The following is a 72,089-nucleotide window of genomic DNA, read 5'->3' as shown; positions in this document are numbered from 1 at the left end:
CGAAATCAGCCAATTTACCCATATATACATATATATATATATAATATGTATATATTCATTCCTGCGAAACTCATGGTTTATGTCCTATGCAAAACAGGCGCGTGTTACTTTCGACCCTAAATAAACGTTGGTTCAGAACCGACGAATTTCTTGTAACAGCAGAGGGAAGTCCAGTAAATATCAATAAACGTAGCTCATTGTGTACAAACGCCCGTTTATCACGAAACGCCTCATTCTGGAGCCAAAGAGTAGGAGCTAAAACGTGTATTTTTGGCGCCTGATCTAATCAGGTGTCACAATACCCGCATGTTTTTGTATTTTAGTTTAAAATTTGGCGTCCCTGTACGCAATGGTGTAAGCGAGTCGAGGTTGTAGATCACTTGTGTTATCGAAAGTTTCTCACAAAATGGCTTACTGGCGACGAATGAACTTCGTGCGTTATCCGATTATCCATCTTTAGTCATGAAAGTAAACTAATTTTTCCCAAGCTACATTAAATTCTGAGCAGCAGTTGGTTTACTGCGTTGAAATTGTGAAAGGTGGTGCGCATTTTATCCGAGCGAAAAGATTTTTGAGTGTTGTCGTGCTGTTCGTGACGTGTGCTCGAACTACCGAAGAGGCTCTATTTCATCCGTTTTTACCAAGATTATCGTGCTGTTCGTGACGTGTGCTCGAACTATCGAAGAGGCCCTATTTCATCCGTTTTTACTTTTAATACAAAGATGACTCTCTTCTGACTGTGACCGGGCATGGTAAGCAGCCAGTTAATACCGTATCAAAAGACCTGAATTAAGAAGTCGAAGGTTAAGTGCTTTTGGCTAAATACACTCATTCGCAACTTGAGTTGATGTTAACAAGAGACGTCATCGAATCCAGCTGAATCTCTTGTTCATGATATTCTTCAACTGAATATGCTGCACAAATGTCGCCTCAGCTGATGCGATGCCTGATGTATGCAACATGTCAGAGTGACATTGTGTACAGTCTAAACACAAGCAGCTTGTGCTGCCGATAGGCCACACTAACCGAGTGTATTCAAAACCCCATATACTCCCAGTATCGTGAGAAGCCTATGACTGACTACCTTTTCTTTAATTTATAGCTCTCGGATGAAACTAAATTTTGCAGCTCTTGTGTACAAGCACATGAATACCTGATTGATATATACATACCCTTGTTCTTGGGCTGATTTGTAGTCATCTCTTGAAGGCATTAGCAAACACCGAGTAAGCAGTTACAAACTATTGGGCAGGAAAGTAAACGTCTCATATACACAGATTTTAAAAACTGAACATTATCACGTGTCTTAATGAACTTTCATGGATATTCGTTGACTAATACACAATAGTAAATAAATGCTGGAAAACAGTTCCATATGTTACGGAATAAACTTCACCTTCAAACTAGACGGGCGGAGCTTCGACATGACTACATATTACTCGGGCGACCCACCAGTACTACGCGCCTTTACGCACCCTTACCTGTCATAGTTCGCCTCCGTTAGGTCGTCCGCCCTCTTTTATCCTGCAGTGGAAACTGTTTGTCCACCGTTGTATGCACAAAGACTGGTGTTTTAGTTCAATTTCCGTATGGAGAAAACGATCCTTCGGGAGGAAGATGACACGATAATTTCTAATCACTGAAAATGATCCTGTTGGCAGCAAAAAGTCTACAGTTTGAAATTCTCAAACAGTTTAACTTTCGCATTATTCTTTGCTTCACTTTTGAGAGGTTTCACATCGGTTTAGGATGACAAAACTAGCTTCTTGGAAATTGCAGTTACAGAGCAGAATCTTACCCGCACTATTTCAGTGGATTATTACTCCAAGTTAGGTATGCCAATTATCGGAGCCAAGGTAGGCCGCCACAATTAACTCTGGAACTTTGGACCATTCTTTGTGAGTGAACTTATTCGTGACAGTGGGGAACCTCCCAAGAGAATTGTCAATAATGTGACAAGTATTCCGAAAAGCTTTTAGGGTGCCTAACTCATAACGCGGTACAATACATATAACTTCATCTAACGTTGGTAAAACTAGTCAGAACTTCACGAAATGAAACCTACAGTGGACCACAGTATGGTATAACCACTTCCTTCACAGAGTCAAACAATTAGGTAATTAAACCAACCAACCAAGCAATGAATCAATGGATTGATCCCTCACAACTACCTCTTGGTTATGGCTGCGAAAGCGTGAAATTTACCAGAACCTAATTGACTTCATGAATAGTTTCGCGCCATTTAAAACGACACTGTTTCCTTTGATGATCTATTGAAGTTGGCAGCTCAAGTTGGAGGCGAATTCGTCTCTCAACAACGTTTGGACTGATAGACGCCCTCGTATGGTTAACGTAACAAGTCTGCAAACTCGAACATAGTGCCAATATACACCAGCAGAGGTCACTCATCAGATCACGCGTCACAAACACTCAAATCACGTGACAATTCCTGTTTCACTTGCAACCTCAGCCGAAAAAATGTACACTACGACTTCTCATCCATTTTTGTTTAAGCGGCTACCACTTGCGCAATGCGCCAGGCTTATGAACTTCATTCCACACAGGTCGAGCTGTATTCAGGTTCATGCGAGTACCAAATACGAAGAGACACTCCTCTCTTTACACTGCACAAAATAAATAGGCATATAAGTCGGCCAAACACACCAGTCGCGCGCACAGGACAGAGCTCCGCAAGTCTCCACGGGCAACCACAGGACACGTGTAGTAGGTATAATGCAGAGAAGACACGTCCCGCTTCCGAAATTCACTCAGGAACTCTCAACAAGTGTCCTCAAACGATAAGTTACTTTTTGGCTTATTCGACTTTTCGCATTGTATCTATTTTTATCAAGTACACCTAAATATTGTATTCATCACATTCTAGTGAGACAGACATTTTTAGTGCTCGTTACCTTCTGATAATCAACCTAATTACGTCACAACTAGAGCACTAGCACACCCACCTTGATATACGATTGGTGAACACAGACAACGTCACATCGATCGGTGACGAAACGTTTGCAACTAAACAGTCCAGCTAAGCAAACAGAATGACAATCATCCCAAAACGTACTTGATCGACTATTCAAAGTTTCATCTAAAACTCCGTCTCTCCATAAATGCATCACGTGCAGTCACTTTCTCCATTGTTTCTACCTGAAAATTAAAATTTTTTTAAAAACTGTGCAATTATCCACTTCAGCCCCTGTTTGCTTCATGCGAATAATTTCCTCTCCACTGGAGAAAGCACTTATTGTCACTCAATCGCTCCCCCTCTCACCCTTTGGCTGAGGCCATTGGTTCTTAACCATTCCACGCGCTTTTTAACGTTTCACTTGAAATTTATGTCATTCTGTCAAAGACTTGGACAGAACATAAAAAACTGTTTGTTCCAAAGTAAGGATTAAATTTGAGTTGTGCTCAAAGCCATGGGAATCAGACCCACGCACATAGGGTGATGGACGAGCTAAGACAACACAACGACATGTAAGACAGCCTCCAAAAAAACAATACTTGAACAGCCAAGTCAAATTATCTCATGCTGACAAGATAGGTCCTACCCGTCAACGTATATTAAGGGCGTCAACAGCAACACGACAGTCAAAGGGAATAAAATATTATGACTATTTGGTGGTAGCGAAACGCCACTCTGTTCATGACAGTAGTTCGTGATCAAAGCAGACAGCTACTGCTGTCACAAACAAACCCTCAGAGGGTCGACTGACGATCCTTTTCGGATGATCCATTTTATCAAAAATGGAATTTTGGCGAAAATTTGTCTTTTTCGCACAGCGGACCGACAACGCTTAGTTGAAGATGCTGTAAGGGGAACAAAAATACATCTAAAAACGAAAACTGGCATGTGTTCCTGAAAACAATGTCGAACAGAGCTGTCGGAAGTCAAACGTCCTGTTTATATCTGATGTTGGCAGGTTAATTTCCATTGGTACAATTGAAATGCAACAAATAAGTAAACCCATTGGGCAAATTACACTGTATGGTCGTCACATAAGCGACATATTTTTACTTTTCGTTGGAAAATCAACCCAGCCGAATAGGTAAGTTATCTTATTTGAGTATAGAATAATATTAAGGCTTACTTCCGAGACGATCTGTAATGGTCAATTAAATTCCCTCAAATCTCCTGTTAATAAAGTAGGCTGATGCGACGACTGAACACAAGGTTCTCAGAATACATACTTTAACAGAACAATATATTCACTGCGAAAGTTTTGTTTTGTTGTAAGAAACTGAGTAGGACGTTAAACCAAGATGCTTGGCCTAAGCCAAGTTTTTCTAACTTCGTGTGTGAAGAACCAAATTTTTCTGAAAACATATTTTGACAGAATTGATAATTGAAAAATAAATGTTATTCGGTTGAGAAGAAGCACCTTTATATCAAATTGCCATCCATATGAGGCTAGGATACTGAACCGGTTACAAGAAGGCTAAGATATCTTTCTGGTATGATGGATTTGGTGTTTGAACCTCAGGTGTCTCAGGTTTCATTTGGAGGACAAACTGACAACTCTACCGACAGTTTGTATGCTTTCATTCCTCAAGCCAAGTAGGATATTGTTGGCTGGTCGTATGGAGAGGAGTTTGTCATCAAAGCAAACACGTTTCTGAACGGCATTTAGAAGTAACTCAGCTCACATGCAGTTGTATCACATCTAGCCAGAATCGAATATATCATGGACAAAGAACGCACCCTACAGTCCGTTTATATATATATATATATATATATATATATATATATATATATATATATATATATATATATATATATATATATATATATATATATATATATATATATATATATATATATATATATATATATATATATATATATATATATATATATATATATATATATATATATATATATATATATATATATATATATATATATATATATATATATATATATATATATATATATATATATATATATATATATATATATATATATATATATATATATATATATATATATATATATATATATATATATATATATATATATATATATATATATATATATATATATATATATATATATATATATATATATATATATATATATATATATATATATATATATATATATATATATATATATATATATATATATATATATATATATATATATATATATATACCGCGTGCTTCTGAACCGATCAAGATTGGTGAGATTCAGTCTAGAAATTATCAGAATAGGGCTGAAGAACCCACGTTTCGGAAATTATTTTGACTATCAAACAACTCACTCCGTAATCTTGTCTAAAATTGGTTTAATTAAGCTGAGTAGCTGACCCACTAGATCTTACACCCACTCCCTATCTGCACACATCTACCCATGAATACGTCTAGCTGGGACAACTGCGTTGGGTGTCAGATAAATTTCAATGCATTAGTCAAGAGTACTGATGACGGAAACTAAACGTTATTCGGAACTTTGTTCGAGATATCGCAGTATATTTTCACAAAGGAATCAACTCACAAGGTTTCTGAAAACCCTTCGACAGCCCACAGCAGCACTTTCGGTTGTAGAACATCATAAACGAGAGCTTCATTTGAGTCTTCCGTGTAAACCAAATTGATTTGCAAATAATTGTATTTCTCGAATCCAGAGCAAGTGTGTCGCACAACGAAGAAAAACAACACAAACTCGTTGCAACAATACAGCGACACCGCCCACAAGGTGCACTGAGTCAACACGTAGGGTTTTTAAGCGACTTCTGGGTTGAGTAGCAAGCCAAGGACTTCGCCGAGGTACAGTATTCTACGGAGCAAATATCGCGACTCTTTTCTTACTTCACAGGCGACGAAATGTTAGACTATCGCTACAGCGAGTGACTGTTCAACACGCGAAGGCTGTGTATGGCAGCTACAGTTGATTCAAAATAATTCCATACCATACCATACTTATTACAACCAAGTTGGAATACCAACTACAATGTTTGTGTCCACTAGGTTGAGCATTCACACCTCAGCTCAACAGTGGCATTGTTCAAAGTGTAGGTAATTTGCGAGAAATCCTTATTGGGAACTGCAAGCTTTTACTTCCCGTTGGTTACCCTCGGTGATAACCTCAGGCCATGATATTCATTAACTCCTTTATCCAGAGATAATGACCTTCACTCACGTGATGAGTCTCGATAAGAATGAAACAGTCGAAATTCCAGGGCATATGAATAATCCTTTTTTCATGGGTGCTGTTTATTGTTAAAGAAACAAACAACACCTTACCCAAAGAACCATGTGGAAAACGCGTTTTTATACTAATGATCAGAGCAACAGGCAATCGCTATTTGATTGCCCCGCTATCAGTGACAAGCAAGACCCTCATGATTCACCAGGAAAGCATTGTTAACGGTAAGCTAAACGAACGTATCAAAGCTTACTACTCAGTATGAATGAGCGATCTTCCGGGAAGTCATTGATCGCTACTAAAAAGTAACAACTAAGACTGTTCACTGTACTCATACTAATAATCCCAAGCGGGTAGACATTAACTGCCCAATCGCCAAACGTCAATTCTTAACGTTTCCACTCGAGCTTAAAGCATGATTGGGATAGACACTCATTGAACGTCATTTCCAGCGAAGCTTGTGTTTGGATAGTTGGGTGTGATGTAACTGAAGATTCAAAAAACATAAGAGTTTATTGCATTCAGGAATTCAGAGGGCTGTTTTAGCTGATCAGCCACACAAAACCAACTAGACTATCTCTTAGTGAGTCGATTAAAGGTAATATATTATGACAGTCAGCACCTACGTTGCTTGATGAGCTATTTTCAGAATCGGTTTAGTTTGTTCCTTACCTCAAGAAGTATATCATTCTTTAGACCAGCTCCAAGTGAGTCGGTCTATGAGTTTATATCCCCTTCTATCTGTAGAGCAATAATACTCCTTTTTGCCTTGAAACGCCCTACTGTTGGTGGGCCGATGTTCTTCTGCCATCTTTAGGTTTTGCTTAGACAGAGCTTTTGGACGTACCTAGGTACAAGAACATGTTTTGAATAGCTGGATTAATCACTCACAGCTTCACCCGAAAAGGAACGCGAGGAGCACGTTCCATTTATTTGGCTAAAGACCGTGTAACGGGTGAACGGTATCTTTAAGTGACGCGTGAAACCAGAACCTCGAGTCGGAGCTGGGTTTCTATACGGCACTGTTATTAAGGCACTAAGACAAATTTACGAATTATACGGACCTCGACGGTAGATACTCGTCCAAAACGAATGGTCCACTTGGACTATAAAAGTACAAAACAAAGGAGCGAACAGGCTCCCACGTGAGACAGTCACACATGCACAAAGTCGACTACAAATGGCCGGATGACAAGGCCAAATGGGTGAAGTGGTAAGGACAAACAAACGCCAGTTCATATACACGCACTAAACACAAAAGTGGGGCGGAGGTTACAAATGGGGACAGTAAAAGTGGGGAATTTCAAGTGTCAACGTAATGGACGATACAGGACGTATGCCTAATTTCAAAATACGGCACTACCCAAATGCAGTAGGTGGGACTTAAATATTAAATCACCAAACGGGATCAAGACTAGAAACGACAAACTCTAATCACATCTTCGTATTACTTCAGATTCCATTGATTAAACTCACTGTTTTCTGCGTCTAACTCGTGTATTCGACATTCACTCACAATCCGTCATGAACTTTTGACCCTTAACATGTGGAACCAGCCCTGACGAACCTTTCCCACTCGCTTTTTGACCACTTGCTTCACCACTTGCTGTGCGCGCTCGTTTGTCGGCATTTCACATCGATCCGTCGGTCTTACTGGGCTTTTCTTTGGACTTGCACCCATTCGTGCAACAATAAGAGTGAAATTCCCGTAAGGTTTGGTCTGTTTTCTTTTCTCATATACATTTCTTATGTGTAGTGCCGCCTTCGGTTGATAATTCTCAAAATTTCGCAATCCTTGGATTGTGATTTCGCTCGTCACTCAGCTAGGTTTCTACACTATGCACGAGTTCCTGGCCTGCGGCTCCTCCGATCAGTTGGTAGCGTCCCGTTTGTAGGCCATGTTCCCACGTCCCGAACCAGTACAACAGGATCCTTCCTTTGGGCATTTTCCTGACACCTGACGCCAACACGTCCCCACATTTTCAGAGCTCGAGCGCATTCATTTTGAACCAAAGTTGACCTAGATTATTAGCAGTTTGGTTGTGGACAAAATCTTTCAAACAAGGAGTTCTCATCCTTGTCCAACTCAAACTGGCACTGGAAGACTTTACAACGCCCACTGCGGATTGTTTTTTCTGTGGCCGAGATGCCAGCGCTTTTGCGTTTAAGTGCAATGGACGATCAAAAAGGTGCTGTTGTGATGTTCATGACTTCCTTAGATTCTGCTTGTGTTCCGATCGACTATTTCTCTCAAACGCGAATAACTGCTGTCATGTGAGACGAACAGGGCTTACAACATCGTACGGGTTAACTCGCCTCACACTCAGTCATCATCATGATCATCATCATCAACCGTAATTCTGGTCTAATGCTACAACATTACTATAAGACCTGTATGATGGACTGTCTAATTTATCCGTGACCATCAGACAAAACGGGTGAATCCGGCAAATGTGGAACAGCGTTGCCCATCCTGTAAGCGACTTCATTCACAACATGACAACAGGAGCATGCAAGCATTGCAAAGTGAATGGACGTATCGACAGTCCTGTGCAGTAAGCCTTTTGCGCACAGACATTTTACACTCGGCTTGCAGCTTCGTAGCAAAATTATACATTTTGAAAGTTAAAAGCACATTCAGTGAAGTTTCTTCCGGTTTCCGGTGCAAAAGTACGCCTTACTCACATATATTTGTAGCTGTTCCCGTTAAATTAATGATCTCGAACGAGAAAAGCCACTCTTGTAGCCCGCATCTGCTTTGGAGAATGTCCTAGAATAGTGTTCCCGACGGACAACTTCCATGAGCTTCGTGTAGGTGATCTCTTTTCCATAGCGGAAAATGAACTTACTCACCACTGGTGTCCTTCTCACGTTGAAATGCGGAGGTATCTAGCTCGAAATGCAAGTGCTCTAATAACTCCCTGCTTTGATCACAAGTTACGGTGAGGCTGTTTCTCGATCACTTATTCACTGCTTGACTTGTGAAACATGTAGAATTAGGAACGCCGTTTGTTTAGTTCTTAGTTAAACACGGTTTGTTGGCGCGAGCGCTCACTTTTGGAACTGTCACCCACTAATCTCTGAACAACTGTTCGACATGGTTTAAGGTCAATGGGAGGCTCAGATAAAACTTTCGCTCATCTTGTCAAATTATTATTCCTCTTGGAAGTACTTTTGGTTCCTGTTTCTTGACACTTGTTCAAACTTTATGTAGACGTTAAAGCAGTCTACTAATAAAAATATAATCGTCACTGAATTAAAAATGGAGAGAATGCAGCGAAATGAAAGCGATTAAAGGTGTCACGATATAGCCCATCTGATCAGTGTTCATAATGTACAGTTATGGTGGGTATTGCCAGTAAATCAACAAAATATTGTAAACGAGCGGCAGAAGGCTCGGGATCTGGCCAAGCAAAATCCCATCTTTTTTAGAAAAGTGTGGCTAATGAGTAGAGAATACCCTCAAGCGGGTAAATTTTCAAGAGAGATTGTAGGAAACTGTTTCATTTTTGCATCAATCAATACCATCCCGCGAAACTTCTTTGGTGTTCCCTCGGAGGAGACTACGGCACCATGCCATGATGGTTGAGAGCAGAGGTGAGACATAATCAATGGGTCTGAAATGTCAACTATAAATTCCTGTAGGCCAATACAAACAAATTTTTTTAGAAAAGTTAGTATTTTATCGTGTGCACCCGCAAAAAGATTCATATCGGCCGAGACGCAAGCCGAAAATACTTGCAAGCATCAAGCCTAGCTTTTACGGCATCAGCTGAGATAATTAAATCTCTGACGTCATGGGAAAAAAGACTCTGGTCCCATACCTGGCAAAATCATTCCCAGGAGCGAATGCCGTACTGGCAATGGTCCTTGTCGTTGATCTGACTGTTCAGGTCAGCTGCCACATCAAAACAATCGATGGCTTAGACACCTCATAGTTTATCCAGCTCTGGCGCAAGATTTTGTGTGTGTGACTCAATTTGCCATGTCAGGGGGTTGAAGAAAAGCATTTTCTATCGTTCTGCATCCTTGTAACGCACGGTAATCAACCGATGAAACAAAGCAGAGTAATTCACTGGATCTTCAGTCTGAATGGCATTCAAGTCGTTGTCCTTTCTAGTTACTTGAGTTTGGCTAGTCGGAGCGGAAATTGTTCTTCCGACCCAAGAGACAGACACGACATCTGCATGTATACACACCTTGCTTGTACATCAGCACGTCTACACTGGACATATTCAATTTAATTAGAGGCTTAAGCATAGCTTGACTAATTTCATTGCAACCAGAAGTCTTTTGACGAAAAAATAAGAGGACACCGGGCTGTTGTTGACCTGAAGAGGCCTCGCCATTCTTTCTTCCCTCCCAAGGACACGGTCATTTCAGAAAGAACAACGTAGTAGCACTTGCAGGCGTTTCCGTACGGTGGTGGTACTTTGTTCGCGAACGAAAAGGAAAACATAACGACTCCCTGTAATGGGATGCTTGAGAACCCAAGTAAGGGTAATCTACCCGTAATTCGCCCAAGAAAGTTTAGGCGTCCACCTTGTAATTTCACACTCAGTTTATGGAACTCATGTCTCCTACCGAAACCCATATCATCTACTGATGAAAGGAAGAAGGCCCTCGCTGCGCAATTGTTTATTAGAAAATGCCAAGTCACAGACTATTGGACAGGAAGCCCAAACTCTCATATGCATCTTACTTACAAAAACTGGACACCCATCTTCGCTTGAACGCGTCTTCCTGAAGTCTCCTGGATACTCAATGGGTGTTACTCAAGTGCAAGCAAATACTACAAAGTGAGTTCACAAATCTGCAACAGATCTCTCTTTTCAAGCGAATTTACAAAAAGAAAACATACTACTCGCATGCCCTCATCAGTAGCATCACCGTTACACTGGTAGTCAGTCCCATGTTAGTTCCCTCTTTTGACATTCCATTAGGATATTACTCCACCCCCGACATGAACGTTCGTTCTCGGCATGGTAAAATTGGCATGACATGACTGGTACGATAACGTGACATGCATAGTTGTCTGATGTGCACCGCATTTGAGACCAAACGACATAACGTTTGACGCCACAAGTAGCGCGAATATCCGAACAATGTGTGCGGCAAGTCTCGTTGTACAACTGCGATTAGGATCGGCCCACAAAATTTAAACGCACCCTTGAAAATAAGAAATATATGTGTTGTGGAAAACTCATGGGTACGAAGTCTCCCCATATGTGGAGATCTGATGAAAAAATCCTGCGGGTCAGAGGTCCACTCACCGTTGAATGACGACAGAAGATAGCAAACGACGTTACGATCACATGCCCTAAAGACACTTACTTGTAGTTTGCGGCTTTTTTACCGAAGCTAGAAGTAGCGCGAATATCCGAACAATGTGTGCGGCAAGTCTCGTTGTACAACTGCGATTAGGATCGGCCCACAAAATTTAAACGCACCCTTGAAAATAAGAAATATATGTGTTGTGGAAAACTCATGGGTACGAAGTCTCCCCATATGTGGAGATCTGATGAAAAAATCCTGCGGGTCAGAGGTCCACTCACCGTTGAATGACGACAGAAGATAGCAAACGACGTTACGATCACATGCCCTAAAGACACTTACTTGTAGTTTGCGGCTTTTTTAACCGAAGCTAGTGCCTGTTCACCCTGGCCAACAGAGCCAGTGTGTTTCCCCTCAGATTAAGTCATCTAAGACAGACCTCCATCTTCAGAAAACGGGATGAAGCTGGATGAAACCGGCAGCCTGGCAATTCATGAGGGATAGAATTCATCCATATACGTCGGAGACTACCTGGGATTCCATGTACACCGTATTTAGGTAGCTGTGTTATTGCTCGGAAGTCTGAACGAGCAGAATCTGTTAGCCAACTGAAATTGTGCCCACGGTGTTAGGCAATACAGCGTTGTTCATTTGGAAGACACCCGTTTCACTCCCTAATTTGGAAAGCTAGGATACCACGGTGGCTAGGTTTTTAAAACTTGGTCAACTTAATGGGAGAATGTAGACTTGTTACACGCGCACTCGACGACAGAGAAAGTAGAAGTACATGGAGTCACACCACGGCCGTGGCTGAGCTGTACAGAATTCAGCCATCGTATTGATACTTTTTAACCAACTGAATAACACAAGGGCCCTACGAGGATTTCAGATGAAATACATATGAAACTAAGCCTAGGTCTCAAATAAGGTGGGTGGTGATCTGTTCAACTTTCTCAACGTTCGGCGTTGCGCTAACAAGTTTTATCGGTTTGTTTATAAGCTCCAGGCTATAGAACAAATGAAAAAACGGTGATCCGCTTTCGATGATCCATTATTTGAGTTTGATGCAACTCTGTTCAAAGTCTCGAAGATCACTCGATGGCTTTTCGTTTCCCAGAGACAAAATTATCGACTTTCAGATTACAACGGCTCAGTTGCAAAACAACCTTGTCTACTCCCAACTCAGTCGAAAAACTAGACTGTTCCTCCCTCCGAATAACAATTGTTTCTCGAAATTTTTCAGAAGTCCTTTGTCGTAGTTTGGAAAGGCAAGTAAAGTGTCTACTCGGATATTGTAAGCACTTGAACTATGTTTTTGCGTCCGCAAGTTTATTTTTTCCGCCTGGTTACCGAATTTTTGAAGAAAGCAACTTTATTCCGACTAGAATTTTCACGAGTGCATTTCAGATCCAGCACTTAGCAGTGTCATTCACGTGTGTCCTCATTGAATTTCAGAGACAGTCGCTTTTTCTATCCTATGGGAAGCAGTGCTACTAAAGAACTTGAACAAATCAATATCTAAAAGCCTAAAGAGGTTTTTTTTACTCATTCTTGCATACATATATACTTACACATACATGTGCATATGTATATACATGTTCATACATCAACGTCCTCTAGGGTTGGTCTGCAATTTGACCTTGTCATACGTTAACATCTTGAATCAAACCGGACTGTTCTGTAACATTTAAGGAATCCAAAACCTATCAAAACAACCAACATTTTTTGTAAGCATATTTCAGTTCAAAACCTAGACGTCCATTTGATCAATTCGATTTTTAAATACACCCAGCAAACGCAACGCTTAGCCACACAAGGCCGTTTAACTTTGACAAATTTGGTATAAAAAACGTGAGATTTAAGCTTGTTGTTTTTCAGCGCATGCGCTGGCCAGGTTTCCAAGTTGTTTTTGTTCTGTTACTCTATCCCCTTTGGTTACATCGTTCTCCACTCATATTTGCACATCGTGTTTCGTTATCACATTGACAGAATGACACTTGAGACGAAACGGACGTTATACTCTGAAAGTCGATATGTATTTCCGCTACAACGGATGGTCAAAACCAAACTATAATCAAAGGACTCTGCTAATTCCGTCAACAATAAGCCTCTCTTAGTTGCCTCTTCACAGCAGTGATATCTCTTGTATCAGACAAAACCATTTGCTTTCCTGTAACGTTCACGTGTCGAAAACACTCCCACTACCATATGATGTGGATAACCAAGTTCTTCCGTGTTTTTTAACCACCGTATAATGGTATTTGTACGCAGTGAAGAGACCTTGAAGCTTTTTTCGAGATTTCACCCTCAAGTGTAATCAGTGTATGCTGAACTGTAAAGAAGTACTGCGCAACTATTTCATTCATATTGGCGATCATTATCGGTGGGCTTCGCACGAACCAACGGGAGGATTCAAACAATGCTACTCGTGATTGGAGTATCTAATCTTCAACTGCACTTGCTCCTGATCGAAAGCCGTCGTGATTGTCCTTGCTCCGAACTCGTGTGTTCCGAACCACCACAGTGGAGTTCCTCCCTCTGCTTGGTCACCTGGCTCTGATAGCCTTCTACATTTAAAGACATCGCACACACTTCTTTCAGAACAAATTTGGCTAAATTTGCAGTCTTTGAACAAGATGTTCCATGCGCACCATTTTTCATGCACAAGCTACTTGAATCAGTACGAAAACGTTTCAAAAGGAACTTGGTTTGCATCCGAAACCCAACATGTTGAAAAGTTAAACCGTAAAGCAGAACAGTAAGTCGGTTTATGGAGACATCTGGTAGGTTAAGACAACAAAGGCACAGCCATCATTGTCGGTTTGTCCCTTAACCTGGTTTTATGCCAAGGCAGCTGGAGACTACCACGCTTCTTCCTACTCTCCTTCGGGTGTGACCCAGGGTTAAAATCACGAGCTTCATCTTTATGGAATCGGATTCGAGTACCTGCAAGGTCTCTTCAGATTATCTCTCGGCCTCCATTTTGAAACTCTGCTGCCTCATCTGCCTCATCAATAAAACACTGAAAATATATTTCCTGAGAAAGATTATATTGTCATCCTTTGCAGTAATGAATTGTAATTGCGAGAAAATTGTTTGAGCTCCTGTTGACCATGAATGAACGAGGCATCCATATATAAAACTTGAGAGGACATTAGACAGCTAGTAAATGTGTTTGCGAAAGTGAGACCACATGATTTCTTATTCTAGGTAGATACGGACACGTGCTCGCGAATGCCTGAAACATGTTAAGTTTTGGAAAAATTCAACTTTGGAGGCTTTGGCCCGGTCCTCATTCCGGTAAACTAAGTCTACTAAGCATACCTATTGGTGTGATCAAGGGCCCCGTATTCCGGAATCGCGCCACCAACTGATCATCACCTATTCGTTTGTAGTCTGATTGAAATTTCTCAAATATCAGTTGTAGTTATTCCTCTTGGATACTCGGAAGAGTCTTCATTCGTCAAGGTGCTCTGCTAATTCCGTCAACAACAAGCCTCTCTTAGTTGCCTCTTCACAGCAGTGATATCTCTTGTATCAGACAAAACCATTTGCTTTCCTGTAACGTTCACGTGTCGAAAACACTCCCACTACCATATGATGTGGGTAACCAAGTTCTTCCGTGTTTTTTAACCACCGTATAATGGTATTTGTACGCAGTGAAGAGACCTTGAAGCTTTTTTCGAGATTTCACCCTCAAGTGTAATCAGTGTATGCTGAACTGTAAAGAAGTACTGCGCAACTATTTCATTCATATTGGCGGTCATTATCGGTGGGCTTCGCACGAACCAACGGGGTTTTGTCAACCCTCTGAAACTTCGCTACACGTTATTCGACAATCTACTGTTATCACATTAGATACGGTATAAACATTGATGGCATATGGATGAGAGCAAAGCAGCTCGGAACTGGATCCGGCGAAGGTGTGAACGATCGACTTTGGAAATATGACATGGCAGTGGGTGAGGTTGAGACATATCAAACCGTGTGGAAAGTTTGAACCTACGCAAACTGGGGGAGTTTACATGGACGAATAGCGGGATAGAGGAAGCCATGTCCGTAGGATAGGTGTTAGGTCACACACCCGCACATCCCGCCTTACTGCTACAATTATATAATTGTTCTGAACTGATAGGGATCTTATCGTTCTCCCCATGTATGCTTTTTCACATGTGCGCTCGTAGTCGTAGGTGTACTCCGAGGTGGATAGAATAGACAACCAGATGGAAGTGGTAGTTTTTGCTATTTCGGTCAAAAGAAACAAACCAGCCGCTCAAAATGAGCGCTATACTGCACTTTGTAGTCGCAGATTTATACGACTGATAAAGCAATAAAGTTTCGTCGGTCGCGTTTGTTCAGGTGTTTGCGTCATCGCACATTTTTCCTCCTTTCATTCGAGAACAAGCTTGAGTTTGGATAAAGAGTAGTATTTCATCGAACGGTACCGGATGCATGCGGACAAATGAGCAGTAATGACCTAACAACTGTCGAGTGATCAGAATCACCCAGATGGTATGAGAAGAGGCTTCACTCACATCGGAGGGAGACAGTTCCCCTCCTTACTGAAAAATGAGGGAAGGAGGGGACAACTTTCCTCATATGCCTGGAGCAGATCACCTGCTTTCTAGGCAGTGGGATTGTCCCGACTCGGTCTGTTGAGAAAACCATACTTGTGAAGCGCATACAGTAGACCCCATTCCCACTGAACTTGTGTTGGCAAATACGTCAGTCAGTGGGTCATCTGTAAGAACGTGTACGTCCATAAAATTGCAATCTCAGATTGCGCTTTCCTGTCACAGTGTCACTCCTGAATTCAACGACCGGTGATAAATCAGTAACCTTCACTTCATACTAGGTAATGGACAATAATGCCATTTTCTAAGTGATCAGATAAAGGTTTAATTCAGAAGATTTCCACTGCAACCGATCGATGGATATCCATGTTCTGAATTTCATACATTATCTGCGCATAATTTTCGTGAGCCCAATCACATGAACTACACAGAATGGATGTTTCAAAAATGTTGCAATAGGTGATGGATAGATAGAAATGAGCTTATTCATACTGAATGTATCCGGTGATATGCGCTTGTGTTTGATGATGGTGCTTGGTCGGTACACGCAAACATTGACCTATGGGGCTTGAGCAGCTCTCACACTGAGTTACTCATTCCTGGATGCACTGACACCTTCGGGTACAGAATGCTGCAAGCAGATAAGTGCACAAAGTTAGGCAAAGCTGAAAACTACGCCACAGACCTTTGCCTCGTCCTCCCGGCAAGTCACTGTCCAATCGTTGTGTTTTTTGATAATTCTTGGTGTAGCGGCTCTCGCCAGGTTGGCGAAGAAACTTGAGTCGAAGAACTGTTAACGCAATAAACAAATCGTGTAAGCTGAGTGGTGACAATATTGCGTGTGAGGTAATGTGCAGTTGTGTGGATGTTTTATCGACTTAGTAGTATGTAGTGTTGCATCCGACAGCTATGGATGTTGGCATACCCCTCCAATGGCCTTAGGTGGCACGTGGCATGGCTGTGTGAAGGCAAACAGTTGACAAAAAATTTAAGAATGTTTGATTATGAAAGTGACTTGCTTCTGACTGAATTCACGACGCACCTAGCGTAACCAGTAATTTAGCTGGTGGGACTGTGGAATAAGTCTGGGAAATATACAATGATCATAATTCTATGGTTGATGTTAATAGTTTGAAAGTGATTACCGTTGTGTTTCGCCGATAAGCGGCAAAACTTGTCCACGGAGATTCAATTCAAAAGGATCAGTTTACTTTTGTCCAAACTGCCGTAAAGGAAAGGATTTACTAACTCGATTTGGAAGATTAATTGTACTAACTCTACACTCAAGGCTACTCTGGTGAACCCCCGACCAGCTCTTGGTCAGTTAGTTTGATGCTTCTAAAGAGGGTTGAAATGCGTGGTATTTCCAAACGGTTACTAGTTTTCGAATACGGACCCGAGTTCACCATGCAAGCACAAAGACGTAGCCATCGGGGGGACCCGAACAGGAGACCCGTGGCGAAGCTTTACAAACCTCCTTCTTTTTAGCATTTATTATCTCTTTTTTGTTGTCTCGCTTCGACTTGTTTATAAAAAAGCATGTACATGGATATTATTGCTTTAACTCTATTGTTCAGCATGAAATTCAGGGTTTTTCGTTCCGATTCCTTTTAGTAGGTAAGTAGACAATGAACCAGTCACCTTGATTCCTTTATTATTTCTTTATTTCTCCACTGGCTAGATGACTGTTTTCACCTCCCTCACAATGAAAACGGGTGGCCATAGTCTTTTCCTTATTTCTGCGCCGCTTTTTCCTTGCTTCCGTTCGTCTACACTACTCATGACTGTGAGCTAGGTTTTTTCTCAGATATATCAGCACCTTCGCTTACTCACTCTCTACAATATCGGATCCAGACCCTTTATGTTAGAGAAGTTATACCGACGAGTAGTTTTCAATCAATTTGAAAAGTTTTGGAACCGACTGAGTACTCTTCGTTTCAGAAGGGCTTGGTAAACAGTCGGTAGTTTCGCTTTTGACACAAAAGCTTCATTAGGCCAACTGAGCAGGTAACCGAATTGGCCAGGTTATAAGGCAGACGGGGAACCACTCAGTAAATCCCTTTCAGATTATCACACTAGATCATTGTTGAGTGTCTTTGACTCAGTAGTGTACACTCAAGAACAAGTCCTAGCAGTGGGATCTCCAGCATCCTCGATTTTGGCAAATATATTTATGAAAGAATTTGAAAAGAGAGATTCGGCCGGTTTCCCATACTCACCTAAGATATTCTGGCGGTATGTACATGACACTTTGATCGTGATGAAACGAGACAAAGTTAGTGAGTTTTACAGATATCTGAAAGAACTGAGTCCACACATCAGATTTAGTGCGGAGATAGAGCCAGTCGAGGGCACACTGGCCTTTTTATACACCGTGATACATAAGGTCAGGGGGTAACTAAAGACCACAGTGTACGAGAAACCAACTGACATTGGTGCAGTTTTGAACCGTTCGTCTGCCTATCCGAAGTCGGTATTCGCCAGTATTGCCCCTGTAGTGTTTAGGTGTGTAGGGGCTCTTTGCACAGAATAAGCCGATCGGACAGCGGTCCAAATTGAAGTAAAGAACAAACTTCGGGTTAGTGGATATCCAGCTAGATTGATTAGGCGTCACTTGCAAAAGGTGTTGGTACTGGTAACAAAACCCAACAGAGAATGGATCGGAATCGCTGTTATTCCATATAAACCAGGGACATCGGAGGTTATTCGAAGAATTCCAAACACGGCTAACATAAGAGGGGAAGAACTCTGCTCTGTGTACTGGTGCAGTTAAAGGATCACCTCCCGTCAACAGAGTCTACAAAATTAAGTATAACGACTGCACCAAAGTATATATAGGACAGACGGCCAGGGAAGTTCACATCAGAATCGGAGAGTATCGTAGAAAAATAAACAGGCCGCCGAGAAATGTAGATGAAAATTAAGCGCTGCTAAAAGAGTCAACAGCTGCGCAACACGCACTGGTCACGCACCCAAATAGCTTTAGGAAATGTTGGGGTTTTGAGGCAAGGACTACGGTCCATGTCACAGAGACCGATAGCCGAGGCGGTAGAAGTCGCCAAACATCCCAGTGTTAACAAGATAAAAGGCGTGGAACCGGCAAGCGTATAGAGCACGGTCTTGGGTCAATCGGGCTAACACTTGTTGATGTGCGGTTATCAGAAGAAGGAGTAGTCATCATCTGAATTCCACTCAACCTTACCCACCTACCCTCCCCTCAACTAAATTGTCGCAACACCCACAAGCCCACAAAGACCAGTGGCACCCGCAGTGAATCATCAGTTGAAGCACCCTGAAGTTGCAGATTAAGGAACAACAGCCGATCGGAACTAATTTGAAACTCCTCCAACCCTTCAATGAAAGATTTTGGCAACCACACTGACCGACAAGAGCCGTTAATTGACACTCAACACTGATCTAGTGCGATAATACGAAGAGGACTTAATCACTGGGTCCCCGTCTGCCTTATAACCTGACCACTTTGATGACCTCTTATCAGATGACTGGGATGTAAAAACACGTTCGAGGTTTCTGACATTGGTTACTCTCAAATCTCCGTTACTAATAGTAGTTCGGTAGGGAGTGTTTCCTCCTGGATCAACCACTATCAGCTGAATTCCGATGAGGAATGTCATGCCTCTTCGATTCTGTCTTATTAAGTTACCTTTCCTTGAATGATACCAAACATCAGAGGGCCCGGAAAGGTGAGCCAGCGCGCCGGATACACTCGAAGTTAATTAGAGAGCCCGTGGGCTGTTAATCAAGGAAACGCAAACGAAGAGCTTCGAAACTAAGACCCTCATGGTTGCTGGCTTTAGCCGTTTTCAGTTCATTTATTTTAGAACATTCAGGTCAACGATACATGAGGAATAATAACCGGAACGATAATCGTCTTGCTCGTAGCCACAGGCCAATAGCTCTCTTGCATTGCTCTCTTGCTCTAACTTACACTACTGGAAAGTTATTGAGTAGTTGCAAATAAACCCTGACTGCCATATAGCACGAGAACCTCAGACGCTCAGGATCTCACAAATTTTGCGGCTCTGTCTCGTAGGGGAGCACATATGTATACACTGTCACCACAGAAGTCATGAACGTTACTTGTGGATTTCTGATATCTGAGGTGGTCAGCATTAACTGTTACTTTCAAATGTTTCTTTTTTAGAAACAGCATAGGTGTGGGTTAATGATGAAAGCCAGGCAGACTATTCTATGGTAAGTGAACTGCATGAAACAATGTTCGTTATTCAAGTTGTTTTGCTTCCCCCTCATTATCACCCTTATGAATACTGAATGTCCGTTAGTCTGAGCTGCAAGTCGTTGAATTCGATAAGCCCTAGTTTCCTGTAGCCATATGTGATTCAGATGTGTTGTGTGGCTGGCTCCGTAAGTGGATAGATTTCATCTCTTTTACTCAGCGCCAACCTCTGTGGAGACAGGGGCGTAAAGAAGTACCTTTGCAGTATACGTAATGCACTCCTCAAAGAGTTACTGAAAACTCTTCCACATCCCACGACTGGTTTCATTTTCGCCCTTCTTGGGGCTCATCAGTTAGGCGCATTCCTGAGTCTCCTTCAACCGTATATTCTACTAGAGCCCAAACTAAACAAATTGGACACCAATTCGGTTTTCGCAGAAGACTCACCTGGAACCCAGTTAAATCTGTCGTTTATTATGTTTTTAGGCAACTGTATGTGCGGAACCAGGCTGACTCATATTTCAGATGGTACTATATTCAGGATATCGAATAGAAGTAATACACCATTCATGAGAATACTGCAATCTCTTCGACAGTCCACTAGTAGTTTACTTATTGAAGCAATCTGGATCTTACAGAGTGAATGCATGTAACCAACCTTCATCTGTCCAAGTTAAAAATGGGTCGTCGAAGCCACGATTTATGATTCTAACAGCCAAGTTATTTGAAGTCATCATTACTATTACTACATGAAACTCAGTGCGTTGCGAGACAACCCTAATTGGTGAAAGTCAACAGTTTGTATGGTCCTTGGTGAGGTTGAGCGGAGAGAGGCCGGAAGCATGGAATGCTCTCTTGACATTATTATCGCCACACTTGTTCCTTGTTGTCCGTGACCTAATGTTTATTGTAGATCCGAGTCCTTGGTGAGGTTGAGCGGAGAGAGGCCGGAAGCATGGAATGCTCTCTTGACATTATTATCGCCACACTTGTTCCTTGTTGTCCGTGACCTAATGTTTATTGACGCTAGATCCGAGGCCGATGCGGCGTGCAGTTGAGGCACGCTGTGTTGGTGTGTTGAGTTGGTCCGCGTTCTGACGTGTGCCTGATGCGTCTGTTCTGTTATTATATATGTCGTTGCAATGAGTGGAACGTGGGAAATCACATAGCGTCCTTTAAAAGGTCATGTTGTTGACATGTTCATCAAGGTCGTATCCATGTCACGCTGTTGCCGCGTGATTGTTAGACAGACAAAACAGGATGAGGATAGTAGGTGCATGTGTGAAATTGATTGGAGGAGTGATTAAGTGTGCATTTCTGTTGAATTTCTGTTGCATGATGGGAAAGCAGTGACTCCTTTAAAGTTAAGTGTGCATCACCACTCAGGTGCAAAGCATTATTGTTGAAGCGCTTGACGGCCTATCATTCATTACATCGGGATGAACAAGACTGTTCACTCAACCCAGTCATTACTACGGTATCCGTCAATCTGCGTGACGCTGTATCTTTTCTAAATAAGGATCAACTACATTGCTGATTAACCGCTCGTGGCCTAAAGTTGGGTGTTCAAACTACCAGTTCGCTCATTTTATTCTTCCGTAGTTTATTCCATCAAATTTCGGGCAAGTTGAGTGACAGACACCAGTGTCCTGTTTGCGGCCGGAAACTTCTGGAAGCTTCTCACTACCCACAGAATTTAGGTAAGCAGGGCAAAAGTTCGCCGGTTGCAGGCATTTGCTGGACAAATCTTCACTCGATGGTCCAAAAATACACTATGTGGTGCGCAAGGCATGACTGAACTATAAAGCACGCTGTGTTTGATATGGGTAGGTACCAGCCACTTGAAGCCGAACACCGGATTTTTCAAGCCCTGTCCCGAAAGCTGTGTGCTCAATTTAACCCAGATCCTGACAATTCGCTAAGTTAGATGGTCTCAGCGAGCACTTGGAACCTCAAACTGTCTTGGTCAGGTGATGTATGAATAGCATTCGTCAACAATCGATTCAAGCTTATTTTATGAATCAGAGCCCGGTCAAACAGGGTACGCAGTAAAATTGCGACCCGAAAAATTTCACCCAACTCCACTGCATCTTAGTGATTGATAGCTGATATGAATTATTCCGCGAGTATTTGCAATGTACTACCCATAAGGTTGATGACAGCCCACAACCGGTTTCACCCTTTTTGGGGCTCATCAGTTAGGCGCAGTCCCTGGATTTCCGTCAACCTTATGTTCTACTTGAAAGCGAATTGCACGAAAAAAACAAATTAGTTTTCAAATGAGTATATATTCGCTATTCAGCGAGTAGTTTAGGTGCTTCATCAGACGGTCAAATAAATTGTTGTAGAGCATGTTCGACCTAGCGATCTGGAAGTCAGTTTAGGTTTAATGTAGGGATGTCTTCATTATCTTTCATTTCCACATTATGGGAGTAGTACCCGGATCCTTCTTTCGGTGATCCGACACATTCCTAGTCCCATCCATTCCTTAGGATGTCAAGACCCACCACCTTCATCTATCCACACATAACCATCATCTGCTCATATAATATTATGATGCTGTCACGGATGATGCACGGACTCAAACCCTCCAATCTGACAGACTCTTGAAACTAAGGATCAGTTCCCTATTTTGTTGATTTTCCCTTCTGCTTACAACTCCGGAAAAAATAAAACCCGGGTCTATTAGCTAACTGACAGAAAGTTAGGCATTAGATAAAACAAATCACAAACCGGAATGACAGAAGTGCCATTTAGGACCATAAAGTTCCGGAACACTCACTCCGGCAAAAGCCTTCTGCACAATCGTACTGGTTAGGTGGACATTGTAAGATTAGACATGCTAGTTAGGGATTTTATGTTGTCGAGCACAGAAGCGTGCGCCTACAGACCGGTTTGCACAGTGGGGAACATTGACTCACGCAGGAAACCGGGTGGTATCTGAAGCCCATGGACTGCAAGTTGTCAGGTCTTTCAGAAATGTCTAAGACTGTCCAGACAAACTATCCCTGTCGCTAATCTGATCGTGAGAACGGGTCAAAACTTCATCATGGTTGTCTCTCACACCCAAACGCTTTAAGACTTACATAGTATATTTATTGACTTCACCTACTTGATTTTAATAAGATGTGAGGTAACATGTGAGATGCTTTTAAAAAAAATTGAGTTTGAAACTTCGAGTTCGCCTGACTCTGTTTTTGCATACATCACGATAACATAAATTGTCACACCATCGTAATACAAACAACCAGGGCAAACTGCAAAGTTGGCGAAATAAGTAGGATGAAAACAATTCAAAATTAGTAATTTCGGGTTACTAGGCACAACATATTTACCTAAAAGAATGTGTGTGCCACATGATTTTCTGAACGCACTGGACCAATTGCAACCGATCGATAGCCAATGCCTCAATTACGGCTGGTCAAAGACGATTGAGTTCGTGGCGTTTTGGTAGTATCAAAGTTTTAGCCTGCAACCAGTTTGAAGCAGTTTGTAACGGTGGAGGATAAATGTGCTCGTACGCGATTGCACTGGTCCTGTGAATAGTCATCTACATCAATTCTAAAAGCTGGCATGAACATCGTTCCATTCCTCTGAAACTGGTGCCACAATGGCCGCGGGTCGAATGATGTAAGACACCTGAAACAGGTAAGCTCCGAAAAGTAAACAATGAATATGGAAGATAAATTCTTCGATTGAAAAAGAGCATGGGCGGTTATTCGGCTGGGGCCGAATAGAGTTGTTTTCTTGGTTCTTACTCCTCATTCCTCGATCACTCTGGATTTATTGTAATCGAACCGCCGAGCTCGGTGAACCGATCAATAGCCACCTGGCCAACCACCAGTAAAAACCCCCCGAGCTACCAACATTTCGACACGCCGCACGTGTCCATGTCGTCAATGGCCGTTTCCAGTGCAAGCATTCAAACTGTGATCTGCGGAAACTGTCGCTGAATAATTCGTTTCTGTGGCGAAAGCGGAATTGCCAAAGATATTCTGGATAAGGGGAAGCGCTTCCTTCGATGGTTTGTGTGAGGCAAGCACGAGCGGCCACACGCCATACGTGAAAGTCACGTCCAGTTCACACCCAGAAGAACCTGTACTTTTTGCCTACGACTCGGTCAAATGTGATAAGTTCGTCTACGCAGGTTCGGGCTGTCATCCATCAACTAGAATTCTCAAGTCACATGCCCTCAGATTGATCCGTATCTTCTATACTACTTGATCTCTACAAATACATAGGCTTTTAATGAGATCTCAGGCTTCCTGAAACTGGAACAGCTGTTGATCACACAAAATACTTCACCGACAGTTGTCGCCTGCTTTTTATCAGGCGTTCCGGAGTAAATTCTACTCGAAATGTATCAGCGACGCGTTGTGATGTGTTTTCGATTGGTCAACCAAACACTGTTGAGAAACCATGTGATAGACCGAGGCACGTGACCTGCACAAGCTCGTCGGTAGCTGGTTTGGTTGTGCACGTTGTGGTACTCAAATATTGATCCGAAGAATCACTTATCTTACTCTGCTTTATCGCTTTGTGTTGCACAAGCCCACCGAAATTTTGGCTACACTTGCGCGACAGGTGCATCCATTTATCACCCCTCTTTTGTGTTCGATTGTACCATTCTCTGATCAGTCGCACAGCTTGTGAGTATTTCGCATTCCACATCAAGTCCATCTAGTGGTGTGTTGACCTACAACGATGCGTCCACATACCTATTTTGATAGCAAAAAACAACAAGAGAAAGTCGTTAGCCACGAAGTAAGCACTTCAGTTAGTGGTAATGACCATAGAGTTTTAAATGGCTGCATCCACTGCTCCATTTGAATGGAGGGAAAAGTGGAGCTATTTCACCTAGCAAGCAGCGAACAGAGAGCAGCCACTTTGTAATCAACCAAAGTTTCACCCAGATATAATGGATGAATCCTGTTCTCTTCGCATCCTGAAAGTTCCCTGTACTCTTAGTTCCAGTAACCACAACCGTCGAGCTGTCATTTCGACAACAAGACGAGCTATGTGAACAAAGATTTCTGTGAAAGTGAGATCTAATCTGCAAGATGAAATCTCAAAAGAAAATTTAAAATCCCACTATCCCTGTAAGCTCTAGAACAAACCGACAGCCAGCTAGTCTCCACTCTGTTGTCTACGAAAACGCTGCTCATATCTCTAGAAAATATCTGCAAACTCTCAGTAGATTCCAAAAACACGAAAAGGAATGTGGTACTAATCTGCTACTGTTTGTCACTCTAACAACTTTTTTGGAATAATGTGGTCCATCCGTTTGTTTCTCCTGTAGATATCCGAATGCTGCAAGTTAACTCACCTACCTAACTTCATGTGACTCCCGTCTGAAGAGTGTTCTTTGAGGTTTAAATGAAAAAGGGGGCGAGATGGACCAAGTGGTTAGGGCGCGAATTTACTGACCGCAAGGTCCGTGGTTCGAACCCGACCTCTGCCTCTCGACTTCCCCTATCTAGGCTTGGGCAACCTGACAGTACCCCAGCCCTCGTGCCTCCTTCTTGTAGCATGGCAGATAGGCACCAAAAGGGTGCTACAGCTGAATTATTTATTTATTTATTTATTTATTTATTTATTTATTTATTTATTTATTTATTTATTTATTGACTGATTGATTGATTGATTGATTGATTGATTGATTGATTGATTGATTGATTGATTGATTGATTGATTGATTGATTGATTGATTGATTGATTGATTGATTGATTGATTGATTGATTGATTGATTGATTGATTGATTGATTGATTGATTGATTGATTGATTGATTGATTGATTGATTGATTGATTGATTGATTGATTGATTTTAAATGAAAAAACCGCAGTACACTCAAGTCGCAGTAATCTGTTGCACCTCGAACCCAACTGGAAATTTGTGATATCTTGTACTTTGGATTTTCAGTAAATTTTTTGGCTGCAAGATCAGTTTTATCAGTTGCCGGTCAACTTACGCAAAGTAACTTGAATGATGCTGTATTGGCCAGACATACTTTGAAATCTACCCAGATACCTGCGCTTGATAAAAACCATCCTTCATCATCCATTGTCAATGCTTTCTTGTTATAGATGGTCGCAAAACACATGGGTACATGAGGTCTGGTACTCGTGGAATATATCATTGGTGTGAACTACCGCTGTGAATGTCTCTAGGCAAAAGCATTTTGAACTAGAATAGGTTGAATCTTTTTTGCATTAGAGCTGTCGGTGTACTTTTGCTCGTCACACACAGTCTCGGGTTGTTTTTAGTTCCATGATTTTCTCCGCCTCGTATAAACACCGTTTCATATAAGGGGGAAACTTCTTTCAACTGAATATTGCTACGAAATTGTGCGCAGGTCAGCCAGTACATCTGAAAGGACTTGTCTGTGCGTTCAGTACAGTAGCGTTGCAATTAAACTTTGTCCACCAAACAGTAATGAAAACGAGGCTAGAATGTCGAGAGGCTACCCGGTAACTTTGGTCCAATACACTGTTGATTTATAAAACAGGTTTATTCACAAGAGAGAAGAACGTAATTACTCGATGCGTGCTGACCTCCGGACACATGGTTCGTTACCTCTCGTCACGTACTCCATTCCAAACTGAGCTTTCCCCTGCCACCCGTCTCCAGAGCACACGCCTTGACTACGGGACTTTGTTTTACGCAATGCTTACGGTATCACTAAAACTACTGCCTTTTCCACCAAACCTATTCAGGGATTGTTTTGATCCATCAGAAGCTCGTTGCCTAGCGCAGATTTTAATGAATAATTTTTTCTTGCTGTCAACTTAGGACACATGAAATTGACTGCGGCTGACGTATGCGTGTCTCCAGATTGAAGGGACGAGTTTCGCTGCTCACCTGCTAGTTGGCGGAGGGAAGCCCTCAGACCCAATCCGAACGTCCAGCAAGAACTGCAGCTTTTGCGAATTTCGATCATACTTTTTCCGCTCGGACAAGTCATCGGGGTTAATAAACCCAAGGGGTCACGGATGAGAAAGACCCTAATGCAAGAGTAAATGGTTAAAAACAAAATATTTTGCTCTCCTGATTACCCAGTGGCGTGAAGTTTACTGAGTTGTCCGCAGCCTAATGTGTGTCATTTCACAGTGACAGTGCTACTGAAAGAACTGACACGCGACAGTTCTACACTTACTTCATCACACGTGTTTTGCGTTCAGTTCACAGAGATTTGAATGAAACTATCTAACTAACTGTCGGAAACCTTCTGGTACGTTTCAGTAGTCCGTAGGGCGAAGTGACTGGGGAATTCTCGCAGCCGGAACAAGACACTTAGTCAGGCATCGTTCAAGGTTTCAGGCGGACGAACCACTTCGATCAAGCCGATACCCACCCACTATCCTCAGACCTGATGCGCACACTTTGCCTACGGCCTCTGTTATTTTCTGCCTACTTGATACCCCTGACCCTGTATCGATCAAGGACATCTCGCTCTTCCCCTCTGTCTCAGTCACCGCCTGTATCGCAGCCGGAGTTACTGCGTCAACAGCGGCCCATCCAGTAAAAGTGACGTTCACAGAATACGTGTTATTGACATATGATCGATTGCGGAAATATTTGCCTTCCAAATGAATAGCTATACCACAGATGTTGCATCCGTTACTTCGAGCGCGTGGCTTCGATCCTGTCTTCGAAGTAACCAGTTCTCTGGTTAGCCTAGCCACCTACTTTACCACATCTCCACAGGTGGACTGTTTCGGTTCCCGTCCTACTCTGCCATGGCGACTGGTACCTCTGCCATCTTCCTAGCCAGTTGCACCGAGTCCTTTAGGCTCATCTGACCGGCTCTCCTCACCAGCCACAACTGATATGTGATCCCTTACCCGAAGTCGGATGTCCAGGGTTTAAGACCCCGAATGGTCAAAGATATATCGCTGTTGGGCTCTTTGGAGAGCGATAAAGGACCAAATGCTTCTCCCTTCTTGTGTGGACTAAACATTTTTAGTGAAGCAGGAAATGAATGGAGCTTCTATGTCAATAGTCATCTCCATACAAGTCCTACGAGTCCCGCAACTATCCATAAGCATCGTTCTGTCGGTAAGGCTTAAATGGTCTACCAATGATGACCTTATTCCTGGCCTCGCATCCAGCGAATTGGCTGAAAGCTGGCTGCTTCCTGAATTCCAGCTGGAATGAAATCTTCGCCAGCGGAACTTGGGCCCGGATTTGCCATCACACTCACCTTGAGCGCCTGCAAATTTGCGCCCATAATTAAAGTACCAGTTTGTCCTCGAGTTTTTGCGGACGGGTGATCCGCCACTTGTGTTTGATCAAGCCCATAGTTTGACTGAGTTGGACATTTTTTAGTGTGGGGTTCATGTGTACTACTTGCCAAAAAGACACAGGAGCCACCAGCCGGTGGCATAGACATACATGTGATCCACAAGCCTGCACATGATTCTGGATCGATATTCCCAGTATCTCCATTGAATGTTCGATCAGACGCCATGCGCCTTCATATGGTGACCACAGGGGTGTACTTAACCAGGTCTAGTATGTTGTCTAATCAATCCCTCCAGACAGGGTTACCATATGGTTTCCCATAGAGCTGCCCAGTCGCGTTGGGTCACTTAGGTTCACCTAGCAACATGGTACCAAAAAATAGCTTAAAGTAAATCATGGCCGTCCGCCTTATCTAATAGTGCAGTCACTTCCACAGATCTTACGAAAAGCGCTACGACTTTTGATCAACCTTGTTAGCTCAGCTGATACCACCACGAATAACGAAAAAACTACCGTTCCAATTCAGTGCACATCTAACGGTTAAAACTGGAATAGATAGTGGAGTGAACAGTCACGAAAGGACGAAACCACAGAGAGCTGGTTATCAGTACAATTTGAGTCCCAGTAAACTGTCGTGTGAAATGGTTCCAAGGATGATCGATCAAGTCGGTCGATACCTGTCACAGACTCAGAATTCTTACGAGTCCCTTTTAAGGCACAGTATTGGGTTTGGCAAATTGTTTCTCAATGCCTTTTAGTGAGATAACTTACTTCGTAAAAAATTCGTGGAATAGCTTTCTTCGAAATCACTCGAGAATGATGCAGACTTCTGAAACACTTAGCAGCACAGAAATGCAACAACACAGTATACTGTGACCGATGATATAGAGCTTTCGGTGTACGGAAATTCACTCCAGAGTAGATTCTAAACTCGCGCACCAATGGTTTTTGGCCAGCATAGCACGTACATTTTCCGAATTGCAACGCAGAATCAGCTGATTTCAAGTGGAAACATTCTAACCACTATGATACTTTATTATTCAACGGTATGGGGCGATATGGTCTAAGTGGTTAGAGCGCGAATTTACTGACCGGAAAGTCGGTGGTTCGAACCCGACCTCTGCCTCTCTCATTCCCCTGTCTAGGCTTGGGCAACCTGGCAATATCCTAGCCCTCGTGCAACCTTCGGGTGGCATGGCACCGAAAGGGTGCTACAGCTGAACATATTACCTGAGATGCGACGGCATACAAACCTGATGCCCGAGCCTTTTCGCCATTTTTATGGAGCCGTTTGTTCAAACTCTGATTCACTCTTTGTTTTGTGCAGAGGATGGTGTAAACAATTATGTAACTTTCATGTGCTCCACACTAAATTGAGGGCAGCAAGTTTGGCGATAATGCTCGAACTGTCGTCGCAACACGAATGCCTTCGTAATGGAGTCACGTGTTATTGTCACCGTATCCTGCCTACTTCGGAGATGGACAAAAACAGCGATGTGGTCTGCAACTCCAACAATACAGCAGACTGAGACACACAACTCGAAAAACTGAGTGTTTTATGAAAACATAACTGTTTTGCTGATCAACTGACTATTATTCTAGGTTGTTATTCATTATCAATCATGGTCGTTGGTTTGTGCCTCCAACCACAACCACCAATCCATCGCTATACATCACTACTGATGATGTCACCTCTACTGGTGATGAAACGTTAGCAATCAAACTGCCCAGCTCAGCGAACAAACCAGCGACCATCTAAGCTACTTGAGCCACCAACATTTTCCTCTATAGACAGCTATCAATCATGTAAGAGTATTAGAAAACGATAGATTTTAGCTATAATCTGCCGTAAACGTCAAGTTAATTTGCAAACGAGTGTTTGCCGCAGCATACATAAAATATGGTGTTGAAATACGAAATGGAATCAATGAGAATTTGGAAACTGGGTTTCCGTGCTGAAACCCAAAGGGGACAAAATCTGTAGTGGATAGATTGGAGTGCTCACCAACCTGATCAGCAGGGTTTTGTGATGAGAAACATTTTCACATTCATTGCGCAGAGTAGACGGTCAAACAATTGCATCTATGGGAACCGTCCAAATCTCAAGTTGGCAATTTGGAAGGATGTTTAGTAACGGCTTTCTGGGTGCATAGTTTCATATGACCTTGTCCGATGTGGCTTACCAGGAAGCTAGCTTTAACCAGAATTATAGGAGAACGCCTACTTGATCTACCGACAAAGTTAGACGTAGTACAATCCAAAACAACTGACAATAGCCCTGACAGCTTTGCGAACTAAACTCGGTAACTAGACTGAACAAACTTCAAGGACTACAGCTAATAGAAAACCCATCCGATGGATTGCCAGAAATCTTTGGAAAACACGACATCTAAGTCCAGAATGGATACAAGAAAGCGTCTCTCATTGTGACAGTCGAGATGAGCTCTCAACTGAGTGGAATGCTCTTTGTCATTCTTATCAACAAATAGAACTCTCTACAACAGAATGCTAATAAGCCAGACGGGTAAAATCCTGTCAGAACTACTTAGGCAGTAATTGTCTTACAACAATTCAGGAATAAATGCAGTTTCTTCAAACAGACAATCACAGGTAAGGTAATAATTTCGGAAATCTAAGACTCTTCAGAGACTTGTCACAAATTCTTCATTGCGTTTCAGGTTTATGGCCATTCATGTTTACTTCAAATGACCAATAGCACCCATCTTGTACATTTACGTAAATTAACGCTGAAGTTCATCGAGACGAACTTCACTTCAGGGAAAGATGACAGCTTTGGGAAATCTCCAACGCATTTTGGTTCAAACTTGGCTGAATATGATTCTGAATTGGATGAAAGGAAGAGGTCTGAGCGGGATGATATTTTCTGCAGGCCCTTATCAACCGCGATTACTGCCATACAAGTAACGAAGGTACGAAAATGACCACCAGGAATTCGAAACCGGAAGGCGCACGATATGTATGCACCCGACAAATAGAGACCCGCAATGTCCACTAAGCTGATGGCAGTTCAACAGTGACTCTGTGGGTTTGTAAACGAGCCGTCACATTTGACCGCCTTCCCGAACAGTTATTACAATGCCAATAAACACGGGTATAAAACTGTTCCATACTTTTCAGGCTTTCGGTGTAGTTAAAATCTAGTACCACAGTGCATACTATATGGGAATTCTTTAACTGTCTCAGTATGTTCGCAAATGTAGTCCATATTTGTCGTTTTGAAGTATCGATAGTCGGTTCCACTTGATGGTGACAGCCACGACGCATGGCAAAAAATGCAGCCTCTCTAGCTGTTATGTGCTTGGTTTCGAACGACGATACAAGACAAACTGTCATCTGGAAGCGCACCTCATCAGAACCGTATGTGACAAGACCGAAGTGTGCTCAAAGGCAGTGTAAGGTCAGCACGACGTACTCATGCAGTCATGAGGGTCACTTAGATATCTGGTTAAGAATGATTCGTTCAAGCTTACAACGGTCAGAGTCACGCCACTGATAGACCCCTTATTTTGGAACTATTAGCCCTTTTATGCGAACAGGCCAAATGGAAATGAATGGATATCGATAGTTAGCTAGGTTGTGAAGCATGGCGCTCATAAAAGTAATATCTTAACCTAGGAGCAGTCCTCGCATCATCTGTTTAACTTACAAGCATGCAACAATTTCGAGTGAAGCTTGATGCTGTTAGCTACAGTATGAAAACTTTGGTCCACTTCTGATTGCAGCTGTACCCATTGAGGTTAGTTTTTGTGCAGACCACTACCACTGCTGACAACAGTATGTCAGTTTTATTAAAACAAAGTGAGGAAAATTTTCGTGATACTTCCTGCGAACGTTTTGGAACAAGTGTTAAGTCAAAAGTTAATTCTGGGCATAGGCCATGACGCAGTTATTCTGGCGTTAAGACCCTAATCCGGCAGTTTTACATCAACGTTTCGACGGAACAGTTTACTGGGAATCATTTAAGAAACGTGGCCTCATGATGACGGCATCCTATCCGAATCATTGATTAGTCTGTCCGCACAGCACTCCTGTAAGTCAACATGCCGTTCGGCAGTGCTTGATTTCATCTGTTCATATTCTGTCCTGTAAAAGCCTCCTGGAGGTAAACGACTAAGCTTTTTGCCCCCCCCCCTTACTTTACACTTTTCGCCATAAGTAGAAAGCTGTCTTGCATGTTCTGTCTATTCCCACCACGCGACATAGTTCGTGTATGGCTGTCCTCTCGGAACCGTACGAACAACTGCTATATTGTACACAATTCAGCATTTTGGATAAACCATGCGACCATAAAGCATTGTGAAATTCACTCGATATCGCATAGGTTTTAACCATCAGTTCTAAACTGGACACAGTAGAACCTGTTCTGTTTTAATGATCGCCATTGTACATGCCTCATTAGGAAATTGGAAAATTAGTCCCTCATCTGTGTCTCATGTAAGTAAAAATGTTCTTATTGAATTCTGCGTCCTATCGATTAGCGTGTCTATTCTTCATATGAAAGACATCTACTTACAAGATGGCGTTGATTATGGTTGAGCTATCGATTTTGGCTCCAATCTAGCTGACGCAAAAGTAGGAAAAAACAGACAATCTTCTTTCCTTATATCACAAATCTATATTATCACCTGTTCAGTCACATTTCGGTGACCTCGGTTTCTGTAAAACGACATAATTGTCGCAAGAATAGTCTGTAATTCACACAGAAGAGTTATAACTTGCACTTCAGCCGTGTTCTATTCGGCCTGTGATATTAACACTGTCGACTGGCCCGCAGGTAGCCTCGTAGAAACCCAGTGGCTTATACCGCACTGTAATAAAAATTCGACCTAGTTTATCTGTTTGTTATTTTCAATTCTCTTCAGTGTGATCAGGAAATTTGCTCAGAAATACCAAATCTTTCGGTTTTCAAGCTGAAATGCAAAGCAGTTATGAAAAATTATCAAGTGAAAACGACAGAAGAATCCCGTCAGACGCAATCTCGATGACAGCGCAATTCAGCTATAGTGTGAGTTCATCGAGTTGAAAAGGAGTATGGTAGAGGGAACCCCTCCTTTCGACCGATACATTCATTTGGTTTTCACGGGAGACTCAGCTGAATCTGTCGTTTATGATACTTTCAACTCAGTGTGCTGCTCAAAGCCACCTCATGTTTCATTTGGTGAGATACTCGCTATATCGTACAGTATCATATTCAGTTGAGTCCTTCATTAAAATCAAGTTGATGCGCTAATGAGTGTGTCCATCGAAATTTATCCAAAATCCGTTCAGGTAGAACATAAGGTTGACCCAAACTCGGGGACTGCACCTACTTGATGAGCCCCAAGATGAGCGAAACCTTCGTGGACCGTCGAAACCTTGTGAGTAGTTTCCTTTATGAAGCCCTCTCCGGACAGTGAATACTGTATTTACATGTAGCCGCTTCCAAACGTACTCAGTGGTGACGCACAAAGTTGCATCACGGATAAGCAGTCTGCTGACCCACTAAAATAAAACGGATTGAATCCTTGTGTCCTAATAAACAGCGATTATGTGTAGCGGTATAAAAATGACAGTTCCCACAGGATTATTTAATTCTGAGAACTTTCTAACCACACACACACCACACATATGATCACCCAAGCCCAGACCACAAAACCGAAGTCCTAGCCAGCAAATGAACTATAGCGCCATTATAACCACATGGATCGAAGTTCATTTCACAGATTACCAGTACGTTCACATTTGAGGAGAAAACAGATAAAAAACGCGACAAACTCACACGGAAAACTGCGATTGTTACTCCAGATGGTCTATTGACTGAGCAAAAGTGCATGTCCTTCATGTGAGGACCACACCTGTTCTACGGTAGACCGGTAAAAGCCGTAAGGAACAGGAATAAATTGTTTTCATCCATCACCATATCAGCAATTCACTCCCTATTTGTTATCGATAGCTCGACAAAACGTTCAACCTTGTTTTATGTGGTCTGCATAACATTTTTCGCTAGAACAAAGGTAATCAAAGCCAGCAAATAGTTCATCGCTGGTTTAAATCAAACTATACAAAACAAATACAATTGGATGTATGTCCTAGCGATAGCAAAGCATTTGTTCATCTTTCTGCATTCCAGCCATGATGGAACCGTGGAGTTCCGCTATACTGGTTTCGTGTAGCTATTCGATTTTCATCTTTTAGTGGATAAATCTACTTGTTTTCTTCGCCCTGCTGAAGGGATCTGACCTATTCACTCTAAAACAACTTTCTGGTTGTACTCCCTGACCCTATTTGATCTCAAGTTTTGTTAGTAAAGGACAACAAATTTCCATGTCTTGGAGTGCCGGTGTGTTTCGATGTGACTAGAAGCCTTGCTAGTTCTTCATGGTCTGCGCTTGATCATCAGAGTTCTGCACAGTCGCGCTGGTCATGTGCATGTCCGGCTAATTTGTACCAGGGCGCGGATACCCCTAGCGTGAATGGCGTGAAATAGCCTCACTAGAGTGACATTCAAGTGAGTGGATTCATCGCAAAAAACTGAATCTCTGCAAGATTGTTTTGGCTAAAATAGACTATAGGTTTATGCTGTAGCCTAGATGCCTTGCATGGTTGTAGCCTAGATACTTTGAATTGGTGAGATCGGTCATCCCATCCAGACAGACCGCATCTACATTTTAGCTTTGCTAGGTTTTAAAGGTCACAACAAGCATGGTTATGTTACGTTTTGTATCATCTTGGGCTGTCATACCAGCCACAGGAAACACAGAAACGGGGCTTTTGTGAAGATATCAAGGTCAAAACAGTCGTGCGTGCCAAGCTATTGCAACGAGTGACAGACGTTCGTTTGTTTACCACACTATCCATTCGTTTGTGCCCAGTCACCAGTCAGTATGAGAGTACTTACATGAATATGTCTCAAATGTTTTTTCAGGTTTTCTTTCACGAAATCTTGGCGTACATTTTATTAGGCTAGCTGAAGAGCGTCAGTATTTTCGGTCTCTCACTTGAGGGATCAGGTGGTCATAACTTTTCCAGGGGAGATTTCTTCCAGTACCAGCGAACAGGTCATTAAATTGTGCCGCGGAGCATATGGTATTCGAACACACAGAGACATTTATTGTGAGACTCACTATGTTGTGATTTCAAACGTTCTCATATATGCTCGTAGCGTAATTGGTGCTAGCAACACGTTAAGTTTTGAGCGATTATTCCTGTGTTCCTTGGCTCCAGTTCAAATTGTGATTTGAAAAAGACGATCCTTTTTGTAGCACCGCAGTTATTGTGTAGTACGTGGTGCCGGTTCGGTCCTGACAGGCTAATAACAAAACACCGAATTTGTTTCCACATATTTTTCTGAGAACTCTCGTCTTGTTTTGTCCCATTTCTTTGTTCCTCGCTCTCTCGGTTACCATCATTGATTGCTGTTTGGATGAAACTGGGTCATGCTAACTTTATCCAGACACCGATATGAACGTGCATTGTGGCTGCCAACGGACCGATCTATCGGTCATGTTAACGTACCGACCGGGGTCTAAATTATATTACCCCACTACTACTGTTGCAGTCACAACAGTAGTCTTTGTTGAGGTCGAGCGGGAATGTCCGGGAGAGTGTCTACGATACTGGCGGTCTCCACACACGAATGAAGCAATTACGTCAATGGAAACTCTGTTCAGATTTTGTGCTTTCCAAAATGATCCATCAACAACCACACGGATTATTTTGATCACGATTGCGAATGCAACTTTGACCAAAGCCAACGTGGGCTGTAGGCCTGTTATGTAATCACAACAAAAGGCCGTTCCAAACTTCAACGCATATTGTTCGATAGTTTTTGCGACGAAATTAGCCTCAAATATTTCACGGTCACTGCAAAGGCTCGTTACTATCTCGACAGAAATGATTGTACATTGCTGCGATTTAATCACGAAGTTGGATAATACAACTTTTGACCTCGAAAATAAAGAGTTTGTTGTTTGTTGGTTTATTTGAACATCGTATATGAGACGTATTCGCCTGTGATAAGCCATTGAGAGGAGGCGTTTCCAGTTCACGCCTTCGACTTTAGGCATCTCTCGTATCTTCTACTGCTGGTGCAATCACGTGAGCATGCAGTATCTTGCAGCCCTCGTTTTCGTAGGATTTAAACTGATAAGTCTGCCGAGCTAGATGAGGATGACAACTTGGCAAATAATCTGCTCAGATCGGACTGTTTATGTACATACAATAGCTAACATTTATCTACTGCCCCTATTTGCTCAGCAAAACTAACAGTGAACGCAGTTACCCGCTACTACTAGTTGATCCAATCCCGTCAGTCCATCCTTAGAAAGTCGGCATCTGATGCAAAATATCTGTTGTAATATCATCATCATCCACCATTGTTATCAGCTGCGTACTTGTCGTACAGTGGTTGTAGCTGCCACAGTTTCGTTCACCCGTGATTTAAGGTTGGGAGGCGGGAGCTGTCAGTGGGCTGTCAGTGAGGGAATTGAGAAGGGATCTATGTATTGAAGTCAATAGCTTGGATGCAAGGGCGCCATTGAGAACTCGACTGGGCTATGTCTTACAGTGTCTGTAACCATTGATGTGGTCCGTCTCGGGGTCTCCATTTAGGAAGACGGCAATGCAGTATGGGAAGGGATCCTCATACTACGAATATGACCTACGGGTCACTCACAGTATTTTGTGAGGCTAAAAAAGTGGTAGCACGCGTGAAAGCCACAACAACTACCTCAGTAATATGCCTTTTGTATTCGATCCACTGTGTGATGGCGGTCCAGTTGATATAGAAGTCAAATGAACCAGAATATAAAAAGAGCTAAGAGTCCAATAAGATGTCACTGAGAGGCTGAAATGTAGAAAACAGATTTCAGAATACGAGTCAATTGTTAGAAAAGGGGGTCTTTTTGTCTAGATGCAGTCTTCCTAACCCCTGGTCTATACCCAATCTCTTTACGTGATTTCCAGTGCGATATAATTTATGATGTATGAGCCAAGAGGAGTAATCACATTGAACAGGCTTGGCTCGCTACCTTCGTTCTTCTCATCGCGTCCACAGGTATATTCAATCACCCATGTTACCTTAAAGTCACTCGGATTGAAGGCTGTTGAGCGATAAAATCATCGACTGTATGACTCTTGGTAAACCATGGTTAAATCTTCCACAGGAAGAGGATCACACCTAAGGAAACTCTGTTGACTGTTTTTATCACAAAGATCCAATCACACAGTGCAAACGAATAACTTAGTAGATCCCTATGCGGTGAGCTGGAGATCTCCAATTTGAATCTCGTTCAAGGACACTGTCTTTTCCTCTGGATTGTGTCTATGGGCTCATATGCAAGATTTTCCTTCTATATCGTTTCCATAAAAAGTTGAAACATTTTCTCATCTGTTCAATATATAGGTAGACTTGATTAGTAGGCTATGAGTTTCACGTAAATGTGCGTGCCTAACGGGAATCAGGCAAAATCGCACAGCTGTCACATGTTCACTTCACTTTTTGTTTTACGCCAGCAATCCGGATGACAGAAGTCATGCCGAATTATAAAAAGATAATTTATAAATACCTCCACAATGCTTCACTTCTTGTTAGCTGTATATGAGTGGGTTTTTTTGCAGTTTATTGTAAGGGGTGGGTTGAGTAGGTAGCATATTGCTGCGCACTCTTTGATATTCAAGTTACAGTATCAGAACAAAGTTGAATCCTACCAACATTCACGAGGCGAGGGTTTTCTTACGGCTCAGCTGTTGCAGTTCTATTATATTCCCGGCACTGTACACCAGCCAATCATGATAGAGAGCAGCTGATTGTCCATATCTGTTGTTATGACGGTCCGACGAGATGCTTTTTTTCCTGTTCTGTCTTGATTTGTGTTGTCCAACAACGAGAATAACAGAAATTGTATCCAATTCTGTCGAATATTATCGACCCGTATCTTGAACTGTGCTTCAATGCTATACCGGAAATTAGTATAGACCAACAAGTATTAGCAGAAATTCACGCAAATGCAGCATTCTCGTGTAACAGCCACAATTCATTTATTGTTTATACCATCATCACTTTCCTGTGCAACTTTTTTTCTTGATTTGCATATTAGCTACTGGCTTATATATATATATATATGTATATATATATATATATATCCAAATCATTTTATCATATCAGGAGAAGACCTATCCGGTAACCAATACAGCATGTTTAAAACTAGTCATGAATGCATCAACTCCCTTCTAAAAGTGCCCCTTTGCAGCGGCCACCCTTATGTAGCGATCGCTTTTGTTTGGGCTGGTTAGTGTCCTGTTGTGACTTTTATAGCGTGGATTTCCAGCTTTGCTTCGTTACCAACAAAGGTAAGTGCATAATTGGGTTAGTAGACTTACTTTCACTCTTCAGACAATAAATGAAGCGTGTAAGCTGTGTGCTAATTTGCCTTTTTGTTCATGGAATTGCCCACTACAGCGTTAATCCCGAGCAAGATGTCCGTGGTAGTAGTTCCCTACAAGTCGACGCACGTGAAAGTCTACTTTTAATCTTTCCGTTTAGGAAATGGAATGGGTGATTGGAAAAATTTGTGCTATAAGAGCATCGAAAACCCTTTGGAGCACGTTCTTCCTTCAGAATCGCCTAGCTATTCCGGCATTTCTGAATACATATTGTCACTGCAGCCTGGCGTGTACTCAGCAGATGTTTAGTGTATCAGAAGTCGGTCCATATTTCCGAAACTGCAGAGTATACAGATGATACAAAACACGATGGAATAGAATTGAATAGCATGCCCTCATAAACGTCTCCAACCAGGTTGGTTCTTTGCGTTGGTTATGAAACACAATTGTGAAGAGAGCAGTTTGGTGCTGCACTCTGCACGTAAGTTTGTCAGGTTTCGGTGACATTACAATGATTTGTAACTATCGATGATAAAAATGGCGCGTATTGATTCAAATCTAAATAAGTACAGATTATTCGCCTTCTTAAAGAAGCCGCTGGTGCGAGAAACCGACCAAGATAGCCGATTTCGATCCTTGACTGTACTGTTAGCGAGAAAGTTATTATTAGAAATGTATAAGGGGGTTTGTGAATGACTGTCCGTTGTGGTCACATACCGAATTCAAAAACTGAGTTTACTAATTAGAACCTGTTTGCTTGCGCTTCGTAGTCGTTCAGTTGGATATTTTTATTTCACAAACAGGTAAATAAGGTCGTACTAGAGGAGCTTTTCTGATTAATTCAGCTCTAGCACCCTTTCGGTGCCTAACTGCCCTTGAAGTGAAGGAAGCACAAGGACTGGAATACTGCCAGGTTGCCCAAACCTAGACAGGGGAAGTCGAGAGACAAAGGTCGGGTTTGAAACATGAACCTTCTTATTAGTAAATTCGCGCTCTAACCCCTGAGCCATATTATCCCAGTTTTTCTGATTCTGAATGAAGAAAGGCCCATCGCCTTCACCTGAAATGCATTGCCATATGGTTGTATCGGAGGGGGAAGTTTTACGGGGGAGGGTTTTTTCCAGACGTTAAAGTGCACACTAGATGCGGCGATTGCGAATTAGCTGGTCTTCTTCAGGATATTTTTCCTATCTTCAGGCGGTTTTTTTTATTCGGCTGAGTTGTTGGAACGCAAGTTACACTCTCTTGAATCAATAACTTACGCCGATGCATCTCGCTCAATGCCTTTGGTAAGGGCCCGTATCATCGGTCAAGGCTCCTAGAAGTACCGCCCGTTTATAGGAAAAGGTAAATCAAAACATGTCAGAAGACTCATAGGGATGTGACAGGTTCGTTACGCCGATGCATCTCGCTCAATGCCTTTAGTAAGGGCCCGTATCATCGGTCAAGACTCCTAGAAGTACCGCCCGTTTATACGAAAGGATAAGTCAAAACACGTCAGGAGACTCATAGGGATGTGACAGATTCAGTGAAGATACTTTTCTGCGGGAAATTTATAGGGAAATAGAATGAGCCTCCTTGGTTCGTCGGACAACCAGCTAAAGATGTCTCCAATGCATATAAGCCACTAAACTTTGGGAGAAGTCGCCTTTACAAGAGGTGATGGAAGATTTGAAAGTAGGCTCCATTTCTGACGCAGTACAGTCCTCATAAAGTTGGTAAAAGCTCTTCAGCAGCCAACGACCGCTTTCGTCCGTCTTGGGACTCATCAAGTAGACGCAGTCAATCTTGTGTTCTACGTGGATCCAAGCTGTACGAAATTTGACTTATGCACCCATCTGCTTACCAATTTGGTGGTTGAGGGCAGGATCACCTGGAACCCAACCTGATCTTTCGTGGTGAAGCCTATGCAGCTGATAAAGAAAGTCATTAACGAGGGATTCAGTCCAAACTCTATTTTTCATGTAATATCTTCAAAATACTATCACCACAACCATCACCATCAGTTTTTTTGGAATGATTTTTGGATGTTTCCATCTCTTAAGCTGTTGTATGCATACACATTTTTATAACTATTCTTTGTACAAGCCGTTGTTACTGACGGAACGTTGTATGCATATGCTCAGCTGTTTGCCTTACTACACCTGACCTGTGATAATCAATATATCCAGACGACCTAAACTGCTTCATTTCGATTGGCTAATTCCTGCTCTATACCGGATGTGGCGCCCATAAATGGCAAAAAAGGCAATACCGGCGTGTTGGTACCTCAGTTGCGCTTCAATGAAGGACGCCGCCTGTTGGGTTTCAGTGGAGCCCAGGAACCTTCAATGAAAATGTTAGCTCGACTATATGCTTTTAGCAAAATTTCAGCAGCCGTTTGAGGACGCAGTAGGACGCAATATCTCGGCCGCTACCTAGAGACTGTCATTACAGAAAAGCCACTGATTGCGGACATCTAGAAATCCTCTTCGAGGAGGTTCGTTTCTGAATTAAACGAGTGTCACACTATCACCCTTCTAATATGTAGAGTATTTTCAACATACTTAGCATAGAATATTGTAATTTCATGTGAACAGCTGATTTTAGCACAATAAGCCGTACAAATCGACCAAAATATGCTGTTCGTGGCGACTTTGGGAATCGCGTGTTTTTGTGTAATCCTCTATTCCATCCGAGATTCGTTGTGACATGATCGCAAAAGTTGTGCTCTGTTTTGTCTCGACACATGCCGACAGATTTGCGCAGTTTAATTTGCCGCTTGCTTATATCGAAATTTGACCACATGATTCACCACTTTTATTCCACTGTGGAGTTGGATTTTCCGATTCGAATGATAATGGACACGTAACAGTTCCATCGCAGAGGGTCCATGTTCTGGCACGCGGTCAAATTTGACCACAATAGTCTTAATCGGACAAGATAACATGTGTACGTGTCTTGCTTCGTGTCATGTACTGATGCCGTACGTAATGTAACTAACTAACCCGGCAACCGATGAATCCGATGACAAGGTTTCTGGACAGCGTCCATTCAAGGAATCATACTATCAATAAAATGGTGTCACACATGCAGGAGCACGTGACCAGCACTTGAAAAGCATGCGTGTCGATTCTGCTACCCACCTGCATGTGAAAACGTGCGTTAACATCCACAAAGTAAAAGTATTCAAGATCTGGTGTGGTGAAGTGCACCAGTCGGCGAAGCATGCTAATTCAAACACATCGCGAATTGTTCGATATCGCCTAAATCGTACGATGGATTGATTTTGTGGTGTGCATGGCACTTAACTCAAAAGTCATCGCAAGAGTGCAATACAACTGAAGCCGGGTTGGGAACAAATTTCCTGCAATGATTATTCCTAGGTGGTCACCAAAATTCAAATTTGAATAACTTGTGCTAGTGAGCAATAGCCCATAAAAAATACATTCACCAAGAGTTTGACCCACTATCCACGATCATTCTGTTGAACTGCTTGTTCATGATATACCATAGGGTTTTGGTTCACGCATCAAGTCCAGTTGTCTGTATTCCGATCCGTCCTGTTATCGACACACCACTCGTTGTGTTTTTTTTAGCTTCCAAGACACCAATCTGAAGCAACCCTAACCAAATACAACATCCCCCCGAACAAAGACCATTGGAGAGAAAAGCCCAACTGGCCACAGTTAGGCACACGATCTCCCTCGGGGTGACACACTGTCAAACGTAAGAGTGGAGAATAATGGGCGTATGTAAAGTGGGCTACTAGTGAGCTGTTGATTACCGCCCTGGGGATCAAACAGCTATACGGTCCCACTAGGTTTTTCGGCACAGAGTTGCAGGACGAAAGCTCGACTGAAATTTGCACGTCTGCTTATTACACCAACAAAATAAATTAAACAACTAAATATAATGGCAGCGATGAGCATGGTGTAGTCAACCTGCGAGCGCAACACAGACACTGAGAGTTGTCATCAGGAGGTTTTCATTCGTGGCGTATCCAATCCGAGGTTAATCCCACAGCACCAGAATGAAGCGATCACTAAGAGAGGGCTACTTTATGTTTAATATGGTGGCTGTTTCTACAGAACTGGAGGTCAATTATATGTACCAACATGTCTGTGTGAGTTTGCAACCCAGAACATCAAAGACAGGCCTTACTGCTTCCCCACGCGACAGATCGTTCACGAGCATCTCCGCTTACTGCAACCCAAGAGGTGTAGATCCTTAGCGTGTGTAAGTAAACTGGGATAATTTAAGTCTGTTTATTGCTGACGGGCTTATGTTGTTATCCAAGCACGCTCATTTATCCATCTGTATATATTTATTCTTTCTGCATAGATGTTTGCTCGGAGTAGGTCTTCACAGGATCAAATTGATAATATTCTGAAGATAGTGGTCTCTCTTTCGAAAGATCTTGTAGTAAATTTTCTCTTGAAAATGACGTAATGTATTCCTTACTGAACTAGCCTCTATAAGAAGAATCTCTGGTAAGAGCACCAATGTGCAACCGTTTACATCGCCATGTTTCTAGACGTTTGTCAACGACCCTGGCCCGGTTGTTTATGCATCATATACAAACTGAATGAAGTATCGATCGTTTCCAGCAATGAGCTGGGTCGCGTTGAATTACGCGCAAAACTCAAAAATCCAAAGCGGTTAAACGGAGGTTTATCAACAAATGCGGTTCCATGAATACAAGAATAAAATAATATGATTGCACAAACCTCGAATTGTGGAACTACGCCGGCTTCTATACACAGGTTTATGAACTGCTAATTCCTAACGGCAAAGTCCACGCCATGTTTCTAGACGTTTGTCAACGACCCTGGCCCGGTTGTTTATGCATCATATACAAACTGAATGAAGTATCGATCGTTTCCAGCAATGAGCTGGGTCGCGTTGAATTACGCGCAAAACTCAAAAATCCAAAGCGGTTAAACGGAGGTTTATCAACAAATGCGGTTCCATGAATACAAGAATAAAATAATATGATTGCACAAACCTCGAATTGTGGAACTACGCCGGCTTCTATACACAGGTTTATGAACTGCTAATTCCTAACGGGATCCCAAAGTCCACACTGAATCGAGGCAAGGTAGCCATTTGTTGATTTAAAAAACCATGCAATTGCAAGGTCAAAGAGCAGTTTGTGTTCAGGTCAAAACAAAAAAGGCGGTATTGACACAAAATGGAAACAGAAAAAAACGGGGAATGAGGTTGTGGACAATAAAAATGGAAGAAAACAGTTGACTCGGAGACGGTGGTGTACACTATGCATTAAAATGGTGGTGAACTCGGAAGTGTGTGAGCCACTGAACCGTACAAAAATCCAGAAATTCTATGTGTTTGATAGGTGATTGTTGAACTCTGGTACGACTTTTTCCACTATATACTTTATCAGGCCTCTGAAAGCTAGTAAAGTACGAAAGTGGAATTTATTCTGTTACTCAGTCGAAGGTGCTGTGGAAACCTAGTATGTCTTCTTTATTGCAGTGGCTTTTCTTCTGAGGGATCTATTTTCTTGGGATTATTTCAGGTTTGTGATGATGCGAGTCATGTTTGGAAAACTAAATTCATAAGGGAAACTACTCACAAGGTTGCTGAAAACTCGTCAACACCCCACGACCGGTTTCGCCTTTCTTGGGGCTCATCAGGTAGGCGCAGTCTCCGAGTTTCCGTCAACCTTATGTTCCACTTGAACTCAAATTTGGCTATTTTCCGGAAATACACTCACTTGCAAATCAATTTGGATTTCACGAGAGACTCAACTGAATATCTCGTTTATGATATTCTACAACTGAATGTAGAATATCATAAACGAGAGATTCAGTTGAGTCTCTTGTGAAATCCAAATTGATTTGCAAAACTAGTGTATTTCTCGAACCCCGCATGTTGTTCAGTTAGCCACATGCCTTCTTGGACTCTTAACAGAAGAAATCCCAAACCAAGAATTTTGAATTCTCATCTTGTGAAGAAATGAGATCACCCTTCCAAGTCATTCAGAACGGTCGGAACTGGTGGTGATCGTCCTCCAAAATCCCATCCCCAAACCTCCTAAATGAGAGGATTGTCTCTCTCGTGGGAGGCTCACTACTAAACTACTGCTGTATACATAAGTATCTAGCCTAGAATTTCAGAGGTGTTCAGTAGAAAAAGAAAACATGATACACGTGTTACTTGCAAGGCAGTCATGTTACAAACGAGGGATACATTAGATACTCACCGATTTTTCCTGTCCTTTGATCAAAGAGCACTATGACCAGCAAACTAAATGGAAAATGAGAAATAACCAGTGAGACCCTTCTAAGGGTAGGAACCAGGACACGGCTGGAATACTTTCAATAACCCGTAAAGCGACATGACGAAATCTGAGCCAAACAACTTAGGCCCATGAAGGGATCGGGGAGTAACGACTGAAATCGAACCAAAACGTTGATAATACTAAAGGCTTTCAGTTCCTACAGGAGTTTAAGAGAACAGTCACACGAGGGTTTTGGCAGTGCGCGGTATCGTGCACGCGTTTTCGGTTGTATAACAACCCAGATCTGCTAATGGTTGGTGTGTATTAGTTATCGGATGACTGCCTTTAGTTTCTAATGGTTGATATTCATCGTGCACTCCCCATTACCACCAGCAGGTAGCTTCTCGAACATGTTTTCTTGGTATACTTTTGGTCAGTGTTGACACGCATAAGGCACCGTCTGCTGGTTCAACACAAGCAACTACAACACAACCCAGGACGACGGATTATGTGCGAAGGGTTCTGATCGTCCTGTCCTGGAGTTCAGTACACCAATTCTTCTACTGATGTGGTAAAAGTGAGAACCACCAGCTAGAAACTGTGCACTGAACTAATCCCAGCAGCACAGGATCTTCGAGGAACGCTTGGTGTGTTAAAAATTGAACGCAGATGGACGCCAATGGACTGGACACTTGTCGAGAGGCAGTCGCAGTTAGTCTTCAGTTCATGAAGACGAGTCACTCCAAGTCGAGGAAAACAGGGTGAGTAAGACAGTGTGTTCTTTGACAGCCAGCATCACAGATACTTCAGACGGTCTATCCGCGGGTATCATAGAGGGTGATACAGCTGTCCAAAGATCTACCAAGCAAAATCATTGTTATCACCCAACACCTTGAAGCACTCACTGCTTTTTTGAAGAATCTTATCACCACATCCCAGCTACATTTGGCCGCTAGAAAGCAACACTGCCCTCTAAGGGTCTGTTTCCATGTCCACTATTTTCATGTTCTTTTCGTTCAAAAAACGTTTATTTTCATCACCTCGTCCACACAGAAACAAAGTTTGGAATGCATAATTCCCAATAATCAAATAGAAAGTGAACAACCACAAGAAAAGTGGAGAGAAAACACACGATCATCATCAATCATCAATTTGGTAAGGGGTGTGTTACCTTCACAGGTGCGCAGGATATCGAAGAAGAGTAGGCTACAAATGAACGATCAGTCTTAATAAGTCTGAGGAAAGTAGGATTTTCGAACTTTGGCATTACCAGTCCAACTTGACATTCTACTACTTATCCAGAACAAACGTTCATTTCACATATTCCAGGGCTAACTAACCATCGATGTGTAAACTCAGGAAAATACCCGCTCCTGATAAAAAGTCGTCCCAATAATAATACGGCCGTTGTTCTGAGTAAGGTCACGTAAGCCTTTTTTCAATTAACTTGTGAAAAGCCGGAAAAAGTGCATTTTCCAGACGGTTGATTTGACCAAGAGTGTGAATTTGGCAGAATGAGGTAAACCCTTTCTGCTGACATTCTAGATGTTTAAATCCCCAGTTTGTTTTCATCACCCGAAAATGTGTTGCACAGAATCCAGCTGAAATCTAGGCCAACGCCCGGTGGAAATTGTGGCTATGCCTAGACTGCACGGAAAAACTGGCTTGTCGGCTCGCGGGCATCTCCAACCCACGGATTTTTTTCCATTCCCTTACCATCACTACACTATCCTTCCCAGTTGATATCATTCGGTTCCTGTCATACGGCAACCAGTCTTCCTAGAACCTTCACATTCGTGTTGTTGCCCCCCCCCCAAATTGTCCTTCCTACCGCACACAGCCGGTCGCAACAGGTAGCTGTTAATTCAACTGTCAGATATCCGGTAGTTGTCTGGTCATTTACACCCCAAGTGAGCTTTTTGAGCGCCCTCCTTACAGTGGCACCGGCGCGCAGATGTTTGTGACAAGCAGGTGATTCGTGTGAATCCTATCCTGGCCAAGGAGTAACATGATGACGGCATGTTTCGTGATAATCCGAGTGAAGACTGCGCTTAGACTGTCTGTCCGACAGGAGTGAAAAAGCATGAATACGTAGTTTTTCCTGTCACCAAACTAATCTCCGCGCACCTTAAAGTTATTCCAGCTCCTAACCTTTTGGCATGAGCTCAACCCATCATTTTCTCCCTTTTTGATACACACATACGAATTGCATACCGATTAGTCCCCTCTGTTCAACTGCTCATCGTCGGCATCTCCCTTATCTGGTTCCTCGTATTTAGGTTTGCTTGCAGAAGTTTGCTAGATCTCAATCGACTAAGTGCATTGACAGAAGACAACCGATTTATACCTCTTAAAGTCATGCAGCCAACGGTTATTTTCTTTGGGAATATATTTTTATGATGCTTGTTGGAACTCATTAAGTGTCAGCGATCATCTTTGTAACGATGAAATAAGCCATCTTTAGGATCGTTGAAAATAGGTCTTGTGACAACGCCGACTGGAATGACTGTTGGTATGCATTACTTTCTAACCCAACTATGCTTGATGTCGAGATGATCTTGGCCTGTCTTCACTTTCACTCGTATCGAGACGAAGAATCATGAGTAGAATGGTCCTTAAGGCGGTGTGGCGGCTTGTGAGCCTCCTTGACCTATTGAACTATACTAAAGATATCCGCTATATATATTATTTCACCATATTAACAGATATCCGCTGACATTTCACCCAAACACCACCGCCTTCCAGTTAAACTTTTGTGCAAAAGATCGTGGCTGAGGGCTATAATCTTTCTCCTAGTCACATGTGAACGATCTGGCAGCATCCCAGCCCGTGTACAAACATAAATTACACATTTACAAATAATCTCACGTCACATCGACTTCCGTGTTGTGTTATCAGCCTGGTCACCTTACTTGCTGCATGCAGCTCGGCGAGTAAGCGAAAGCATACTACTTCTGACGCCTTTCCTCTTCCACATTCACAGGATTTTGCTTCCCCTCCTCCCACCTCATTGATAACCCTGCCCTTGTGAGCCCATCCGTTAAGATTGAAAACCCTGTTCGTTGTGTATCGATCTTAGCCGCAAAATCTACGCCTCCGCCGGTACCAATAAGCCTGAAAACCAATCTTCCAACCGACACGCTTGGTTTATCTGGTCGATTTTAATGTTCACTCTCTGAAGCGTGCAGGACGATAAAGTGCTCTTGCTCTCATACTGATCTTCCTTGACGTTGATTTGTGCTGTGTATTAGAAACATAATTCAAAGTGCAAGCGCAGTGGTTGGGCTAACCGTCCATCGCTCTCTACTTGCCTCCGGCCACGCACCTCTGGCAGTCCAGAGACCGCTACAGTAGGAATGGGCATCGTTCTCAGTCACCGAGAGGAAATCCCCATGCTTGTCTGAGTGTCCGTTATCAGTCGCCTCTGTGTGGTTCGTTTGGCAGTTCGTGAAGTAGTCTGCTTATCTGTTTTATCTTATCTGCTTACGCCCCAACCATTACAGGTAGATTTTACGACCCCCTGAACGCCTGGTTACGGTTGGTTGTGGATGCCAGAGGTTTGCATGCACCCTGTTGAAACCAGGGTTGTGTAAACGTGAAGTTGACTGAACTAATGTCCACTGCAATAGTCAAGTGGTGTTGACAGTGTTAATTTACTGATGGTCAACTAAATGTCCAAAATACGTTCAAGAAATAGAATAAGTGACTAGTATACTCAGCACGAAATGTACTTCTGGATTTGGGAAAATAAACTGTGACAATATTACTGTTTGTTGGACTTTCCAACCCAGGGATCAGACACGGAACGGATAAAATGAAAGCAGACTGAAAACGACAATGGTCTAGTACATACATGCACGAATTTTCACCCCTGTTCACACTTGGTGCCTGTAGGCTTTTTTCCACAAAGGACAGCGCTTTTCAGACCATTGCGCTGTCCAGAAACCAGTTTTTTGTCATCAGTTTTCCTGAGTCAGCCGTTCAAATTGGTTTTCCACAAAAAATAGCCAACATTTACGTCAGACTTGCAACCTCGCAACGTTAGCGTTGAACCGAATACATACCACGCTATGCTAAATTAAGCAAGCTCTCTCAAGTGGTATATCGGCAGCAGACTGAACGGAACGTGTGTTGTCCACGTGTGGTCTGTGTCTTTGGAAGTTGTGTTGCTATTGTGCTGCGCTGCGCTGCTTTCCTACCTCCCCTTTCGATCAATACGAAAATTACCGGTGCACTCTGGTTAGAATGAGGCTAGATCGATCACATTCCACACGTGTAAATACGTGCTCCTATGAACGAAGGCTACCGCTGCAAAATTTTGACAGCGCCAGTGCTATTTATTGACAGTATCTGTAATCGATAAGATGATATCATCTGGCATCTCGCTAATGGAGAAAAAGTACGGTCAGGTGAGAGAATAATGTGTATATTCCATTGAGCTCGCAAGATTAGTATGTATACACACCACAGACGTGCTGCAGGATCTTTGTGGCTTCTTTGTACAAAGTATCCACACACACACACACCCACACACACAACACACACACCACACACACACACACACACACACACACAGAGAGTCCAAGAGTCCTNAGGCTACCGCTGCAAAATTTTGACAGCGCCAGTGCTATTTATTGACAGTATCTGTAATCGATAAGATGATATCATCTGGCATCTCGCTAATGGAGAAAAAGTACGGTCAGGTGAGAGAATAATGTGTATATTCCATTGAGCTCGCAAGATTAGTATGTATACACACCACAGACGTGCTGCAGGATCTTTGTGGGTTTTTTGTACAAAGTATCCACACACACACACACACACACACACACACACACACACACACACACAGTAAGTCCAGCAGTCTTCTATGATGCGTGTTCAATCTGAAAAGGTGAAAAAGTCCAATTTTCACAACCCACATGGTGGTGCCCAGCAAGTAGCTCGTATAATAAAGCGAACTTTAAAGAAAGTTAATCGACAGATAGGACTTGAGGTAAGGAGCAAAAACACTGCTCAATCTGTCGTCCATATTGGTCGGGGACTTATTAAGGTACAATAACAAAGCATAAGAATCCAGAAGTCTGTGGGATAAAATGAACTTAGAATAGTAAAACACAGTTCTATCAAGTTACCGAAAACATACGTTTTGACTGAGAAACGGTCGTAAAGGGAGAAGGCTATTTCACTGCGACAGATCAAGCAAAAATCAGGCCCGCGTGGCAATCAGCGTTTTGGTCTATGAAGCCTGCATTTTCTCCCACATGCAGCCACTGACTACCTTTAAATATTCAATAGATATTTCATCCTGTCTGTGTATCCAATCTATGCTGAAAATCCAAAAAGCACTGTGCATCTGTTTCATTCTTGTTCTGAATCGCCGGCAGTGCGCATCTAACGGAACCCACAGGGTCTCGCACTCGCGATTTCCAGGCTAGTAGGTTGAACAGTTGACCGTTTGGTCACTAATGGCTGATCATCAAAGAAGTTAGCTCCCACTTAGACAGGACTGGTTGTCTTCAGCTCACTCGATTAAGGTCCTAACATTTGTTCGCCAGGCCACCATCATATCTGTCGCCCACGGGGCTACTGACTCCAAGCTTACCATAAAATTAACAATAAGGAGCGTCTGGAACCCAACTTCTTTCTTGTTCTTCAGAACATGGCATGTCCCTGAATTCAGATAGCATCTAGTCTCCATGTTCCGACATCTCTTGGTTTCATACCGGATGCGGGTACATGCCAAACCTCCTACACCTCAGTAGTATTTTTTCTTACAGATATCGTTTGATCGATACTAGAACCCTAAGTAAAGATGTACTAGTCGGTCCCATCTTGTCAGTTTGAACAGACTGGTCACAGCTTCACAGTGGAGCAATATAGCCTAGCAACTATGCTAATTCTGAGAGCTGATCCTGAAGGGCTCAAAATAATGGTGTGGGTAATTTCATCAAACCGCTCGAACTATTTAGTGTCACTCAGGTACGTATATTTATTTAAATATTAAATAAAACTCTTACGCGTGTTATTCGGTATACCATGATAAGTATCTCCTTTGACAGGGGCCAATTTTCAGCCACGTAAGTTGTCAGAACCAACCTTTCGAACTGTGAGAAGATGAAGACTTTTGGAAAAGTGATCCCCTAATTGACTGCATTGTGTGTGAACCTTGCGAATTAGGAAATCCACAGTAAGAAAGTGGACAAGTTTTTAAAGGCTTTCCGAGTCAGCCCAGATGATTACCGTGAATAGTATGCGCGTATGAGTTACGAAGTTTGCTTGAATAGACATCAACGAAAAGTTGACTGAATAGGACATCAACGATTGTTGTTCCAAAAGAAGCGGTAGTTCTGGTTATCCACTCTCATAATTTCAGTTCACTGAGAAATATTTCTATAGTTTTAGCAAGTTATCCCCTCAAACGTCATTTTGTTTTGTCGCGAGATTCGATCCATCCTGAGGCTGGCTAGTTAATTATCGAGAATTCCATACATCGACCTCAATAGATGTGTTGCTAAACAGAAGTAGCCCGTTGTTCTTTTTCGCAGGCACAAAGATGGAAGAGCTTATTACATTTTTCAACCAATTGGGACTCAACAAACTTTTGGCATGACTAGTCGACCGATCATTGTGTTCGACCAGACATACCAACACCTATTGAGAATAAACAGAAAAATGTCGTGTTCCGCGCCAGCTGGTGGATTTCACCGCAAACCTAGATCCGCTAAAGCCTTGGGTGTACCGGCCGATCCAGTTGTTACAGATCTCAGAATAAGTTACCCCCAGATAAAGCCCTTTTAAATCAGACGAGCACATTTGTCACTCCTGGTCTACCAGGCCTACCGTCGATATCTCATCAAAGTGGGTCCCCAGGGTAAGCAATCTAATCACCGTATTGGGTGATCGACAAGCTCAGTTCTCTAGCTTTCAAACTGGACGGAGCTGATGCAAAACGAAGCCGGCTGTACAGGGGTCACTTCATGGGCGTCTAGATGGAAAGTAAGGTTTTGGTGGAACCAACCAACCGACCAATCAAACACCCGTACGCTTCCCCAGAGGTTTCCAGTGTCCGTCCCCGGATTACAGCTGCAACGTAAAAGATTCAATAATGATGCTGATTTATACGACGCACAAACCATGCAACCAATTGAGATGAACAAGACTTGGTGCAACATAACATAACTTCAATTGCCAAACCTCATAAAAAAATCGTGCAACTGAAGCATCATATTTCGAGGACAGTTTAGGAGTTTTTGTGTTAAACTACCAAACGGGACAGCCTAATTGACTGCTCCGACTAAAAAGTGGCCCGTCGATGATTGAAGGTCACGAAAACAGGAGTAGTCGTTGGCATATTCACCATAATGAGATCAACATGGAAGCTCATGCTATGTATAGAGAGAAAGCTGAAGTTTGGAGACCATTTTCCAGCAACCGGTTTCGCAACTTGAGGTTTTTTAGCAAATCCGTTTTATTTTTCTTGTACTTCTTCCAAACATTTCTTCTGATTTACCTGTGGCACGTTTGTGGTAGTGTGCAACTTCACCAAGGATAAGATTAAGGCCACGTGTTCTGGTACCAGCAAGTTGATTGGACATGATCTACTTATGAGTAGTGTCGTCACAGTTTGCCCAACAGATTTTTATCGGGAGCCGTCCTTCTCTTCACACCATTCTGCGTAACACCTGTGTACTAAAATCATTAGTTCATAACCGATGAGGAGAATGACTATTCCTGTGGATGGATAGTATGACTTGGTCTGCACGAACTACGTACCTACTGGCAATCGGACGGCTTCGCCAGCAAATCATTACAAACCACTGCACACAATATTATCACTGGGCGGCTTGAATACATCCACCGAAGTGTGTAGTCTATTGAAACAGACTTTTTCCAGCTTCACGTTGAACGCTCGTTGAAGATAACCGATGCGCTTGATCAATGAATCAGGCGCTTTCACGCGCTGTTGAGATTAGATGGAAAAGTTTGAGGAAAACTGCACTTCCTCAGATGCTATTGAGGGTCACCTCAAGTCTAAGGAGTGCACAAACACCTAGAGAGGACTAATCAAAGTGGGTATATTGAACATCAGGTAGTGCCTGTTATTGAGGATTCATTCGAGCGAAAGCCGGTCTGCCGGTGAATAGACTGCAATCAAACGTTGGTACAATCAGTCTTTCTCAGACTAGTTACATTCGTAGCCTTTCCCCGCGGCTCAGTTATAGGATACTGGTTCAAATGGTAAAATTGCTTTGTGGAACGCACACTTTGTACAACAGAAGCTTGCTGTGCCTGTTCAAAATCAGATCATAAATACCTAAGTACCCAACTTCAGTTAGCAGAATGTATGATCTTAGAAAAGCATGACAGAAAAACGCAGTTACTGATACGGCTTGTCAAATTGGTGAAAAACGTATTCCCTTCAAAAGTGTGCGTAGTATATAAATCAAGCAAAGTACCCAGTTGAAGCACACAAAAACTATCGGGTGGAACATAGACAACAGATTTTTTAATGACTAGCTGACAACAACACGGTTCGGAATTACACACCATGAGATAAACTTAACAGTTTTTGCTTGGAACGAGCGCATATGACCATTTCACATTGTTCCGAGTATATACTCCGGCACAGTATAAACACAATTAGAACTTATGAGACATGACAATGATTCTAGGAAACGGAGAATATTTATTTTAATTAGATTCCGTCGACTTCTTACACGCCTCACTACTCGCATGATTTTCTCATCAGGTCCAGTTCATTCCTTCCGCGCACAGTTAGGGGCACCTCAGTCACAACAGACTACTCTCATTTAAGCTGTCGTTACTTCATCCAACAACGCACACTTGCGAGCGTCTGATACTCTTGTGTGCACTAGGCACGTTGCGGTTGAGAAAGTCTGTGAATGCGTATGACAAAAGCCGTTACTCAAAAGGTGACCCAACTCTGATCTACACCTACGCAGGCACATCGGGGTGAACGGTCCGCTTATTGCACATGACGTGGTAGTTCTGGGTGGAGGACTCCGAGGCTGTGGTATAGGAAAGATGAACTTATAAAGGAAACTACTCACAAAGTTGCTGAAAACTCTTCGACACATTCTTCACCTTCTGGAATCATCTCATGGATAAGCACTCAAGAGGTGAGGAGACAGCACCAGTTGTACGAAAAGTCAGTTTACGATTTTCAGAAAATGTTCTTTAATAACAAGTTATTTCGGCAAACTCGCTTACCGGAATTTCACCATCATCAATCCATAAGTAGCTCGGAGGGAGAATACTCTCACGGAATTAATGCAGCTTACATCTGAGAAGGCGTCAGCTGAAAACCATGTGATGTGAATTCCGTGAATGAAGTATGAGTAGTGCTGTTTAAGTGTGAGTTAGTCACAATGCTGGTCATTCGCCCCTGGAGAACTGCTAAATGTTCAAACTACTAGCCGGGAGGTCACCGGTTCCAAACTCCCTTCAGTTTGGTGTGATGCGTACAGCTAACGATTCCTAGGAAGGACGAAACAGTCATTCAGCGCTTCTCGTCATTTTAGCATAGTTTGACCATACTTACATTACTTATATTACACCATCATCAATTCCTGAAAATTCTTCAAACGGCGAAATCCACGTGTCCTGAAGTAAGGCAGTAGTGAGGATCTGTTGTTACAATAGTAATTAGTCAGATGGGTGCACTAGCAGAAAGTGAGCACTTGAGGACCTCACTGGTTTCGATTGAGCGCAAGCTGTGCAAACACGATTTCGAAAGTGCGTCAATAGTACTTTACTTTTTGTGAAAAAGTCGAATGTACCGCAGTGGGGAACATCACTCTATCCGCGACTCTGCTGAGAATAATTCATGGTATTTCATACACTGCACGGAACAATCGATACTGAGGATTCATGAAATGCATGAGTGGTGTCCTAAAACTTCGCTTTGTGAACTTATCCGGTCTCACAAAACCTCCTGGCTAGCTTCAAAGAGAGGTCACACGGAAGCCGTACCCCAACAAAAGACACCCCTTCCTCACTGTCACATTATTGGGAACACAGAGTGTGACGTTTTTTGCGGTTGAACTGTGACACCCATTCGACAGTCAAGATGATGCTGTCCACAACGTTATCACTTGGTATCGCTTGTCTCTAGAGGGAACATAGATCTCTGGCAGCAAATGGCACATACCATACATCTAGCGGGTCAGTTGTAAGCGAAAAATCCTGTTACCTTTCAAAGCACATCTAGGATGCAAAGGTTTGGACTGTATACTTGTATCAAATATCAGCGAAACCGCCCGAGGAAAGGGACCATTATTTGGAAAAAGTGACTTGCATTGTTTGAATTAAGGTTGGTGGTCAGTATCTGAATGCATACTCCATCATCCTTGTTAGTAACTCGCTCTTCAAACGGCGTACCTTATGACTTATCACCCTCCCAATGAAAAGCAATCAACTCCTCGAATTTCGTTAGGTTGCAATCTACTGTTGTAAATCAAGTGCCAAACGACGGTCAACCTTGATGTTAAGTGCGCCCCCTCAGCAAAAGCAACCAAAACAATTTACTTATGGAATTCCGGATTTCCTCGAACAAGAAAGAATGTGAACTAAATAGCTAGGTTGAGTCGGCGTGAGAATTAGTGATCGACCGGGCAAGCACTCAGGCTGATTGTATTCAGTGATTTTCATTCATTCCCGCTATAGGTGTCCAAATATGCCAAGCCGTTGGTAGCTTAACAGCCGAGACGACAGCTCGAGGTACATCATTCATTTCGTTGCAGTTACTATCGCGCTTTAGGGGAAACTATGGAAAGAGCATTTAGTCATTTGTTACAAGTATTCGCGGGAGCCGAAAGACTCCAAATGTGAACTCCTGGGAGAGCCTGTTTCAGCCGTTTTTCAGTTCTGTCATGTTTATTGTACACCATCATAAGCTGTCATATATTGTCATATTTTCATACCTCACATTGACTGTGCAGCCCAACAGAAGTTCTGTTCGGCTTATCGTGCAACAGACTTCGATCTCACCAAATTGTCACGTAATTTACTCGTTAGGCCCCTTACCACTTTACTCCTGGTTCTGTTGTCATATCAGGGCCGTTTCTCCCTAGTTTGATGAAGGTTACGTTGTACTCTTTTATAAGCTTATCATTGGTGCTCCCAGCCAGGTCACATTCCTGGCTGCATACAGCAGGGCCAATGCGAAAACAAAATACTGCTGACGCCTTCCTTCTTGGTCTATCACATATTCGTCCTCGTTACTCCGTTGCCAGCAACATCTCATCAAGACCATTCCTAAGCAATGACAGATCTGTTTTCTGCCCAGTACCGCTACCCGCATAATTTGCCGTAATCTTGGCCACCATTGCAATAGACACTTGTAAATCATTCTTTAGCCCGGAACGCTCAGTTCATCTGGAGGCGTTCAACTTCCATACTGTGAAACAAGTAGGATAACAGAAGCTTCCTGCATGTACTCTCGACTCGCCTTCTATTGATGTGCTCAGTCTCCCTGAGCCGATGACTGAAAACCCACTTACGGTTGTTTAACTGGTCTTCGGCTCTTCCATATCTTTTCCGTTTGCTTTCATTCGCCACTCATCGCTCCTTTTTTCTCTGACGATCCAGAAGCCGCTGCGGTTAGTAGTAGTTTGGTTGGTTTAGGCCACCGAGTTGTAGGGTCCCTGCTGGAATGGCTTTCCGCTTGCAGTTCGTTTGGCAACGTCTGTGGGATTCCCGTAAAAGTGTCCATACTCGCTTCCTGTTCATTGTATCCGCCCACGCTCCAGTAGACTGTAGCTCTAATATACTCAAAGACGGTTTTACGAGGCTTTGAGCACTTCGTTGCGGTGAGCTAAGTGCTCAGGTATCACCGTGAGTGTTAGAGATACGAATGCGCAAGGAAGTTCACATGTGTGGTATTCCAGGACTGGAATTGAGACCCACGAAAAATGGTGAATACCTGCTGCGGTTATGTGCTGCTGTTTCTGTGCAGTACTAACTTCCGAAACAATCGAAGCCGCTTGGCCACGTAGTACCCCTCCCCAAGCAAACTAAACTGCAACACAAATGAAGCAAATTGTCTGGTGGTTGGCCAAATGCTTGTTGATCTCTTCGTCAAGCTTGGCAATTGGTTTGCAAACGTTTCGTCCTCAGTCGAGGAAACATCGTCAGCGAGCAGCTCAGTGGGCCGAGTTCGGCGACCAGACCAACGGCCATCTGAGTAAACATAAGTAAACACACCGGAGCTACCAACTTTTCGACACATGGAGCACACTGTCATTAGCTATAGGTAACATAGATTTAGTACGGATTGTTGCTCGTTCTAGGACACCTAAACAGTGGACTTGGAGTGGTTTAGGAAATAAGCGAATGCTTATTGTCTCCCAAGTGTCACTGAGCTGCTGGTCCTGATGAATCCCTACCCGTTCTCCTTAAAGATGGAGGTGAAATCCTCAGTCAGTGTTTGTTTATTTTATTCGCTTCTGTCTGGGAAAAAGAGACCGTCTCCACTGACTGTGGTTGGTCGATGACAGTGATCATTTTTAAAAATGATGCTTACAGAGGAATTACATTGTGAACCGTTGTGACTAAACTCTACGTCAGTTTTCTGGTCGTCAAACGAAGGCGCATGTAGAGGGGATCCGAGAATTGGGGAGGGTTATGTGGACACTCCGTCAACTGTTAGAGTAATGGCATGCGTATAGACGCCCTACATTCTTGGTGTTCCCTATAAGTTATTTTCAACACGCTTGTGCGACAGAGCATGTCCCGGAAGTTTTTTGCCATGCCATGCGCTCTTTTCATTCACACATCTAAGGACGCTTTAGAATGTGTCCACTGCTTCCACTGTTTGCGTTATTGCTGAGCAGGGGGACATGACATTGGAAAGTCTCCGAAACTCCGATGATGAGATCTCTCCAAGTGAGGGCCTTATCGACGTGGAATATGCCTAAGAGATTGTTCACGTTTTTTGAGAAATCAGAGGAAGCGCACACGTAGTCGAGAACACATGCTCAATTTGGGTGTCGCACCTTAAGGAGAAGAGCACAAAATTTTCATTCTAAGAAAGGCTAAAAAGAAGGATTCTGTCCCATTCGGATCACATACTTTAGTGCAGAGTATCTCCCATGCAGATAGTAACCTCATCGGAAAAATAACCGGTGAATTCGGTGAGCGCAGACAATGGATCACTGGACAACGTATATGTTTGTAATAAGAACCGAATAATCATGGGACTAAGAAACGGCATTTGCATCCAGCGATCAGGCAGCTGACGTATCCCGAACAGAATTCAGAACAACTGTTTGTGCAGCAGCAACATCTTCTGTTAGCGTTAATGACCAAAACGGCGCCTCTACCGCGAATTTAACCGCGGCCACTCAACCCCGCAATGTCAAGCTCAGCGAACAGATCAACAACCTGAATTCAACCAAGTCCAAGTCAAGTTTCCTCTATGGTCAAAAAGTCAGAGGGACTTTACAGCCGTCGAAGCGATGGTGAACTTCCGAGAGCAATATATGGATAACAGACCTCGAATGTACAGTATGTCTATTTCTGGTGCTTTTTTTCCTTTGAAGAAAAACGGAAATATTATATGATACCTGATCAATAGGACAATGAGAATTCTTTCGGAGCGACACGCTGAAAGCTCAGTTAAAACGATTGGAGAAGCTATTCATTTAAAGAAGATACCCAATCCTCTTTGTTGTTGCAACCTCACAGTCGTTAAAACTCAGACCGCAATTAGGAGTTGTTGAGAAGATACTGATCTACTTTCGCTTGCCTTTCAAAGACGACCTGAGGTCATAATGAGAGCGAAACGTATTAGCAAATTTACAGGTAATACTCCAATGGGAACCTATACTAGGCCGCCGCGATCTACAAAAACCTTGTTTGTGTACTCATTCGAATGAATGGCACCACACACGATGACTGTTGGTAGAATCCATGAACGTATGTAGACAACCAGGTACCGGGTTTCTTTCAAACCCGGGGGAATAAGACCGGAAAGAAGACAGATGGATAGTTTTCTAAAGCCATTTTGACGACCGGCTGGTGGTCCGTACTTGTCAGTTCATCTGAACAGTCGAGCTCCAAAGTACATATAGACGGCCATGTAGCGGCTCGCAACATTCATGGGACGCACCCTAGGCTATCTAGTTTTAGCCGTCATGCAGTTATTGATGGATGTAGCCAGCCAAACAGCGGCCGAAATTCGACCGATTGGTAATTTATCTCAGTGGATTATAAGATATCGTAATGTTATTTTCTGAATGAAGAAACGCGAGAAGTTTGTCTTCAGCCTCTATGCATGCTTTTGTAATGTCATCAGGCACAGTGCATGATGAGAAAAGAACAGACGAAGCTTCGGCTGACCGATTGTATTTATGGCAAGGACTTGCACTTTTAGGGTGTAAGCATTTTTGTTGATTGCTACCAAATAAGCCCTGGTGGCGGCTGACATCAGGTTCTGTGGAATCAACGGCGAAATGAGTTAAAGCATCTGCACCTGGATATGCGGAGTGTCCTCGTTGAAATTTTCCGCATACTAGTGGTCGCATAAACGTGAGCCTTGTCTTTCACAACCAAACTAACCTAGGGGCTGTAACTGAACACTGACTAAAGCCAGGTCGAAAAATGATTGGTGAAAGATGATCGTTCTGCTCCAGCTTGCAGCTCATTACATCAGCAGAGGTAGGTTTAAACTGTCCATCAGATGTCTTCCAAGTGTCTCATGCATCCGTATTCGACTAATGCGGTTGTACCGGTGTGCTTCCGTGCCCAGGAACAGCGGAACTGTGCCCGTGATCTGTCCTAATCCGTCACACCCACAAAAACTTGAGGGGAGTGTTTCCCTGCAACAGTAGGCGCATCACATACTTGGGCACATTCGTGCGAAAATGAATTACCATACTTGGGCACATTCGTGCGAAAATGAACGTAGGAATTGGAAGATCAAAAAACTGAGCGCAAAACGAACATGCGGTAGATTCACACAAAGGGCTAATCCATGGCTTGTTTTCTTGTCCTGGGGCAGTTATCTTGCCGAGTCCACACCAATGGGTAGAAGTACTGGAATCGAATTTTGCTCCTATTAGTGGTCAGCAGCAGTGGACATCCTTGACTGTACGGGGGTTTGAATTCTGGACATCTGTCTCTTTCAGACCTGCTAATTTGGCTGCATCCAGCGTGCGCCGGTAACACGTGGCATCACGTTCGCTCCCGATGTCACATGTCCGGAGTTCAAGCGCATGTTTGCCCAGAATATACAGTGGGGATGAATTCTAATTAGGTAGCGACTCGAGTCGACTGACCCCTCCTTTGAGCCAGAAGAGGATGAGAACTGCTCAGACGAGAAAGTGATGAGAACGTGAATCCTACCAACCACTCAAAACCTATAATTCATGAAAATTAATTACAGGATGGTAGTTTCATCCACTTTCCGTGTCACTGGGTCGACCAGACCAGTTTAAATTGCTATTTTCCTTAAGTTATCTTTGACCAACCGATGGATCGTCCGAAATATTGCTGACTGTTTTAGCTGTCCCCATAAATAAATCTAACTGCACGAAAGATGGTAATATGGAATCGCTGGAAACAACGACTAGTAGTGTGTCATGTGATGGACACATGTTGAGCATGTGAGCATTATTCAAACTAAATATTTACCCCACAGCTTCCTCTTCATGCAGAATGGTCCGAATGGTCCGAAATTTGAAAGGTATTTTACCAACTTTTATTTCAGTGGGTTTTTCACCTGTCAAGTTTTCAAACCATTCGATGGTTGAATCAGTTGAATCCAAAATAAAAACTCGGAGAGGTACATAACGGTCCACCGCAAACACTTCTACTGCATTTGGTACCCGATGAAAGGTCACTACCAAGTGCCCGTTGGACTCGTTTCGTTCTTCATTTGTGCACTATTGGTGATGTATTAAAAGAACGAGTAGTGCGAAAAGTATTTTTTTTGTGTTTACCTGTTGTCACTCTTATTGATACAGTTATTTTTAAAGTGCTAATCAGGGTCTGGTTACTTCATTTGTTAGGCTGGACTTCTTCTGTGGACGGATATTTAGAGAAAAAGGTTTGAGAGTGGGTTCTAATTCACTGTTCTTTTGCTGTCCACAGATCGCAAGCACACCGGAAGGACCGTAGGGAGGGGGTTATAAAAGGTTCCGCGAACGATTTCCTCAACAGGATGTGAAAGAACTCCGCGATGCCGCATCAAGCACTTTCTTTACTTCATCTATACTCGGGTCGTATAGCCATCACTTTGGTAACAATAAAGTCACCTACCAATTCGCTTGGCTGCTCCCAATTCGATTGGCGAGGAAGTGTCCCACACTGACAACACTATTTGGCTAGTTTTGGCATCTTGCCTAGAATCCCTTTGAGAGGAGGCTCATTAGTGAACACCGCATTATCCAGTTCGTGGATCTGAAATAATGCGATTGTCGTCAGGACGCGGAAGAAATCCGCGTCAGCTGTCCATGTAAGCACCACTGCCTGATAGATAGCAATTTTCTTCCAAAAGGTCGCCATTACAGGATGAACTCATTGCGTTCGAAACCATTTTATCCGATTGTATCCATGAACAGGCAGAAAAGGCCGGATATCCAATGCTTGAAAGATAATAGAAACCCATATATGCTAACATTCCTGTCGAATACACCGAATTTTTGGTTATCCTCGAAATTCATCACCATATTATGGGTCTGTGTATCTACTGGCTGCATGATGACAAAAGTTTAGTTAACTTTACAATGTGGCACACTGAACACAGGGTACACTCGATACCTAAAAAAAATTCAGGTCTACTTTAACTGAGACTTTGTTTGTATCGTACTCTGACAGTCCGAAAGTGAATGAGCTGATTCGAGCATCTGAAACAAGCGGATCAGTCAAACTATGGTCGTCCCCAGGAGTGCTAACAATGTGAGCCTAGCGTTGGTCTATCGTAAACAAACTCCCGTTTCTTTCGCAAACAAATCCTCATTATTTTATCAATCTCGTCTTTGTGGCGCACCTTCCCTCAAATTCATTGCTTCATCAGTTCACTACTTGAATTTCCTAGCTATTTGAATTTTAATTGGCTGTCGAAATTCACCACCTTTGAACTAAAATATTGTAGACATCAGCAACAAAATCGGCCGCACACCCACCATATGATTCAACCTCAAAGAACTCAGAAGTTATGGAAGAGAGTTATTGTTAAAGTGGCAAGCAAGTGGATAAGTAAACAGAACTTGTTTTCGCAGCATTCCTTTTCAGAACCACCATCATCTAGATAGTTTGCGACGCTGTCACGTATGTTAAACGCTTGATTTGAGAACCTGTAATTCGCAGGGAATCGGGAAACTTCGGTTTCCTCCTTCTGGAAAGCTAGAATATTTAGCATCAGGTTGCGGTGTAAGTCATTCGATATCAGTTGACAGTCAAATTCACCCAGCATTCAACGAGCATTGCTGAGTAGGTACGTTTCACGGGAGAAACTGCAGTCTATTTGATTGTGGAGTTGTTTTTTTTTGCGTGGCAGGGACCCTGTCTGCCGCAGCTTTCGCAGGCCAGCATTCTATAAGTAGCACAGGGGAAGAACAATTCACATGATGAGTGGAACTTCAATCTAAGAATTGGTCACTCGAGCAGTCGGTTAAAACATGATGTGGATTCTGTCAGTGGAAGACGAGTGACGCTATATCCCGTCTAACTGCGAGGTAATCAGGCTGCTGCTGAGGCGCTCGCGGTCGAGGAGACTTGGAGACCACGGGTTCGAAACTCCTTGGGCTTTTTTAAGATGCACAACGCTGGCAGTTCCCAAGCAGAGTGAAACAGCTGCACAGTGCTTTGAGGCTTTCAGTGTAGACTGACTTTGTTCATAAGATGAAATCTCCCTTGGAAATTAAAGAATCTTCTCATACTACCTGAAGTTGCAAACAGTCGACGATTCTCGCTTAGCAGAGGCAACGCATCATCACACACTCGTTCAAAGATTGCTCTCCCCACCCCCATCGATCTCTTGGGCATCCTTCGTTCTCTAAAGAATCACGGGTTTACCGTGGACATCGCAGTAAATTGACGAAATCCCTTTCATCCGACAAATAATCTGAACAATGCGAGCTACCGATTGGCGCGATCAGCTGAGCGTGTCCATTCAACCGTCTAGATGGGGCTCATTAGGTAACAGAGTAAAGTGACAGCCCCAGCTGTTGGGGGCATGCGGATCCAAGTCGCGGCCGCACCGCCTTGCCGTTGGGTGAATATTGAAGAGGCCTTACCTAACCCACTTAAGTGGAGAAAGTTTCATATGCTTAAACGTCGTTTACCACGCTTCTGTGGGTACTAGATGCCATCGTAAACATTCGCCACGACTGTGGTTTTCCAATGCACCGAAAAGACGATGCACTAACGAGCTCACCAGTTTATGCAATAGCGATGACTCTTATATGGAGAGGGGGGTTGCATTACAAAATTGGTTACTGAACACATTTGTGGTAGCTCAGATTAAATAGATAGGTGTTCTTCTGTTAGAAGGGATTGTAATTTTGCTTGCAACGTTTTCTGATTAGTCGAGATGCTATTGTCAGGTAACGGTACAACAACCAGCGTTAGAATAAGTGTTAAAATTCAGTCAGGTACGAGGTGGAGAATGGTCCCCCAGTACCAAGATACCCCCACTGGATTTATAGAGGTTCTTGACGGAAAGTGGTTGCTCTGGGCAGTAGTCTTTTATCGGTTTCGGAGCACACACTGGTTCCCCTCAACTTCAGCTCCTTCAGTAATATTCTTCCACTGACCATTTTCAGCTATCCCTTTTGAAAGCGCTGACTCACTTCCCTACCGATTTCACGTCAACTTTCAGAGACCTGTAGACTTTATTTTACCCGTGCGATTAGTAAGCGACCGAAAGTAGAAAAGAAGCCTATCACACACTCAATCATGCCCCTTCCCTCAAGCCACCATCTGGAATAGCTACTCAGACTAAACTCACGCTGGCATTAAGCTGCATGTAGGCAGTATCAATACAATATTATAACAGCGCCATTAGCGCACCCCAGATGAATAAAAATGTTCGGTAGGTGATAAATCCCTCCGGAAATCAACCTCATTACGAGAATGCTGACGGCTCAGTCGGTGTTGAAAAAAAAAACGAAAATGGGCACGATGAAATGAAGGACGAATGTCTCATCGACGGAGGTTTCTGTGGCATGTCTGGGGCGCATCACCTCATAGTCTTTACACGTTCCTTTCCCAAGAGCTTAGATATTGCACTGATGGCATTCCAAGAGTCTTGTTTCCAGTCCTATTTTAGGGTAGCCAACGACCCAGTTTTGAGGTCATCTGGACATCCACACATTTGTATACACAATTTTGTCACTGCTGGCCATGGGTGATCAGAATGGTGTTGAAACCCAGGACGACTCACTAGCAATTTCACCGTTGTTCACCAGATAGACCTAAACGTCACTTCTGAACGGGCAACACAGCCTTTCTCTTCTTTTGTATCACCCAGAGTTGGCTTCGGTAACATCTTATGATGATTTTGATCTGGCTAACTTGTGGGTTCGATTCCCACCCGACTGAAATCCCACAACGTACAGTAGCACAACAACTGTATAAAGCTGCAAATGTCTATTCCAAAAACCGATTAGTGACTCCTCTAAAACAGAACTGAAGACGCTTCAGGTAAAATGTTATTTATACGCTCATTAAGGGGACAGCTAAGAGGACATAAAAAGCTTTCTAGGAGAGATGACGGAAGAATGTCACCACGTTCTCTCTCGACGAGATAGTCCCATGGAGCGGCTCTGTGATTTTGGCATGTGCGCTGTGCATCCTTAGAGTTTCCACACCGGGTGATAAAAGTAGTATTTTTTTGTAAAATATTTGAAAAATTTGAAAAATTTTATGGTTTTTAAAACATGTTTTACGCTATCTTCCTCCAAAATGGCGACGGCAGATTTCCGGAAAATCAGTAAGCTTCAGTTCTTCAACTAAATGTGCTGCATTAAGGCCGCCTCGTGTTTTAATTTGTACGATATTCGAGATAGCGCAGTATATTTTCACAAGGGAAACTACTCACAAGGTTGCTGAAAACTCATCGACAGCCCACGACCGGTTTCGCCCTTCTCGGGACTCATCAGGTGGGCACACTCCTCTAGTTTCCGTAAGCCTTGTGTTTTACTTGAACCAAAGATGAACTGATTTCGACGAATACATGCATTTGCATATCAATTTGTTGAGCCCCTAGAAAGGCGAAGCCGGTCGGGGGCTGTCGACTAGTTTTCGGCAACCTTGTGAGTAGTTTGCTTTATTGGAGCTTTGTTTAATAAGGAAGTTACCCGGTTGTGAATTTGTGATTCGTGCGCTAGAAGCTGGTATAACAAGAGCCCTCAGGTGTTGAAACTTTATACAACATGACCTCAATAAAAAAATCTATCCCGAGTGCAGTGCCCGCTTCATGTATTTGGTTACATTGTTGATCGGTGAGTCGCCTTCGCTTTGTCCACACTGACCGACCAGCTAGGATGTCCCAGCTCACCCAATAAACATCATGACCTTATGCATTGGAAAACCCTTGGAACCGATGGAGGATTCATCGTTTCAGAAAATTTCGGAAAACATTATCTGCCGTCTGTTTTCTCAACTCCTCCAGAATGACGACCTTACATGTGTTTTCCAGCTGGTAAATCTGGCTTTTTTTAACATGTTGGGTGCTCGTAAGGTTTCTTAAAATCACCGTTCAGTCGGCTCCAAAACAGTCTGTATGCTCCTTCCCTCACACAATCCAACTCGCAGTTGTAGCGACAGGAACACCCGTAACCGCGCCACCGTGAATCACCATTTTTACCGGGAGAAAAAAACACCCGTAATTTGGTAGCTGTCAATTCAAATGACACAAACCTGGCAACGGAGGACCAAGGCTGAAGTATGGGGCACTATACTATGGTCCCAGTCCTGGCTATCCCGTCCTCAGGAAGCTCTTCATTAGCACACAGTCTAGTACATCTTGAGTGCACAGGACAGGAGATTGTGCAGTCCCATTTCATACCATCAACAAAATCGCTCTCATTGTGGGTATCCATCCACTAAGTGGATACGGTCGATGACCTATATTAATGCGTGTTACCCTTTCAGTGGTTGAAATATCAAAGTGCACTTTTTGCACATATGGGCACCAAACCGGTGTGTCCACAGACATGAAGTTACAGCCCTGGTCTACTTAAAAAAGCTGTCAAGTTTTATCTCTACTTGGAAAGATTAGCGTCAGGATCTGGTTTATGTCTCCTGTCACCTTGTTGACTTGCTGGTCCCGTTCGTGTTTCCCATATCTACCGACCAGCTAGAATGCTAAACATGCCAGTTGAAAGTGATTTAATTTATGCGTTCTTATTGAGGACTGATCGTTTCATACAAAGGGTGCTTGTCCGGTTCAGTGGACTATTATACGCTCAGGTCCCGCATGGTCTGAGTTATACTGCCGAGCGTCAACGAGATGTAAGGAATCGCCGAATAAACAATACACTAATGAGGTGCTCTAATAGGAAAATAAGATTCGACTTCAGGAATAGCCTACCCGTAACAGGCTAAACACATCACGATCCCATATCTAACCAACCCTCACGATTTTAACCTAAATGTTTGGACTGGATCGATGTATTACAGTTTGGGCAACAAAATCGACTCCTTTCAAACTCCGCTGTGCTCACATCACCTTATCTTATCGGTGTCAATTTGTGAAGTACAGTGTGGCATCGTTTCGATCACGAACTGCGATGCATACACAAGACCTGGGGACAAATTTTCACCACTTGGCTTGTAAATTGATGTGGTATGTACGCCATTTTACGGCCAGTTTTTAAGTTTTTTTTGTTGTGGAAGAACCCCCACATGCATCAACTTGTTCTTCGTTGCTGCCACCACAAAGTGGGTATCGCTCGTGGTGAGTCGCGTCAGTTTAAGTAGGCGGATTCCATTAAATCGGCCATTGCTGGGACAGATGTTCATTGCATTTTTCTCCTGCGTGGGTCCACGACACATGTGTTTGTAAGAAATCGATGATTCTAATATCTCGTTTGTTCTGTGCTATATAGTGATAAGGCAAGGGGTTTCATAGAAGTCAAATCAATATCAAACCTCGTCTGTTTTCAACTTTTATCGGTCATAGGCTGTTAAATGAGATCCACTGTGCTCGATGTTTTGTGTTCCGCTTTGGAGGAGTGCAAGAACCTCACGGTTGATGAACGAGTGCTCGTTCTGTTTCTAGTCATCCCTAAGGCTGACTTTATCTATTTCTCCACCCCATCCCCCGAAAAAAACTAATTCATAGTCTAAGCTAAAAGGCATTATCCTAGTTTGAAGAACAGAGAGAGCATACATCAACAAACATGTCTCAGTTTCGGATAGAGATCCTAAGAAACAGTGGGTCGTCTACAGAATTTTGCGTCCCTCATCCATAAGCAGCCTTTATCCTCCATGTCTGCCGTAACTGCTGAGCCGTCTTAGAGTCTCGGAGAAGGACACAACAGGACTGGCTAGAAAACTGATGTGTGCAGTTATTAAGAGATTAACAATGACACAACTGAATAAAAACACAAGACTGATCAATACATAACAGGGTGGGTTAAGCACAAACATGAGTGACGTGGGCAAAATGTTACATCGAGTGAATATGGAGGTGCTCAATGAAAACACGTGTCACGTATAAGCCAAAGTAACCATTGCATCTCCTTCTTTTGAAAAAAATCACTGACACTCAGATTCTGCTCCTCTGGACTAGGAAGCAGCCCATCCGCTAATCTCACACTCCACAGGTAGGTTCATAGGTAGTTCAAACATCTTTCAACAGAAGCGAGAGGGAGTTCAGTCTACGCAAGATGAATACAAGTACCTACGTGTCATAAATTCTTCGAGATTCGTTCACGGGTGCCGTGAATCCAGATTAGCTAATGAATAAACGAATGTAGATGGCATATTTCTGTGACTAAATAACTACCAGAGCTATATCCGGATCTGCTTGTCGTTCATTTGGTTCTTTGTGATCCGATGATTTAAATGTGCTTGTGACCTGTCACTCCGTTCACCCTTAAGTTTAATGCTGCTTTTAGAACAGCAAATTCTGACTTACAGGCAAGTAAGATTGCATAAGATCGTGTGCTGGGTTTTATCCTACAGACATTTGAAGGTCGACTTTTCAGTTTTTTGCGTCACTTCGTTATGTCGATCCGTAGCTGCTAGTGCTGTTTTGCCAAAAACATTTGCCGCTGTTGAATTGCTGTTCCCTTAAGTTAGTCATCGTCTATGTAGCCACCTCTGTGCCCCACCATTGTAACTGTTACTTGTTTGCTACTTTGTCCAACATGTCTGGAGGGGAAAGCAACATAGTTGGCTGGGAAACTGTTATTTGAGATCACGATGACGTTGCAGTTAAATTTGAAGAATGAGCACCATTCATAAGGCACCCAATACGGATCAAAACTGTGCGTTACTTCTGATCCACTACTACCGTTTCTTTCCGACAGCTTTGGTACTAACTTTGATATTTCGGTGCAGCTCCGACTCTGCCTGATAACACCCAATTACTGGCGAAAGTTGACCATGAATGATGTGCTGAATCAAAGTGAGGTTGTTCTTACTGTGGTGCGTGGACAGTTTCCATCTTCGGTTTGCTTCAACTAGAGACAGCTTGTGAATGGTGAGAGTGTGAAATTCTTCAAATAGCTGGTAGAATGTTCATAGACTATCTATTGAATATAACCGAATGAAACGTTGGTGTAGGTGATGCTAATTGAAGGTAAAATTAGAAAAATTTACTGATGGGTAGAATAGGGGTAAAATGAGAAACAAAACACACTTATCTAGCCAGATGCGCGACAGAACACGTCCCGATGTATATGATTCAGATGTTCTCTAGACATTCATCGGGTCAGAGGTCAAATCGTTATCCTTCATCGTCGATAGCTAGACAATGGTTTGTTGCTGGCTATCGGCTTGACCCTGTCAACTCATTCCGAATCTTGCTGTATAAGACAAAACACAAGATTTTTGAAAGATAAGCGAAGCGTTGTTGACCAAATGAAGTCAGCCCCGACTACGTGCAGAAATTCAGTTGGAAAAAAGACGATTTGGTTACTCCATCACTAATCAGCTGACTTGCAAAAATCAACCAATCATTTTGTTCAGCACTGCTTTTGCTCTTAATTTACATACGTCCACGAGTAAAGAGAGTAAAAGGATTGCCAGAATATCGCGGCATGTCTCCTAGAAGTTCAAACGAAATACTGAAGGCGTTTGAAATGAGATTAGCAAGTGGAAGTTTCCATTCTTGAATTCGGCTGAATAACAATACAAGAAGAGTTGAAACTAACGAATTTTATTGCCAGAGTGGTGACGTATGTTATTGATTCGTGATAATGCTTCTCACGAAGTTCAGGGATAGGGGAGGTTTAAGGTAATATCAACGTCAAAAATTTTCAGTCAAGATGACGGTTGCGGCCACAACAACGCTGGTCCCAAACACTACCCATAGATAGTCGGAAAAGTTACTCATGATCAAGCTTGGTCGTCTTATTTCCCTATAAGGTTATTCCTTTTCCGTTCGTACGCAACTGTAGAATAATAGTCGATGTGATTTATACATGCTCCTTCCACATCTCGTCAGAAAACGGTTCACTTCCTATCCATGGTTCAAAAACTGCTGCGAGATGCAGGTACCCAAGTCAAACGATCAAATTAGCGACTTCTTTCAACTGGGGTTAATTGGTAGTTGGGATGCAGCTTCACGTGCAAGTTTACAGAACTTTTTCACGACAGTCGAGTGTCCATACTTTGACAACTTTTTCACACTGGGAAACTCGTTCGCGTGAGATCCAAATTTCAAGGAGCCAGATGACCACTGCGAACTTACCGGCGACTAGGTTGACTAGGATAACTGGCTTTTGCAAAGCCCTATCTGATGGCATGTGCAATCCATTGGTGCTGAATGGAACCCAGGGAATGGAGTTTGTGGGCAGATGCGGGCAAATCTCTCATCGCTTGGCTACAACAGTACAGTGACCGTATCCCATTATTTTAAAACTAATTTTGTCAATAAAAGAGGAAAGAAGCGATGAGCTTACAAATGATACTCCTAATTTCAACAAGTGGCTGAGATCGGAATAAAACCTGAACAAAAGCTAATAACATATGATCACACATATGAACGATGAATCGGGTAGTACCAAGACAGAGGTAATGTGCGCAAGTTTCTTTTAGGAACCACCGACTTTCTATCGAAGCGCTCCAGCTTACAGCTCATTGATTGTCCACGAAATATCAAGATTTATTTTTACAGGCTCAGCCAGGACCCATTACAAATGCAAACCGGATAATATTGCAGGCTTTCAACAAGGTTTGGTACAGTTAATCACCGGTAAAAGTCACTGCCATCTGCTCACACAGCTTGTCACTTGTTCTGCACGAAAGACAACAGCCCACGCACCAATGCTGAGTTCAAACTATTCCATGTGGGTGAACTTCAAAGCATATCAGTTGGGTGCTACTATCTCAGGTGCCACCTGCCACAGTGGTGTGTCTGAATCACCAGTGCTGCTCTCAGTAAGGTGTGGATAGGCTTCAAGTGGAAATACGTTTTGACAAAACTTAGTTTTTGCACCAATCGTAGTAACTCTTTTTGATAGTTGCCTGTCTGAGTAATTTAGGCAGGCCAGGCTGCGAAGATCAGTGGATACTTTGATGGGAGCGAATTACTCTGAAAATATTCCTATATTCCAGTAAACGTATCGTTGTTCTAAGGAGCACAGTTTGTTCAAGTGAAAAATATACGTTCTTCCTGATGGTTGTATGGACAACACCAACAGGTACCTCTATTCTTAAACATTCTTTGGCGCCACGTTACGCGCCGTTCTGCTCACCAATTCTGTTTGGCCATTGGTTTGTCCTCTGACCTAAGGACATTAGTTGTTTGTTCAACAATCCAAGTCAAATCGTTAGTTACTTGTTTTGCTGCGAAATAGCGCAGCGGGCTGGTAGGCGTCTGAGAACTAGTGTTGTTTGTGAACGCAGTGTCAGTCCGACGCTAGCCCTCGACACTGGCTGTTTTTTGGGGGGGTGGGGGGAACGGACGCTAGGTTGGTACGCCAACCAGCGCTCTGCTTGGTCGACGACCATGAGAACCTAAGCTTGCACCCTCTCATTCACATCTACTGGTCACTGCTCAGGTGAGCTTCTCATAGGATCACCACTCTGATTCAAAGCCAAGAACTTGCTGCCATGGTTCCAGGATGCTCCTGGTCCATAGTTTGTTGGCCGGGAATTTGACTTGATTCGGTGTAGATGTTCGTCCTTTGCGTGCGTAGGTTTAATCTAGTTTTAAGAAATTGTTAGTGAAGAGCCACGCTCCTAAGGATTCAGCTGCGTGAGCTGTGTGTGCCAAGGTTTGTCAATTCATGTTGTATTTGAGGTCTTCTTGACGATCCCTTATGAGGATAGTATATAGGGCAACGTACCCCTCAAATGCGACATTATAGGATTTCACCTGAGTAGATATATTCCTGCCAGTTTATTCCGTATCAGACGTTCTATGATTAACATAGTTTTGATGCAAGTTACTTCCTCTGTTGTGTCGGTCTGGTCCGTATATCTTCAAAGCAATATTTGTTTTGCCCAAGAAGCCATGGCTACCCAGTTGACCATCATCATTACTTTTCGAAAGCATCAAGTGAGCAAACGTCTGTAAAGTTCGGCCAACTTGATTTGTTCGTCTCTGTAGCGGAACTGTGAAGTTGTATTAGCGTATGTAGCCATGCACGCACCACATGTTCCAAGCATCACCCCATTACGTTGTAAGGAACCAGACAACTGGCGGAAGCACGCCATTTTGCTCACTCATCCAGTTCTGTCTAGTGTTGAGTTTGCAAATGCTCAGAATTAAGATAACTGGGCAAAACTTCCAACACAAAACTGAGTTCTATTTGCATTTCAGACTGATTGTTTTATCTGACGGTGGATGGGAGTTTGACCAGAGCGTCACTCAAAGTATAAACCACG

General features: G+C 42.9%; 1 protein-coding gene across 1 annotated transcript; it reads left to right on the top strand.

Annotated features, from left to right (window-relative positions):
• Window positions 1–25,579: 25,579 nt before the first annotated feature.
• Window positions 25,580–29,668, top strand: T265_06362 (hypothetical protein; the record flags this gene model as incomplete). Its single annotated transcript, XM_009171603.1, has 2 exons — window positions 25,580–25,754; window positions 29,523–29,668. The coding sequence occupies 2 exons, from the start codon at window positions 25,580–25,582 to the stop codon at window positions 29,666–29,668; spliced, it is 321 nt and encodes a 106-aa protein (XP_009169867.1).
• Window positions 29,669–72,089: the final 42,421 nt, after the last annotated feature.

This window comes from Opisthorchis viverrini (assembly GCF_000715545.1).
Source record: "Opisthorchis viverrini unplaced genomic scaffold opera_v5_126, whole genome shotgun sequence".
NCBI lineage: Eukaryota > Metazoa > Platyhelminthes > Trematoda > Opisthorchiida > Opisthorchiidae > Opisthorchis > Opisthorchis viverrini.
This window is presented reverse-complemented; position numbering and strand designations above follow the sequence as displayed.